Source organism: Papio anubis, chromosome 2 (assembly GCF_008728515.1).
Source record: "Papio anubis isolate 15944 chromosome 2, Panubis1.0, whole genome shotgun sequence".
Lineage (NCBI taxonomy): Eukaryota > Metazoa > Chordata > Mammalia > Primates > Cercopithecidae > Papio > Papio anubis.
In genome coordinates this window covers 11,312,944-11,373,891 of record NC_044977.1, presented here as the reverse complement: position 1 = coordinate 11,373,891, position 60,948 = coordinate 11,312,944, and the positions used below count along the sequence as shown (strand labels likewise).

Below are 60,948 nucleotides of genomic sequence, written 5' to 3'. Positions count from 1 at the left end.
TATTTCAATTAGGCCCACAGAGATCAGGTGAGAAGTATGGCAACTAGGATGGTAGGAAATGCATTTTGGCCAAAAAGAGAGTACCAGGTTTTTTCTAAAGACATTCAAATGCAAATAGTAAAATATACATCCCTGTGCAAGTCAAACAACGTAAAGCCCATAGGCTGACAGCTTCCTCTCTCTGTTCCATAGGGTCACAATCTTGAGCCCCTTTCCATTAGCTCTTGCAATAACCAGATACTCCCCTCAGAGCACACAGTACAGTGTGTGCAACATAATCATCTGACAGATGATCATTTTATGTTTTCTAACAGGTGTTATCATTAGTATTGACATTTTCGTATCACATTCTACTTCTCTGGTACTCTGAAATTTCCCCCATAAATAACTTTTCCATTTGGTAACAAAATGTGGCTTTGGGCTGTATCCTTTTCAGTAACAGAGATACTCTTCTATTCTTTCTATGGCAACCTCTTGTTTGATTACAATTGTTAAATTTTTTTGTGTGCCTAAAGAAAAGTTAGAAAAAGCAGGTTAAAAAAAAACAAAAAAAAAAAAACAAAAAAAAACACAGTATTTTTATTAAGCTCAATCTATAAGAACCAAGCCCTTATTTCTTATTCCTTAAGGGCTCAAAAGTAACTGTTTTCTTTTTAGCAAAGGATAGGGTAACATTACAAATTTATAGTGACAGTGATTGTGAAAACTACCACCACAACACTTTATAAACGTAGCCAAATCAGACGAGCTCTCTGTCTTTTATGTGCAAATTCTTTTGTGGTGTCCATGTTTGACTGAAACGAAATAAGTCACTAGGACTTACATGTTCAAAAATAAAACTTAAAAATGTTCAATCCCTGGGAATATTGAGAAAAAATTATTAATGTGAAACCACCAAATCTTAGGCTTATTACATTCACAAACATTAGTCTCGTGTACAATTATTTCTTAAAAAGATAGTTTTTTTGTTTTTTTGTTTTTTAATGTAAGTAGCAGAGTTTATCTAATTGTTCTTCTGGGAAAATAATAAAGATCATTCTTTTGAAAAATTACTAAATAAGAATAAAATTTTTAATTTTAGCAGCAACCAAAAAGAGCAAAAAAGGTAAGAAAAGGACAACAATAATAAATCTTTATTGAGATTTTTTAACAAAATAATTTTTAAAAACAAAAGCTCCCACATGTAAACAAGAAAGTAAATAAGTTAGATGGCATTATTATGTACATCCAAGAATCAAAACATGTTCTGGTAAACATTCCATTATCCAGTAAAATGTTTTGACCCATCACTGTTAAGAGAAACTGTGTATTTAATACTACCAATAATGAAACCTAATCTTTGAACATTATAAAATGGTTTACGGAATATAAACTATACAGTTTAGTTTTTCGTTCCTCCTAGCAATCCGTGTCACATGTATAGTAGTCCTAAGATGTATTTTGTCAGTATTAGCCCAAAATGTCCACCATCCCAAATTAACCAGGTTATACATATCTCCTCCAGTTTTCATGGTAGGATGTGTTAGAACCCATATATTACAACATCGTTTTTCAAAACTAACCTAATCCTAACTTCTATTCTAACTAGTCTGGCACTCCTTCATTTTCTCTCTCTGTCTACACATTCATTAGATACCATGGCAATTTCACCTTAAAAAATACTGCTAATACAAATTTAGACAGTAATTTCTGGTAAAATTGTGGTTTATCAATCAAAAAAAGAAATTATTTTAAAAATGTAGGTCAAGCATTGTCATAGTTGTAGTACTTAATTGAGAATAATGGCTTCAATTTAGAAGATTCAATATACACATTCAACAAAATTAAAGTTTAAATTATAATTCATCTAATTGTAATCCTCACTTTTTAGATGGCCAAAATATATTGTTTACTTACTATAAAGTGTTATTTATTCATTGTCTATTTTTACTAATTATATTCAATGCACAGTAATGGCATCAAAAGGACAAGTCATCATAGGTCTCTTCCGAGACCAGGAAAACCTGGTCTGTTTTAAGAGAGGAGTGTCTAAAATAAGAGTACGTATTTCAATTAGGCCCACAGAGATAGGAAAGAGCCAGGATAATCTTTGTAGTGAGGCCTTGCTTTCGGTTTTAAATGTAATTCTTTTCTGCCAGCTGAAATAATTTAAAGATGTGCACAATAGATCTGTGCTATTTAAGGCAGGTGCCAAGCACATTTTGAAAGGTAATAAACTTACCAACTAGAATGTTCTCCCAACGGAAAAAGAAAAAGAAAAGCTATGACAGTTTTTGTTTAAGACAGATGTTTAAATAGCACTCTTCTTTTTGACCATTTAAAAATAATTTGGCAGCTGTAACTGCCTATGGTCATAACACATAATCACTTACAAAAGACAAGCAACAGATACAGAATTAATGATATACTTTTAATATTTTTACAACCCTCTTTAAGTTGGTGCCTAACGGCATTTAACAAGATTTTTATATTCAGTGAAAAAGATTTAGAACATAAACTGACATGAAGTAAGGAATATAATTTCTCTGTGCCATGCAAAAGAGAAGTCAACTTTTTACACATCATCACTCCTAAATAGTTCTAATTAAAATCCAAACTGTTTCCATTTCTGCATCATTGTCATTCTTTGGCAAAAGATTCAAAATAGCCATGGGTTAGGAAACAACTGTTCACTCACAGTCTCCATTTTTTTTTTCCGCAAAATACATGTGTTTTGTAAAAGAAATCTGCACTGTGCTTGGTTTATACTACATAATTATAAGTAAGCAAAATATTATGACTTTTTTTTTTGACTAATCTACTCCTAAAGCCTTGAGTTGCCGTTCAATCTCTTCATCTGAGATTGTAGCCTTTGAAGTAGAGGCAGATGGTAAGCTTCCAGCAGCTGATGGAGCTTTGGCCATCTATATTAAACAAAGAAAAACAAAAACGTGCATTAGCAAACATTTGGACTAGGACATAACAGGATGTGCTGTACAGGGGTCTCTTTAATTTACTTTTGAAACAGAAATAAAAAACATGTACCTAACAGTAAAAACAAAACAATTAAGTGACAAAGGTGGTAGGTAGAAACTATTTCCAACTAAGAAAAGATGATGTTCATACCTTTCCAGAAATTTCAATTCCAATTTCATCAAGAACTTGATTCACAATATCCTGGCTTTCTTCTTCATCATCCGAACCGTCAAAGATGTCATCAAGTGTGTCATTGACTGGGGGATAAGGGAGAAGGAGCAAAGCATTTACTTTCAAACAAATTTCAGATTAGATTTATATATTTACAGTCTAGCTCAACTATTTTGTATATTACAGAAAGCAAATTCAGTGAACTAAAAAAATCCTTCAAAATGTCAGTGAAGTACATTGATAAATACACATTTGAGCCATTAAATCTGGAATAATGTTCATTTCAACACAAATTATCCTATAGTAAACAAGTCTACTCTGTTTTTTAAAAAATTACATCTAATAGACAAAAACCATGTGATATTCACAGCCACATGTTTAAGACTTTTAAATATTATTTCACAAATTGTATTCATTAAGCTGGTAGAGGAAGAATATGCAAGAATAAAATATCCTGTTAATATCTGGAAACCAAATTTACTCTTTTTACATCTATAATCATATTTTTATACCTCTTAAATTTACATTCAAGATACATGTAGAACATTCTAAAGAAATCTAAGGTTCAGTATTTTAATAAATTTGCCTAAAGAATGATGTCCGATTTAACAGGATTATTACTGCTACAACCTTTCCTACCTCTCTTCCCTCCCCAAAATATTTATTGAAAGCACTCTGTATAGAATGCATCATGTTGAGTTGTGAGGAAACAATTTTTGATGGATTGAGATTGTGTCTTTTTTATCTTTGAAACTGGGCACCTCGTGCCTGAAATGCAATACAAATACAATGGGTGTACAGACGGAGAAAAATAAAGACTTCGGGTAGTTGACACTTGAGTATAAAAGAAAAAATATTCAACAGATTGTGGTAAGAGAAAAGATAAATGATTACAAAGTTTCAGAGAAGGAGATTACATCCAACTGGGAGGAAGTAACATGTGAAGTAATCTGGCAAGGATACATAGGGTTTAACCACACAGAGATACAAAAATGGAATGGCCTGGGCAAAGTCATGGTGAGGCAACAGGGACACAAGCAAGAAAGAATAAGTTCTTCTGTTTGGTTGTTATTTAAGGTACACAAATGGAAAATGTCTGGGAGAAAAAAAAAATTACAGCAGTTAGCCTAAAATTGTTCCTCTCCTGGTATCTGGCGAATGTCCCCAGAAGAAGAAAGACAGGTAACCTAGTCTGATTTCCTTGTAATCATGTTGGTAACTGTGGCTCCTGAAAAACAGGCTTAATGTTTACTACAAGAGTCTTTGTCTATGGAATGCTGGTACCAGGGTGTCCTGGTTTAGGACTGCTATAGTAACAAACCCATAATCTATGGGTTTATGCACCATGACTCCCTGGAAAATGTCACGTAAGGTAGGCAGTCATCTAGGGTATAAACTGAAGATGTTTCATAACCTAAATACTTCCTTCGTGTTTTTTATTTAAAATTTGGGGATTTTATCTTGTAGTAAGCAGAAAACCCCTGAAGGAATTTAATCAATATGCTCAGAGGTAAGATCCTGGAAAAAAATAATTTAGCCGTACGTTACTCAGATGTAACTTAGCAAAGTAATACGGGAGATGTGAAGTCCAGGTCATGAGGAGTTTATAAGTCCAGGTCATGCGGAGTTTATAACTAAAGAAGTGGTTGCAGAAAAAAAAAAATGAATGAAGTAGATAGAAGAAAAAGATGAGAGAGGTGTAATCAGACTAACAAAGAATGCTTTCAGAAAAAATGTAATAATGCTCATCACAGGTATACTGTAAGATTCCCAAAGATCTTGTGTCTTAACTTAAATGTGAACAAGCTTTGGAGCAACATGGCAGAAAATAAATTCCAACTGGAAAAAGATATGTTGATTTACACCTTGAATTTATTTTGGGATGAAAATATTGTTAGTGTATTTTACTAGGTTGTTAAAAAAAATGAGTAACCATCAATAACTACTATTATACTACAGACTAATTTGCAATGTATTAAAATACAAATGAGAACAACTGCAGTAGGTATTATAGATATCTGATTAAGTAAGGGTTATTGATTCTTTTCATTATAGCTTAATGGAAAAGTTCATTTCTCTGGTAAAGACTGCCATCACTGGCATTGGAAACCACATGTTCAATACTATGATCATTATATAAATAACAGTTTATATAATAAACAGTTCTCTCAGTCATTAAAATATGATTGATGATGTTTCAACAACCTGAAAAGACTCAGAGTTTTCAAACTAAAGGCCTGAAGTAAAAACTACAGAACTTTGGAGCTGTCAAAGATAAACCGGCAATATCATTACAACCGCGAATAAAAACAGCTGTCCTGAAATAGAATACTAGAATAATAATGAGTTTATTCACCCTAGCAACTTAATTCGATACTGTTTTATACACTAAATGTTATTAAATGCTGTTAAACTAAAATACTAGCAGATAAGCAAAGCTAAACTGGTATATCCCTACACAGTTGTAAAACATTTATTTTTTCTATTTTTCATGTTTTATAGTTGTAAAACATTTAGAAAACATACTTTCAAAATAATGATGCCAGTTTTTAACATAATATAAATAATGATCTAATGTTGATCAGGGTGCTATGAAGGGTCAGTCATTCATTATTGGTGAAATAAAAATCGGTGTAGTCTTTCTGGAAAGAATTGGTAGCACAAACCAAGAGCCTTATAAAAGCTAATAATTCAGTCAAAGATAATGCTTAAACATATTTTAAAAGGATTATCAAACACGTTAAAAATTTTACAATGATCTTACCAACACAAGAATGGTTTGATAAACTAGGGTGTACTGATGTTAAATGATATTAAAGCTATTTTTTAAAAAGACTTCAGAGAAGATTTAATGTCAAGGTCACAAGTATATGCTTATGTTATACTACTATGTTTTTAAAAAGCAAGATATTCATAATTGTACATGTAAGGTGACTTCACTTTTGTAGATGAAGATTATGAGGAAAAAAACAGAAAATACATGTACAACATTAACAGTAACTACATCTGAGTGCTGTGATGATTTTTATATGCTCCGTCTCTGTATTTTCTGTATTTCCACCATAACATGCAATTAGTTTATATTCAAAAAGACAAAAACTAAATATTAGAAGACTCTTGTGAGAGGGAAAAAAATGAGAATAAAAACCAAAAAAAAAAAAAGAGCTCCATTACCTCTACCCCTAATACAGGCAAATCTTCTATAGTACCGAGGAGTCGACATAACTCTGAAACTGCCTGACTTATATCAGGAAGAATTATTTACCTCACAAGTTGGTTTTGGTATACTAATCAATAAACTAAAACTGCTAAAGCCAATGTGTAATAGAGATATGGCATAACATATTTTATACCTTTCCCTCAGTTAAATACAAATAGAATTTTGAGCCTGTCATTTTTGGTTTCATCATTTCTGCCTTCGTGAATGAGAATATGAGACTGAACGTAAATAAATGTCTAATTTAAAGATAAGAAAACTATACATTTCATTATAACTTATTAAACTTACTCATTTCTTCAGTCATCTCCATTTTCATGTTTTCCTTCTGGAAATTCTGCATTGTTTGTAATGTCTTTTGTGGATCCATCTTCTTGTTAACTGCCTGCATTGTCTTTAAATGTATTTACAAGATTCACGTTACTTTCATAATTCTGAAAATTTTACTATGAAGTAAGTCAAAAGGGAACACATCAAATATAGCCAGCTTTTAAAAGATAGCCATCCTACCGTAATCAAACATAGAGTGTTAAATATTCTAGAAAAAAATGAAATAGTCATTTGGAAACCATCTGCTTAACATCTATATAATAAAGACCAGTGTGGAAAATCTCATCTGAACAGCAGGCAAGAAATTATGTAATAAAAAACATTATCAGCATAAAATCCTTTGCTATTCAAATAGGAAAATTAAATTTACCTGTTTATGTGGCAAGTAGGTAATGTCAATAAATTTTTAAATTTAATTCTTATAAAAACTTTCATTAACATTTTTAATGTCTAAATTTAAAAAGATCAGAAGATATACTAGCATACATACTTAATCTATTAACACATTTAAAACCATGGTTTAAAAAAACATAAAAATGTGAGTTTTGAAAAACTATGTGAAAACAATTCTCTTACATTATACATTCACAACTCATTTCATTAAGAGATTAATGTTCTCTAGTATCACCAAAATTTATTTACGATCATGTGTCATGTGCTTACATTTTGGTTAATGACCCACAGCATATACGACAGTGGCCCCATAAGATTATAATACTCCATTTTTACTATAGCTTTCTTATGCTTAGCCATGTTTAGATACACAGATACTTAAACCATTACATTACAACTGCCTACGAAATTCAGTACAGTGTAGCCTAGGACCAACAGGCTATACCATATAGCCTAGATGCGTAGTAGGCTATATCACCTAGGTTTATGTAAGTATACTCCAAAATGTTTGCACAATGACGAAATTGCCTAAGATGAATTTTTCAGAATGTTAAGGCAGACATGACTGCATTTTTATATATATGATGCATAATATATGCATGATAAAAATATATGTATGCATTATATAGCTAATTCAGTATATTAAAAAGAAGCCATACAACAGAAAACACGTTGATTTCAAAGATATGAAGCAAACAGTCCTTTCTCAACTGCATGCAATACTGCAGTCAAAGTATTCTTTCCAAGTATGACACTGCATTCCCCTCATCCCTCCCCACCTCCAACACACCTAACTCTCCAGTGGCTTTCCAGTGCTCTTAAGTGCTAAAAGTCAAATTCCATAATTTGCCTATGAGCCCTAACAAGGATTACACTTTGCACTACTGCCCTCTAGACACATCTTTCATTCCTTAAACGCGCTATGTTTTCTCTTGCCACTTGAGGCCAGGAGTTTGAGACTAGCCTAGCCAACACGGTAAAAACCCATCTCTACTAAATATACAAAAATTAGCGAGGCATAGTGGCTCACACCCACAATGCCAGCTACTCGGGAGGCTGTGGCAGGAAAATCACTAGAACCTGGGAGGCAGAGGTTGCTGTGAGCCAAGATTGCACCATTGCACTCCAGCCTGGGCAACAGAGCAAGACTGTCTCAAAAATCAGGCAATCAAAAAGAATAAGGTAACTGAGAAACACAATGTATACTGAAATGTTCTCTCTCTCTTCTTTTTTTTTGAGACAGTCTCTCTCTGTCTCCCAGGCTGGAGTGCAGCGGTGTGATCTTGGCTCACTGCAACCTTTGCCTCTCAGGTTTCTGCAATTCTCCTGCCGCAGCCTCCCAAGTAGCTGGGATTACAGATGCCCACCACCATGCCCAGCTAATTTTTGTATTTTTAGTAGAGGTGGGGTTTTGCCATGTTGGCCAGACTGGTCTTGAACTCCTGGCCTCAAGTGATCTGCCTGCCTTGACCTCCCAAAGTGCTGAGATTACAGGCATGAGCCACCATGCCCGGCTTGAGGCTTGAAACTTTCTCATTTTAAAAATTATAATGTGTCACTGTACTTTTTGTACTTCACAAAATGGATGCACTCTACTCTTTATTTGCACAAATGTATTGGGTACATATAAAATTTTGTTACACACATATAATGCATAGTGATCTAGTCAGAGCGTTTAGGATGTCCACCACCCAAGTACAATATATTTTGTTAACTATAATCTCCCTACTCTGCTATCAAAGATTGAATTTATTCCTTCTAAGTTTGTACAGCATTCGACTTTCATGTGCTCTGCTGTCTCAAACGCAATTACAGTTAACACTCCTTACTTGTGGATTCCACATTTGAGAATTTACCTACTCATTAAAATGTATTTGTAACCTCAGATGAATACCTGCAGTGTTTTAATGCTTCTCTGTGGACATTTACAAAGCAGCAAAACATCTGAGTCACCCAACATGCACATTTCCAGCTGAGGTCAAACAAGTTGATGTTCTGCCTTCTTACTGCAAATTAAGTTCCTTTCCACAGTTTATTTAGTGTCACATTTTTCTCACTTTTTTACTTTTTGTTGGTGATTTCACTGATAAAAAATGATCCCCAAACATTGTATTAACATGCTGCCCAGTGTTCCTAAGTGAAAGAAGGACATGATGCGCTTTATGGAGAAAATATATGTTAGATAAGCTTTGTTGGGGAATGAGATATAGTCCCATTAGTCATGAGCTCAATATGAGCAAATCAACTATCTATTATATATGGCATCTTTAAACAGAAACACAAGGTTAGTTAGGTACAGATTAAGTGATGAAAAAATGTTGTGGGCAAAGGCTCACAGAAATATAACTCAGTATTTCCCCTGGGAGCAATGGTTCAATATGCACTATTTCAGTGTTCCCGACTTCATGGGACATAACTACTATGAATAACAAAAAATTGCCCGTGTATACCATTTCCCTATCACAAAGCTTGTACTTTCCTCTGAAGCTTTTTTTTTCTTTTGCACTTCATATTCATAATCCCTCTTCTGTACATCTAACCTCTAATGATATTCTTAAAACCTCTGTCTTATGCAATGTCTTTTAGATCACCCTACTCAAAGGTCTGTGCAATTCATAAAGCTTAGCATGATTGATATATAGTGGGTAGGTTCCTAGAGACATATCTTAAGCTCCCCCAATTGAACTATAAAATTTGTGAAAGCAGAGCTTCTGTCTTAGCCTCTTGTGATTACTAACAGTATCAAGGAGTGCTTTATTTATTAAATGACTGAAAGATTCAGAGTCCTTTAAACTCTACAGTAAAAACACTATAGAAAAATGTGTTTGTGTGTGTATGCAGTAAGTGAAACATCAGTTCCAGACAAACATTCTGATAAATCTTTCTTACTATTCATGTGACCTTCTGACACATTCATAAAAATGAATCAAGAGGAAATTATCACTCAAAGGTAGTCACAACATACAATGAGATAAGAAGGTCAAAAATCATCTGACAATTTGAGGGGAAAAAAGCAAATACTTTTAAAAGTCAATTTTATAAAATTAGAAGCTACATGTGATCTTTAGAAAATGGAATTGTTGGCCAGGTGCAGTGGCTCACGTCTGTAATCCCAGCACTTTGGGAGGCTGAGGCAGGCGAATCATCTGAGGTCAGGAGTTCGAGACCAGCCTGGCCAACATGTGAAACCTCATCTCTACTAAAAATACAAAAATTAGCCAGGTGTGGTGGTGGTGCATGCCTGTAATCCCAGCTACTCAGGAGGCTGAGGCAGGAGAATCTCTTGAACCCAGGAGGCGGAGGCTTCAGGGAGCCGAAATCTTGCCACTGCACTCTAGCCTGTGTGACAGAGCAAGACTCCGTCTCAAAAAAAGAAAGAAAGAAAATGGATTGTCCTCAAACAATAAATTTTGTATTAAAACATACCAATAAAGAATCTAGAAGTAATTACCTGGATTATCTAGTATTATAACTCATTTTACTAAAAATTACATACATTTTATACCACATATATACCAGAAGGTGCTTTTAAATCTGCTTTCAATATTGATATTTAAATATCATTTATAAAATTATAAATCTATGAATATAAAAGCTCCCACTTACTTTTGCTGTGGTAGACATTGCTCCAGCCATCTTCATTTGGGAATTCATCACTTTTGTTTGTGTAGACATAGAAGTAACTTTTGAACTTACAGCAAAAGTTCTCGTCTTCTGTTTCCGTAGATGCACGAGTTGTTTGGCTAAAACTCTGCAAGCTTCCTTATTACCAATCTTGGCCATTTTCTTAATTTCTAATTCCTAAGAGAAGAAACAAACAAAATAAAATAAAATCATTAAGGGGTAGTCCTCAATAATTTATTTCAGAAGAACGGATCTAATATACATAACAGACCCTTTCTCCCCGATCATGAAGAGGGGAAGAAGCTATTATAAAGTCATAGAGCAAAAGAGTAATCTAAGAAGGAAATTTAGTCTACATGTTTACATGCAAAGGACAGAACTAGTATCTTCATCCATGAATACAAAGCAAATCTACAAAACAGTGCACATGTAGAGCCCAAAAGAAAATTTTAAAAAAAAAGACTATCCAAAAGAAGGCAAGAGAAAAAGAACATACATACAAGTAAAGAGTTGGTGGGACAGAGCAATAAAGGGCAAGGTGATAGATCTAAAACTAATAATACAATTACATTAAATAAAATAGTCCATTTTATACCTCAATTATAAGACAGATTAAATAAGAAAGCAAACCCAACTATATGCTATCTGAAGACACCAACGTATACAAAAACAAAGTCAAGTAAAAGGACAAAAAAATATACGCTATACACATACTTATCAAAACCTGCCAATCCAGAGTGGCTATATTAATAGAGATGAAATAAACTTGAGAACGAGGAATACTACAGAAATAGAAAGGGGTATTTCATAATGATATAAGGGAATCAATACCAGGAAAATCTGAAATGCGTATGTACCTAATCAAAGTGATTCAAAATATATAAAACACAATGGACAGAACTGAAAGGAGAAATAGACAAATGCATAATTAGCATGAGAAATATCAGCAACTCCACTCTTAAGTATAAAGCCTAATTGTTACAAGTAGACAGAAAATCTGCAGTGATACAGAAGGCTTCAAAAACACTATCACCAATCTGACCTCACTGACATTTGTAGGAAACTCCAACATTGACAGCAGAATATACATTCTTTAGAAGTGTCACTAAACAATCACCAAAGTATTCCATATTCGACATCAGAAAACAGGGCTCAATAAATTTCAAAGGACTGGAATCACACAAAGTATGCTAACTACAATGAAACTCAAAATTCATAAGAAAAATATGAAAAGAAAATCACAAATAAGTGGAAATTTAAAAATAATAGTTCTAAATAAGTCATGGGTTAAAGAAAAAAAGCACAGAGGAAATAATATTTTGAACTTAAGTGAAAATGCAACATAAAAATTTGTAAGCTGCAATTAAAATTGCTCTTAGAAGAGTTTACAGCATTGAAGTTTGCATTTGAAAAACAATGAATACTTCATAAGCTTCAACATAACATAGAAAAAAGAAGTACAAATGAAACACAAAGTAAGGAAATAAGATAAACAAGAAAATAAATATACAAACTAGGAAGGAAAAATCTGGCCAGGCACGGTGGCTCACGCCTGTAATCTCAGCACTTTGAGAGGCCGAGGCGGGTGGATAATGAGGTCAAGAGATCAAGACCATCCTGGCCAACATGGTGAAACCTTGTCTCAACTAAAAATACAAAAAAATTAGCTGGGCGTGGTGGCACACGCCTGTAGTCCCAGGTACTTGGGAGGCTGAGGCAGAAGAATCACTTGAACCCGGAAGGCAGAGGTTGCAGGGAGCTGAGATGGCGCCACTGCACTCCAGACTGGTGACAAAATGAGACTCCATCACAAAAAAAAAAAAAAAAAAAAAAAATCCATACAGAAAATCAGTGAAACCAAAAAGCAAAAGCTGTTGTGTGTGTGTGTGTGTGTGTGTGTGTGTGTGTGTGTGTTTTAATAGATCAATCAAATTGATTAACTACTAACCAGGCTGATGACAAAAAAAACTGAGAAAGAGACAGACAGAGAGAGGGAGAGAACACAGTTACAAATACTGAGAAAGCAAAGAAGGGCATCACTTCTTATCCTAAAGATGTTAAAGGATAGTAACGGAATATTATAAACAACATATCAGTATATTTTAAAATTTAATAGAAATGGACAAGTTACTTGACAGACTAAAGCCACCAAGATCATTCAATAAGATAGATGACCTAAGCCACTGTATATCTATTTTTAAAAAGAATTTGTAGTTTAATAATCTACCTACAAAGACAATCTTCATTCACATATGACTTTACTGATGAATCCTGTCATACATTTAAGGAAGAACTATACAAACTTTTCCAGTAAAGAAAAGAGTATGGGACCCTTGCCAACTCATGCTATGAGGCCAGCATTACTAGGCCAGCCATTATTACCCTGATATCAAAATGAAATAAAAACACTGCACTGCTGCCTACACTACACACACAAAAAACTACAAATCAGTATATTTTATGAACACAGATGCAGATATTCTTAAAATTTCAGCAAACTGAAAATACATTTAAAAAATATATCATTAACAAGTAAGGTGTGTGCCTGGAACGAAAGGTTGATTCAACTTTTGATAATCAAAGTAATTCACTGTATTGACAGACTAAAAAAGAAAACCACACAACCATTTCAACAAGTACAAAACACTGCTGAGGAAAATTGAAGATCTAAATAAATAGGGATCTACATAATGGAGAGATATAATACCTTCATAGGTCAGAAGACATAATGTTAATATGTCTTCTGTTAACATTAATTAACATTATGTTAATATGTCTTATGACACAACGTTAATATGTACATATTCAACGTAATCCCAATCAAAATCTGATCTTTTTTGTAGAAACTGATTTGTATTCTAAAGTTCCTATAGATATGCAAAGCACCTAAAACAGCCAAAACAATTAGGAAAAAAGAAGTGTGAAGTGGAAGGATTAATGCTAACTTTTAGACTTACTTTAAACCTTTATTAACAAAAATAATGTGGTATTAGCTTAAAAACAGTCATATAAATCAATGGAATAGAGCCCAGAAAGATGCCTACATTTGGACAACTGATTTTCCACAAAGATGACAAGGGAAAGTGTCAGCAATAATTATGTTGAAACAACTGACCTTCCATATGCAAAAAGTGAACCTCCACCCTTACCTGACACCATACTGAAACTTAATTCAATATGGTTCACAGTTTTAAATGGAAGAACTAAAACTGAATTATTTCTAGAAGAAAACACAGTAGAAAATATTACTGACTTTGGATTAGGCACTCATAGCTAGTACACTAAAAGTAAGCAGTACACTAAAAGTACTAGTTATAGAAAAAAGGATGAGAAATATTAACAACTCCACTCTTAGGCATACACTCTAATTGTGACAAGTAGACAGAAGATCTGCAATGATACAGAAGACTTAGAAAACACTATCACCAATTGGACCTAATTGACATTTGTAAGAAACTCCAACATTGAAAAAAAAGAATAAAAGAATAAAAAATTGTACTTGATCAAAATAAGCCAAAAAAACCCTTTCATTCCTCAAAAGACACTTAGGAAAATGAAGGACAAGGTTAAGAACTTGGAAAGAATATTTGTACAACATATACTTGATAAAGCATTTGTTTCCACAATATATAAAAATCTATTGTAACTAAGAAAGAAAACAATTTGATGAAAAAATAGGTAAAATATTTGAATAGACACTCTGGCAAAAAAGGTAAGTAAACGGTAAACAGGTATATAAAAAGATGTTCAACAGCATTAGTGATTAAGAAAATGAAATTTAAAATGACAATCTACTATACACCCACAAAATTAAAGACTGTCAACTCCAAGTATGGGAAACAACTGTAACTTTCATACATTACTAATGGGAAGAGTAAACATTACAGGCATTCTGCAAATTTTTCAGCACTTTAATTTTAATTTTTTAGCAGTTAAACATACATTTACCCTATGACCCAGCAATCTCACTCAGGAATACACCCAAGAAAAATGAAAACCACGTTCACAAAAACTTTGATTGAATGTTTAAAGCAACTTTATTCAAACAACCAATACCTGGAAACAACCCAAATGTCCACTGGCTAGTAAATAGATAAACAAATTGTGAAATATCCAAACAATTGAATAATACTCATCAATAAAAAGTAATTAACATTAATGCATGAAACAGCACTGATTAACCTCAAAATAATCAGCTGAGTGAAAGAGGCCATAAAAAGGAGTTGACCTTCTATGATTCCATTTACATAAAATTCTAGAAATGAAAACTCATCTACAGTGACAGATCAGTATTTGCTTCATCAGGAAAAAGGGAGACAGGCAGGGATGGGTAGGAGGGATTTCCAGGGGCATAAGGAAACTTTGGGGAAGATGGGTATGTTCATTACGTTGGCTGTAATAATGGTTTCATGAGTTTATAGATATGTCAAAACCATCAAATTGTACACCTGAAATATGTACAATTCATCGCATGTCAATTATCCCTCAATAAAGCTATTTTTTAAAGATTTGAGGTAATATACACATAAAAACATAGCATAAAGAATATTTAAAAATGAAGCAGATCAGTCTATTATAAAAGTACATTCATTGTCAAAGACACAATGATCTTTAAAACATCAAGCAAGACTCCTCTGAGTTAATGTAATTTTTAAAATAACCTTTCTTTGTTTTCCATGACTATTTTACCTTTGTTGTTAACTAAGACGGTGGTTCTGCCTTGAGCAATATTTCTTCCTAGATACTCATGACTCTCACAAACTGAAGAATAATTTGATTCTATAATCAACAGAATACACAGAATCCCAATAAAAGTCAGCAGAATGACACAATAAACAAAGGTAAGCAGAAGATACAAAAATTATTAACTGCCATTTCTTAGTTAAGTAAATCACTTGCCACCTGCCATGTGCCTTTTTCCTAGTTAGCTAATTATTCCTACAGTAATTTCCAAATTTGTTTGAAAAGTTAAACTGAAATTTAATGTTCTACTTACCAGCTGTTTTTCTTGTTTCTCTAAAGCTGCTCGATCTCTGATTATAGCCCTCTGTGTACCTCGTAACTCTCGATTCTGTTCCTTTATTACATCTAGGAGAATCACAAAAGAAACCTAAATTTATGGGTTGTAAAATTTTCAATAACATTTAAAATACCAGATTCACAGATCATGATTTTTAAAAATCTTATACTAGCTGGGCACGGTGGCTCACGCATGTAATCCTAGCACTTTGGGAGGTGGAGGTGGGTGGATCACCTAAGGTCAGGAGTTCGAGACCAGCCTGACCAACATGGAGAAAAGCCGTCTCTACTAAAAATACAAAATTAACTGGGTGTGGTGGCACATGCCTGTAATCCCAGCTACTTGGGAGGCTGTGGTAGAATAGCTTGAATCTGGGAGGTGGCTGCGTTGAGCCGAGATCATGCCATTGTACTCCAGCACTCCAGCCTGGGCAACAGGAGGGAAATTCCGTCTCCAAAAAAAAAAAAAAAAAAAATCCTTAGATTTACTAGATGTCAATTTTTTTTTTTTTTACTTTAATATGCTAAAAAATTAGTTAAGTATTAAAACCTGAATTATAAATATTAATAAAATATAAAGAATTGATAGCAGGTGAATGGAAATATGCTACAGTCTGAGATTTGGCCAAAAGTATTAAATCACAATAAAATATTCCCCTAGAGAACTGATTAGTATACAATGTTGTATATAGCACAAATATATGTCTCTCACACACACACATCCTTTTCATGTCTCCTTACTTTAATACTATATGAAATTCAGAAAGGAAGACAGGTTACATGTTTATTAAATATGTTTGGTTTTCTGCAGTAAGTATTAACAGAGTGAAACACCAGACTTTCCAATGAGGCAGATCTGGATTTGAATCTCACCTCAGCCACCTGATCATCATGATTACACCTTGGAAGAGCTAGTTGATACTCGAAACCTCAGCTTTCTTTTTCATAAGAAAGGACAGTAAGGAGTAAATAACATACAAACGCTGTGACATACTGCAAGTATCCTCTCAATTATAGTATCTTTCTAATTTATCTGAATTCATTGGGATTCTTTAGACCTACCTTTTGAAGAATTAAAATTTTACTCTAGGCCTGATGCACTGTAATCTGGGTTAGTTGTTACTAAACAATGATTTCTTCAAAAAATCAGATATCAGTGTTAATTCTTGGCAACGCTGATCTCTTATTGTCAGAAATTGTGTTAAGTTACAGACATTACACAATTTAATGTTCATAATAATGCTGTGGAGTTTCTATTATTTTATATATAAGAAAACTGAATGTTACGAAGGTTAAGTGGCTTGCCCAAAGCCACATAAGTAGCAAGTAGTAACACCAGATTTGGTTGGATCCAACCATTCTGTTTCTTGAACCAGTGATCTTAACTACTTCACTAGACTAACTTTTTAATAAAGAGATTTAAAAACAACAACAGCAACAGAGAAAGAACAATCTCTTCATCAAATAGTACTGGGAACTCTGGACATCCACATGAAAAAGAATAAAGTTGGACCTTTACATCACACTGTATACAAAAATTAACTCAAAAAAGATCAATAACCCAAATGTAAGAGTTGAACCTTAGAACACACACAAGTAAATCTTTATGACCTGGGATTTGGCATTACATTCTTAAATATAACACTAAAAGCATAAAGAGCAAAAGAAAAAAAAAAGATAAATTGGACTTAGTGAAAATTAAAATTTTTTATGCATTAAAGGACATTATCAGGTGAAAAGACAACCTATAGAATAAGAGAAAATATATGCAAATAATATATCTGATAAGAGTCTGGTGTGCAGAATATATAAAAAATTCTTATAACTCAAGAAACAAGATACAAACAATCCAACTTTTAAATGGGCTAAAGGCTTGAACAGACATTTCTCCAAAGAAGATATACAAATGGCCAATGAACACATAAAAAGGGTGCTCCACATCATTAGTCCTAAAGAAAATAATACTACTTCACATGGATTAGAATGAATAATTTTTTATAAAAGGAAAATAAGTGCTAATGAATACGTGAAAATTGGAACCCTTGCATATTGCTCATAGGAATGTATAATGGTTTGGTTACTATGCTTAACAGTTTGATGATTCCTCAGAAAGTGAAACATCAAATTACTGTATGACCGAGTAATTCTACTCTTAGATATCTACCGGAAAGAAGTGAAATACGTATTCAAACAAATACTTCTACATGAATGTTCACAGCATTAGTAACATTAGCCAAAAAGTGGAAGTAACCCAAATGACCACAAAGAGGTGCACAGATAAACAAATTGTGGTATATAAATACAATGGAGCATTATGTAGCTATCAAAAGAATGAAGTACTGATACATACTACAACATGCGCGAACCTCAAAAACATTATAGTAAGTGAAGATGCCAGATAGAAAACGTCACAATTTATAATTACATTTGTATTATAATTATATATACAATCCATACAGACAAAGCAAACTGGTATATGGCAGGGGTTGGGGAGAAGGGAGAATGGTAAGTTACTGCTTAAAGGGTATAGGATTTTATTTTGAGGTAATGAAAATGTTTTAGAACTGGATATAGGTGGTGGTAATACATCATTGTGAACTGTTTAATAGGTACAAGATTTTATTTGGAGGTGATGAAAATGTTTTAGAACTAGATACAGGTAGTGGTAACACACCATTGTGAATGAATGTACTAAATGTCACTGAACTGTTCACTTTAAAATGGTTAATGTTATATGAATTCAACTTCAATTAAAACAACAAAGTCAAAAATCATTATCTTTTTTAAGATAGTTATTCTATAGTTATAATAGTTACAGTTAGTAGTTACTATAGTCATATTATTGATAAAACTAATCAACCACAATGACTTTCTGAATAAAAGTTAAAATAAGATGTCAAAACTCCTATATCCTACCTACAAGACATCTATCATATCTCTTTTGCTTATTCTGTTTCTCAATTTTATACTGGTGGGCATCTAATACTTAGGATTTACTAGTATTAGAGGTATTCTACATGTTGTTTAAATACAGGAATATGAAACCATGGCATATCTCTAACAGAGATAAAGAAAGAGGGGGCTTTCTCTCCTGCCACCTACTTTCTTCTTCTAAAATGAGTGAGACTAATAGAAAACATACATTTCATTTAAAAGAGAGGGTGTGGAAGATCCACAGATAAATGTATTTGGGAAATGTTAAAACTGAAAAAAAAAATTAAACACATTTCTTTGCTTCAAGGCTTCTGGGAATGTTTAATACATGCATATGCATTGTTAATCTTTAAATGGAGAATATATCATAGATTATTGACCAAATGTATTAAGAATTGTTTTTAAGAAATATCTATTAATATTTCCTAGACACCAGTATCCCCTAGAGTATGGATTGGAACATGCTGTATTAGTTTGCCAGGGCTGCCACAACGAAATATCACAAAGTGGATGGCTTAATGTATTTTCTCACAGTGCTGATGGCTGAAAGGAGTCTAGGTGCCAGCAGGTTTAATTTTTCCTGAGGCCTCTCTCCTTGGCTTGCAGATGGCCACCTTCTTGCTGTGTTCTCAGATGGCCTTTTCCCTGTGGATCTTTCTCTTCTTCTAAGGATAGCAGTCATTGAATCAGGGCCTCATCTGACTTTATTTAACCTCGATTACATCCTTAAGGGCACTGTCCCCAAATACAGTCACATGAGTGGTCAGAGCTTTGTCATATGAATTGTGGGGGGCAGAGGGGACAATTCAGTCCATAATACACACCTTTCCTCAGACATCTATAGACTGACCCCAAATAACAAACACACTCTCATTTCCCTATCTTTCAATGGAATCATGAACCTCTTCATCCGCAACACTCAAACACACCCGATCTTCTTTTGGACTTAGTTCCCTATTTTGTCAAAGCCAATGGACTGATATAAAAAACATTTACCACTTACCCCGCTGTTTCCATAGAAAATGTGCTCTAAATTTTAAACTCAAAAAATAAATGAATTTCTGGAGTACAACTCCTTTGTGTACTAAGGACTCCCTAAACTCAACTAGTATAAGATGAATTGGCAGTATCAGATGTTTTGTTTTGTTTTGAGATGGAGTTTCACTCATGTCACCCAGACTGGAGTACAATGGCGCGATCTTGGTTCACCTCTCAGGTTCAAGTGATTCTCCTGCCTCAGCTTCCCAAGTATCTGGGATTACAGGGATGTGCCACCATGCCTGGCTAATTTTTGTATTTTTAGTAGAGATGGGGTTTCACCATGTTGGCCAGGCTGGTCTCAAACTCCTGACTCAGGTGATCCACCCGCCTCAGCCTTCCGAAGTGCTGGGATTACAGGCATGAGCCACTGCGCCCGGTCATGATGATGGTCTTATACAAGCTACAACAGTACTGCTCAGAAAGACAAACCACTATACTGAGAAGTTAAATTGTGGCCAGATAATTGACACAAGCACACAGCAACTGCTGAAAGTTAAGATCTAAAATTCTATCTATATACATTTTTTCATTACGAGGGTGATATAATTAAACATATAAATTTGGTCTTTGTCCTGGGTTCCTGGCACAGAGGGCCTAAAACCCTTGAAATTTCTTGAATGATAGGAATGTCTTTTGTTATTCACAACAAGCTCCTGTGCACCATATCTGAGTATATGGGGTAGGTGTGGGAGGGCAGCTGATAGCCTCAGAAAGGTTGGTCACCAGAAAGACCAAACACTTGACTAAAGGGTGAGACATTTTAACCCCACCCCCACATGTCAGCAGAGGTGGGTGCTTGAGATAGGGTTATAAAAAAACCTTAACTAAGAGATTCAGAGGATCTCTCAGTTGGTGAACACACTGATATGCCAGGAAGATGGCATACCCAGAGAGGGCATGGAAGCTCTGTCCTCCACCCTCGACCCTTGACCTATGGATCACTTCCATTTGACTATTCCTAGTTGTATACTTTAAAATAAACCAGTAACAGTAAATGAAGCACTCTGATGAGTTCTAAGAGTTGTCCTAGTGAATTATCAAACCTGAAGATGAAGTTGTAGGAAAACCTGGTCAGTCAGAAGTACTGGTGGCAACCTGGGACTTTCAAGTGGCATCTGAAGTAGGGCAGTCTTGCGGGACTGTCTTTCACTTATAGCGTCTGCCCTAACTCTAGATAATTACTGTCAGAACTGAACTGAATTGCTGAACACCCAGTAGGTATCTGAGAATCATCGAGGCTAGGTATAGCCATCTTTATGGGAAAACAAGTACGATTACATGCGAATTCAACAAAACATGCAATTTAATTAAAATAGTTTGATTTCACTTTTCTTAATTTAATGTAACTATATGTACCATAACAGTCACTGTATATCATAAAAGAAAAATAAAATTAACTACCGCATATTCCACAGCCTCATAGTTGTTAATAGGCTTATTAATATTTAAACAGTTCTAAGCTATAAACTCAGAGCGGCTAATGTTACATACTAAAACATAATCACAACACTTTAAAACATATTATGGAAAGACAGTAAAACATATTTTCATATGAGACAATAGAAACATACTATAAAACTAACAAATTACTCTTCTTTTTTTAAAATAATCGCTATATTAAATCCACGTTTAATAATCTGGTCTTCTAGATAATTCAGAAGGAATAATATGAAAATGGTCTGAGACAATTTTCATGTTTTTACAGCCACGTTTATTATCCACTAGATTTATTTCTTAGTAGGTATGATTTCATCCCAAGATTACAATCTCTTTAAGAGAAGGGAATACATATATTTATTTACTTGCTTGTTTGTAGTCCCACCTTTCTTCATGCAAATACCATCCCAATACATCATACTTAGTAGCGATCTATGGGAGTACAAACACATACATTGAAATGTGAAAGGATTCCTCTTACAGGCATATTTATTTAACACGTCTTTAAAATGTAAAACAAAATCAGTTGTCAAAAAAGATAATTTAACAATAGTAAAATCTGAAATATGATAGCTAGCTTTCTACAATGGAAATGTGGAGCATTGAAATAATAGGCTATTTCCCTTCTAACTTTCTACTTTCCCCATTTTTCAATGTGAGGCAAGATCATGACAGAAACATGTACAGGGAACTGTTGCCACCTAAGAGAGATAGAGTGCTTGACTCCTGTCTATCCTCTGCTTCTTTCTTCAGGCAGATAAGGGTGTACACTGAATTTTTCATTCTGTAGGACTTCTTCTACCTTGTGGTTTGCTGCAAAGACATCACAATAGGTGGTAATAGAAAACTTCACACTGTGCAAATGCCAAAGGTACATGGATATGATATAGCATATTCTCTCTCTTACCATTCAGTGAGATAAAAAGGGTCTGGAGGCTTGATTCATCCAACACCCTCTCTTTGCCCATGCCCAGCACAACACTTAGAAAAGGCCACCCAGGCCAGCTCCACCCTGGGCATTAAAAGCCTATCTCAAGTCTTTCAGGTTTTTCTTTCTGAAGGAAATAGACAGGTCTACAGCAGAGTGATAAGATCATAGACTTAAGTCTTGGACTTAGGAGACACAAGCTATTTCTGCCTTGTTCGGTTCTGAGTCAATATGGTTTATCTGCTTACAAAAAATAAAAAGTCAAAAAATAAAAAATAAAAACAAAACAAAAAAAGGTCTCCCATATGGTCCAGTCTAGCTCACCAGAATTCTCTGCTTGGGGTTTGAGGGCCCCAACTTGAATCATGCCTGTCCTCCCTATCATTAGTTTAGATATAATTTGTACATTTGAGGATAAAAGCAAAAAGTATTTATCAAGTATAAATATGGACATTCATTAATTTGTGAGTAACACTATTTAAAGTGCCTTTCTTTTGGGGGAAGGTGGGGGGCTATCTCAAGTTTGTAAGGCAGTTCGGGATGAATGCCTCAGGAATGCGGGAACAGTACGCAAATCTCCACCAGTCAGCAGGACTCAAGCTGATCTACCAGACAAGTAGCCACTATACTGTATGTTGTGTTTTTCACTTTAAAAAGTCGTAACAGACTTTTTAATTTAATAAGCCAAATTTCCTACTATTAAATATATTTAATTTGAGAAAATACATTTTTATCTATGCGATTTTATTGCCTATCAGTTCCTCTAAACCTAATCATCATATGAATTGAGATAGAAACAAAATGTTCCCACATCCTACTTTATAATCTCCATTGACTAGTTTCAAGGTATCAAGATCTCCAGGGAAGAGGTAGCTTCTACTTTAGACTTCACCTACAAGCTCTGTAACAGCTAGTATCAGTGGGAACAGGGAGCACTGTGACACTGGAAACAGCACTGGACAAACCCTAATTGTGCTATGGATATAAGAAAAGTCCAGAGTGAGTGTGAATTCAGCTAACTAGGCATGATGGAGCTTGCCAATGAACAGTAAAGTGAAAAGAAGTCCTGGCTATGTGAGAATGTTTCATCTTGGGTTGATGAAGAAAAAAAAAACACTGCAAAACTATTACAAACTCAAAAGCTAAGGCATTAAAAAGAAACATTAAAGGTCACTATTTAGAAAGTTCTGGTTCTAGGAACAAGATTTACTCAAACGCAGAAGGAAAATGAGAGTGAGACTGGGTACAAAGTAATTAGAATTTGATATGCAAACCAAATTTGCTTCTCAGGTTTTGGGAATGGTATATCTGACACTCAGGGACAAATATTATCAGCTTAACTAATCAGTTCTAATACATGGTAAAAAAGAAAACAAAAGGCAACTATAGAAAATAAAAAGAAAAAAGGGGGATCATGCCAACAGCTTTATTCCACCTATACATGGTCAGGGAGCCAACCAACTTAAGAACCAGGTTTAAGCTGAGAAACAGCAGGACTTGGAAGAGGCAAAACACTGAAGAGAAAATGGGAGAGTCAAGCCAAGACCTATGGTAGCATATGCCGTAGCAAAAATAATTTTTTTCTCCTACTAGTAACTCTCAAAAGTCACTCAAGCCCTGAGGAATTAATCTGAACCAATTTATAACCATAAAAATGCCAGTGTTTTAAAGAACTAAAACAAGGTTTTGAGATGGGCACATGTCAGCAGACTTTTGAGCCTCGTTTGGTCCTCAATGACAAAAGCTTTAGTAACATCATCAATAAAACTTCAGTTCAGAAAACTGTCAAAGCGCATTTTTCAGCTTAGATAAATGAGAGAATGAGAGGGAATGTGTCCTGGAAGAAAAGCCTCACAGGCCAATGGACCTGAAGATATGAAATGGTAGCCGGAAAGGAGATGTCTGTCTTTGGTGTCACGCTGGGGATGTGGAAATACAGAAGGAACACATTTTGCCTACAGAAATAACTGTTCTAAAAGGAGGGAGAATGTTTTTCTAAGAAAATGCTCAGAGGAGTATACTGTGTTCCTCAATCCCATGTTCAATTATTTTTCTATGGTATGTCAAGAATGGAGGGGTTAAGTAGAAAGTAAAATTTGAGTTTTTTAAATATCCAGAATAAGGAGTACTAAAAGGACACATAACATCCTGGGAAAGACCTGAATTCTGCAGGTTCCACCAGGAGAATGGTGTATTTTATTCTGGAATAGAGAAAAAAAAAATGTTTCTGAAAGATATTCCATTTTACTTCCTTTTAACATCAGAAATGTGGCATCACAACTGATACAATGACAGGGGATTTATCCCAACTTAGTCAAAACCTCATAGTTTCTGAACTCTGGACAACTAGCATATGCAAATATCATCCCAATGAGGCAAAAGCCAAGAAGCTTTGTTCCTCTTCTCTCTGTAGTGTTCTTCAAATTACCTCTAACTTGCACTAAAGTTCACAGTGGGTGGCAAAGTGTGGATCCAGGTTCTTCTAAGCCCTGGATGTTGGAAATACTACTTTGGTTAGTAAATGATATTATTTTAGAGATTTAATCTCCAAATTAGAAACTCTTGCAGATATATTTTCATTTCTGCTGAAGACTCTGAAGCCCCTTACAAACATGGAATGTAGAAGAGACTCAGAATAAGCATTATTCAACTTTGAAAGTACAGGAGGCTCTATTACGGTTCTAGTGAATCCAAGTCAGAAAAAAAAATGCCACAAAAGGGGAACACAAGTAGTGAGGTACTTAATAGAGACTTTGAGAAGAAATAAACCTAGGATAGTTCAGGTTCGCTAGAAGAAGAGAAAAAGGGAATTCTAGGCATAAGGCCATCAAAAGCAAAAATATGTCAGGGCGAGAAAGAGTACGGTAGATACCAATGAACAGAAGAACAGTGCTGCTGGACGCCAAAATGTCCAGAGATGGCTAGAAAGGGAAGGGTCAGTTCAAGGAGAGCCACACATGCATTATTAAAACTCTCACAGTGAATCCTGTTGGTGCCAGAGATTTCATAAAGGGGTTTACACTGAGGGGTAACAGTCAGATTTGGGTTCAAGTTTCAATTACACACGCAACTTTGTGGATGAAGGATTTAAGGGCTACGAAGCTATAGGAAAGCAAAGCAAAAAGTTGATATAGTCAAGTACAAGGTAAGTAGGATCCGAATTAGAGCAAAGAGTTGCAGGAACACAGAGGAAGATCCTATGTGTCCAATATTTAACAAGCAAAAGAAGCAGGACTTGGTAATTAGTTGATGGTAGAGGGCAACATCTAGCACTGTCAACACTGGATGAAGATACGATGAGTTCTGTATGGGATCTTGAGTTTGAGGTATTGTGAGACACCTAGGTACAGATATTCAGCGAATTGTTGGACATCTGGCCTGAAACTCAAAAATACATCTAGAGACACAGATTTGGGATATATCAGTACTTAAGTTATACTTAAAATAGGAGTAAATAAAATCATGCAGGGAGAGAATGCAGTTAGAACAGTGGTAGCCTAGGATGGAACCAAGAAGAACACTAACATATAAGGGGTAGGTTTAAGAAAAATAAAAATAAAAGAAAATACGGAAAGGAGAAAGAAAGGAGCAGTCAGAGGAATTTGGGGAAAATTAAGAGAGTGTTATGTCTTGGAAGTTAAGAGAGGGAATTTCAGAGAATAAATTAATTATCAGGATCAAATGCAAAACATAGGCCCAAGAGACGATCACTAATAACGGCCATTAGATTTTACAATCTAGAAGTTACTGATGATCTAAGCAACATCTACTGCTATAAGGTGGGGGAGGCAGTCTGCTAAGTAAAGAAGTGGAGATAAGACATCACTACTTCTTCAAAAGGTTTAGATAACAGCAAAAAGAAACTGGTCATACTTCCGAAGAAATGCTGTGTTCAGGGAGAGTCAGGAGTGGGTTATTTCCAGTGCCACCACCATTACAAAGTAAAGTTCTACCACTAATTCCAAAAGAAAAGTCTGGTTCCAGAAAGAATGCAAATGTTGCATGGTATCTACCAAACGTTGAGAATTCCATGTGCTTGATAAGAGGAGCAAAATTAAACTGTTTCATTATCAATCTCTAGTAAGAAAAAAGTAATAATAATACTCAAAGGGATGAGGTCCTAGCTCTGACACTTAATAGCTGTATGATCTTGAACACATGACTTAGTCCTTTGCTTTTCTCATTTTATAAGGATGTTATATGAGTACTTGCAGGTTTTACGAGAAATAAGATACTGCATGCACAATGGTTAGCACAGTGTTGGTTTAGTCAAATTTGTCTCTACTGAGGTTAACAGACAAAACTTATACAGTGTTTAAAGAACTTCACTTTTAAGGCATGTTTAGTTGTGCATTTATGACAAGTCCTAGTGGGATCCTGATTTACAGGTTCATAATTAGCTTCCCTAAATAGGTCACTATTAGTCTACAAAGGGGGAAAATAAACACTGTAGGTAAACATAATACTATATATATATACACACACACATATGTATATCCTTACACAGGTAAAAGGAAAACCAAGTAGTACACAATTGTAATTTCAAATTCCAAAGGATCCTTCCCTTCTCTTGAGGTATACCTCTCATTAATTTCTTTAGCAAAGTGTACACTGCAGAGACTTGTTCATCTTTCTGTCAAAAATGAATTAAACATAACTCTGAATAGTAATAAGTGCTGTAATGTTGTCTTCCTTTTTAATTTACATGTGCAGTAGTCTTTAATGATACAGTATATAACTCTTTCAGCCAATCCAAACAGAAAAAAAGATTCAATTATTCCCCAGATCTATAGGCAGGTACATATTTCCCTTATATATCAGAATTTCATTACTGCTGGAACAGATTTAAAAGTCAGCATACAATAAAAGAGCTCATGATCAATCCAAGGATCTGAGAGAAAGAAATAAAAATATATTAAATTTCATATTCATAATATACAGCCTCATTACCAAGAAGAATGCTGTCACCTTTTAGACAAAACAAAAAACCTTCCTTTCAATAAAACAGGGAGTAAAAGAAGTAAAGCTCTACGTCAAAATAATGAAAATACAGATCTATTTATTAAGATGTCAGTAAATGATTGGAATGGAAATGATAATGTAAGAAAACATCAAGTATGCATCTTGGTAGTTTATAGTAAATGTACCTGCTGGCCAAATTTACATTTGGAAATTGCACATATGGTTAATTTAGTGGCATAGTTCCTAGCAAGAGTCCTTAAGACTTTTTTTTACAAATAAATCTATTCAGCAAAAACGTTATTTCTTGGAAGAAATAACTGCAAATGAGTATACAGTTAAACACTCATTGCACATCCCCATTGTCTTTCTTTTCTCCCCTCTACACTTCAAGTACAATAGTCACTAGATTTCCAAAGGCACCAGGAAGCACAGAACTGAGATTTATGTCTTTGAAAATACTTGACGGTATTAAGCAATTAAAACTAGAATGTTTGGTTTTTATTGTTAAAAAAAATTAACTCTAATTGTAACATCACAGTACGGGAGATTAAACCATTTTTCCTCCATTTAGTAAATTCTCACTATATAAAGCTAAACAACAAAAAAACCTGTAACTATATAAAACTCAAGCAAAAAGAAAATAAATCGTTCCCCCATCCCCACTCCCTAGAGTACTGTAAAATACGTGAAGCTCACAACAGTGGTAGCTAAAACATTGAAAAAATAAAGTGCCATATTAAAGATTAAGCAGCATTCTCATGAAAAGCACACATAAAATCCATTTCACATCATTGATCACATTATCTACCAAGTTGGTAGTTACTCCAGGTATTGCAAATGATACTTAATAAAAACTCAATAAATCAAAAAAATGTTCAGTCACCCAGATTAAGGAAAAATGTATTATGTCATCTGATAAATTAGAGGGAAAGTAGCATTATGTGTTGAAATGAAGAGTAGAGTAGCAGGGCAGAGATGACTTCTTTGTTATCCTCCCCAAAATAATTTTGCTGGCATTGGAATAGTCAACACAAAGGAATGAAGGAGTTACTTCCAGGTCTGGACGGAGCACCCTATTTGTACCAATCACCGTCTAGCTACCACTGCTCCTTTTGTGGCAGAATTAGACCCTTACAAAGAAGTGATTCTTTGGCTGAACAGCAACAACCTAGACTAAACATATAATGGGGAACACAATTTTTAAATAACTTGAATGAATTTAATTGCTGGTAGCAGTCAATGAAAATATCAAGTATTATATAAACACATTACAGGCATCGCATATGAGCACCATAAAACTTATACGTTCTTTTACATTCACTTTTTCCCCCTCAAGATGATATTAAGCTAAATGTGGGAAACAACCCAAGTATCTTTACATGTTAAACTTCTATGAAGACAATACATACCCCATCTCTTATTTTAGTTGGCAAATGATAATCATAAGGGAGAAAAATCCATTATGAAAACTAAATCTGGGCACTTCTCTGGGGTTTATTTTTCTACTGGGGTCAATCAAAAAAAGCATTTGTTTCATATCTCTTTATTGATGGGGTGTTCTTAAAGAAGCAACCGACCCAGACCCAACTTCATTTCTTAACTGGAGCCTGTTATCCCCTCCCCTCCCCATTCCGAGACTGCAAGTTTCCTGTCTGGATGCCTACAAGTAGTACATCTCCCAGCCGAAGAGCAACAATCGAAGCAGAGGAAACCAACAAGAAATCCATCAGCTCTCCAATCTATTGACACTCAAGGGCCAGCAGCACCCCGCTAGCCTTCTAGAAACGCTCAGCATCCTGCTGAGGAAAACCCGAGGGTGGGGGAAGTGTGAGGCTAGGGAAGCAACCAGACTGCCTAGGTGAGCCTAAGGTGAGGTGAGTCAGAAGCAAGAGGGAGGCAGAGAAGTGCAGCGAGGGCGGTCACCTGTGGGACCACTTGATCCAGCCCCGCCTCCAGGGACAGACAGTAGGCAGAATCCCGGCCGGCAGGCCCCGAAAGACGCTGGGAAAACGCAGAGCTGGGCCCCTTCAGCCCAGCCTGGAACTCACCATCCACGGTTTTCTTCTTGAAGAGGCACGCCATGGTTAAAGACCGCGCCCGGGCGGCCCGGCTCGGCCCGGTCCGGCCCAACGCTGAGAAAGGACAGGAGGGAAAGGACAGGACCTTGGCGGGTTTGGGGTGGCGGAGCGGAGAGACAGCAGGAGGAGGTCGGGGTCGCCAGGCAGGACCCGCGGAAGGCGTGTATCCGCAGCTACCGCAGCCGCGTCACCCGGAGCTCAGGTGACCAGGAACTAACACACTTTTTGGAGAAGTCACTTCTAGGCGGCGCCTGCGCGTTGTGTGTCGCGCCTGCGCACTACGGAGTTTGAAGCCGCGGCAGCTTTCCTCACGTCCCCGGCTGCCAGTTCCTCCTGCGCGCGGAGTGGCAGTGAGCTAGTCTGCGGCTGGCGGGGATAGGAGAGCGTGGGGCCACGGGTTCTGTGCGCGGGTTCGGTGATGACTGAGGACAGTGATCAGCCTTGCTTAGCGCTTCGCCGCTTGCCCCGGGGAAAGCTGGATGAGGGATCTTCGGGATCCTAGACTAAGTGTGGGTTGTCCCGGAACCGTCTGCACCCACTCCAAGTTGATTTATTAGAGTCCCATTGCTGTTAGTATTTTTGTTGTTGTTGCTGTTTGTTTGTTTGTTTGTTTTTCCTCGAGTAAGTCCAGGAACTGGCGGAAACGTTGAGTTCCGCACCCGGTGATCGTTGGCCCCTGGAGTTCACGGTCCTTTCGGCACTGACTGGCTCGGCGACCTCCCGGCGCCCACCCGCGCACACCCCTGCGGGACCCGAGCCGCTCACCTGCCGCCCCGCGCCCCAGACTCCGATGACCCAGCTTAGGTCTCCGGGGATCTAGTGTCTAGAGTTGGGGGGTCTCGGGGACGAAGGGAAGTTTTTTAATGCTACACTTTTTGTTTAAGGTTCTTGGCTGGAAACATTAAAACACACACACAGAGATTTGTAGGCTAGTCTAAATGTCTCCAACTCTATTTCTTGTTTCTTGTAAATCATGAATCGGAAAGTGTCATGGCTATACGGTGATCCTATTAGAAGTCCTCACAGCCCTTTACTTGGGCTTTATGTGAAAAACTACATATGTTAAAGAAAAAGTGTAATGAATTATTTAAAGAATCCTTGCATGTATAAAATGGAAAATACAATCTATGCGTGTGTACCTGTATACACTCTCTACTGTTTAAAGCAACACTGCCTTCCACAGGATAAAAATAATAGTAGCATTTTTTTTTCATAAATATGATCTCTGATATGGAAGAATATTGACACTATTATTAGCCACTTCTGGATTTATCAATCATGTCTCAAGGCTTATTGAATACTTATGATAATCAAGCCGGCCTTTCCCATTTTTCCCCTCCTGAGATAGCCAAGCCCTCACAGCCACTGATAATGCTTCTGCTGCTGCTAAAAGTTAGCTGAGAGTCTGTTCAAGAAAACTTTCTTAAGAATGACGTAGTAATATGCAAGACATAATTGTTTTGCTTCTCCTCAAGTTATTCTTGATATGGGAAGATGAAGTAAGGAAACATTAGATAGACATGTAAGTGAGAAGATTTAGTCTCTGCACTCAAGACCTGGCCTTTTCCGGAGTGAGCTCTATGGCAGTTTGCCCTGGCTGTCTGTTGTAATGAATGGCATAGAGCTGTGCTTGAACGCATGAGAGGCAATAAGCTGTTATGTGTGTAGTAATCGTACCCCTCCCTGCTGTAGTCACCCTGTTTTATTACTCCTATACAATCCCCCCCACTGACCCAATTGTAACAGTTGGGAAAATGCCAAAATACTTAGCAGCAACCATATGGAAGACCCTCCAAAAGTGCACAGCAGGAGCTAAAGATAGGGCTTGTTCATTACAATAAAGACAAAATAGAAATATTTACTATTTAAACTCGGTGCTCTAATGGCTTGTTCTCCCATAGTTTGAAGAAGACTGATATTCAGCTAATTGCACCTGTCTAGCTAGAGTCCATTCTGATTAGTTGGTGGCCACATTTCACCTGTACACATTTTGTATTATTATATCGCTCCTTATTTAAAGGGCATGATACACTTAAATATATGTTGTTTTCTGGAGTATTTCATAACATAGTTTCCTCCTCTGAAACTGAAATATTTGCCGTTTTTTCGTGTCTGGGTACCTCGGGTTATAATTGGAATGGGTGCATTCTTCTCCTTGTTCAGCTTTTGAAGAAAGACAGCATCACATTGGAGAGTGCTGATTCTGAACACAGACTGCCCAGGTCTGTAACCAATTCTGTGACTTTCCAGTTTTAAGACCTGGGGCAATTCACTGAAGCTCTCTGTGTTTCTTTCATCACATACGTGATAGAGATAACATTAGTCCACCTTTCATATATTAGGTTGGTGCAAAAGTAATTGGCAAAAACCACAGTTACTTTTGTACCAACCTAATAGCTATTGCAAGGATTAAATGAGTTAATGTATTAAACACTTAAAGTAGTGCTTGACACATAATGTCTTAGCCCGTCTGTGCAACTACAACAAAATACCACAGACCGGGTAATTTATAAGCAGTAGAAACGTATTTTTCACAGTTGTGGAGGCTGGGGAGTCCAAGATCAAGGAACCCAGAGGTTTTGTTTCTGGTGAGAGCTGCTTTCTGCTTCCGTGATGGTGCCTTGCTGTTGCATCCTCAAGAAGAAAGAGATACTGTATCCTCACGTGGCAGAAAGGACAGAAGGGTCAAAGGGCAGTAGACAGCTGCCTCACACCTGTTTTATAAGGGAGCTAATCCCATTCGTGAGGGCTCCACCCTCATGATTTAATCACATCCTAAATATCCCACCTCTAAAAACTATCACATTGGTGATTAAGTTTCAACATATGAATTTTGGGAGGGTACATTCACACCATAGCACATAATAATCATTCAGAAGGTATTAGCTGTCTGTACTATTGTTCCCAGCTCTCTTACCTTTTTATGCTTTCTCAAGTAATCTCTTCACTTTGAAATTCTCTCCTCTGTAGTAGAGAAAACACGAATTGAAGATTTAGGCTTTCTGTTGTGGATCTTGGTTACCTTCACCCTATCAGCCACCACCTCCCCAGATTAGCCCGTTTCTTTCTCCTTAATAAAAAAATGGTTTTATTCTCAGCAAACTAACACAGAAACAGAAAACCAAACACCGCATATTCTCACTCATAAGTGGGAGTTGAGCAGTGAGAACACATGGACACAGGGAGGGGAACATCACATGCCAGGGCCTGTCAGGGGGTGGGCGGCAAGGGGAGGGAGAGCATTAGGATAAATACCTAATGCATGTGGGGCTTAAAACCTAGATGACGGGTTGATAGGTGCAGCAAACCACCATGGCACGTGAAGACTTATATAACAAACCTGCACGTCTGAACATGTATCCCAGAACTTAAAGTAAAATAAACAAATAAATAATAAGATAATGGTTTTCTTGTTCTTAAATCTATTATTTTTATAGGCATTGACTTGTTATAGAAATATGGTAACTAGCCGGGCGTGGTGGCGGCGCCTGTGGTCCCAGCTACTCGGGAGGCTGAGGCAGGAGAATGGCGGGAACCGGGGAGGCGGAGCTTGCAGTGAGCTGAGATCCGGCCACTGCACTCCAGCCTGGGCGACAGAGCGAGACTCCGTCTCAAAAAAAAAATAAAAAAAGAAATATAGTTATAGAAATATGGTTGTTGTTATAGAAATATGGTCTAAAATTGGTATTGGAAGAGTTCAGTGCAGATTTGTTTCTGTTTGTCTTTTCTCCTCAGCTTCAGTCTTAAACTCCTTGGGTTCAGAGAGAATATCTTGTCAGGGCCTTTAATAACCTTCCTACTAGAATATAAATATATTTAATAGAAACTTAATATGCAATAGGATTTCCATATTATCTATATTTCAATGTTTTAACACCAAATGACATATATATACACACACACACATTTGGTACATTTTGTTGATTTGACACATTTAACTTCAAGTATATATATGAAAAGCAGCTAACATGATCTACCTCCATGAACACTAGAGATCTAGAGAACCCAAATCAAAGTCAATAAATAATTCTGTACATACGTAAGGATTTAGTGGAAACATCAACTCACTTGTTTCATGTTTCACATAGATTCAAATTTGAGCATACTTTAAGCTGTTTTGCTATTTCACTAACTACATTATACATTATACTCTGCTTTATATTTAATAATGCTACAGTGACTATCATAATGCTATATGACTATCATAAGCAAAATTAAGAATAAAACTAACTTATATAACATTGAAAAAATTTTTAGAGATATATAGAAGCTTAGGACAAAGAGAATCATCATTTTTTAAGTCTAAGAATATCTCATTTCTTATAAGTGACTTCATCTATTCAGGCTGTTATAACAAAGTACCTTAGACTGGGTAATTTATAAACCAATTTATTGTTCATAGTTCTGGAGGTTGGGAAGTCCAAAATAAAGGTTCCAGCAGGTCCCACGTCTGGTGAGGGACCATTTTTCATAGATATCACCTTCTGTGTGTCCTGACATGGATAGAGAAATGAATAAGTGTATTAGTTCATTTTCATGCTGCTAATAAAGACATAACTGAGACTGGGTAATTTATAAAGGAAGAGGACTCACAGTTCCACATGGCTGGGGAGGCCTCACTATCATGACCAAAAGCAAGGAGGAGCAAAGTCACGTCTTACATGGTGGCATGCAAGAGGGTGTGGGCAGGGGAATTCCCTTTATTAAACCATCAGATCTTGTGTGACTTATTGACTATCATGAGAACAGCAGGGGAAAGACTCACCCCTATTATTCAATTACGTCCCACCAGCTCCCTCCCACAACGTGGGAATTATGGAAACTACAATTCAAGATGAGATTTGGTTGGGGACACAGCCAAACCATATCAATAAGCTTCCTCATACCTCTTTTGTAAGGGCAGTATTTCTATTAATAAGAGTAGAGCCCTCATTTTCTAAACACCTCCAAAAGCTCCACCTCTTAATACTAGCACAATATGAATTATGTTTCAACATTTAAATTTTGGGGGGACACATTCAGCCCATAATAAGAGGTAAGCAATCAATACAGAAAAAAAATGGCTTCCCCAAGTTACCTAGTTAGTAAGGTGTTGAGCCAGAATATGTGAGGACAGACTCCTTGAGTGTTCAGACCCTGTAACCAGCAACGTAAGCTGTTTGTCAGTTTTCTTGAGATGGTAGCTAGGTAGGTTGTATGTGCTCAGGGGGAAGGACAGTGAAGAGTGTTGACCTGTCTAAGGTTGTTACTTTCCACACTTACTCACAGAGCAATACAAAGTCAGGTTTCAGGAGAGGGTTAACTAGAAGGAAATTCTATTATATCTTCCCTTCCTGTCTTCATTCCCTTCTCTCAACTTATCCAAATTCAGAGCAAATAGGCAGCACTTATTCTAGCTGACTAAGATAACAATTAAATAAAGTTACCCTAAACACATGTATAATTTTTGTATATTTCATACCAAATAATGCATGGAACATTATTTTCATGTTTCAATATGTAAACCTTAAAATTTGGAATTTTTTTCATAATTTTTGCATTTATACTTTAATAGCTCCAGGAATTCAGCACATTTCCCTCTTTGTCAAATCTTGCTTTTAAAACTACATGCCATAAAGAATGAGTGAGACTATTGAGAGACTTAGTCAATGGAAAGCTAAATGAGTACCCTAAATGTGTATGGCTGCACATCATTGGTTTTATAGTCTAGAAAGACTTCATGTGTTATTTGGAATATGTAACAACATGATCCTTCTTGAAAAATAAACTAAACTTTGCCCTGAATTCCTCAGTGTTAATAGGAGTTGCACATGACTAAATCAAAACAGAATTTGTGCCCCCTGGCACAACAGAGCATATGTATATATTTGCTCTTCAATTCAATAAGGACTCTAAAGTGCAGAGCTACTCCCATAGAAAATAGAAATGAACTTAAGTATGGGAATAATGGATTTGGTTCTTCAATAAAATGAAATAAAACTGTAATAGCTATCCCACTTTATATTTTAAATGAATAGGAATTAAGAGAGGCGCTGGCTGGATGTTTATTACTAAGTATGAATAATTTACTAAAACAATGGCATTGCGTTTTCTATACAAATAAGGTGGCCTTTTTATAATCACCATGTCAAGCTACATTTATGTGGTCTTCTACGCATTTTTTAAAATTTAGTCATCTAACAAATCCTTATAGAGCACCTGCTATATGAAATGCATAGTGCTAGTTAGTCACTCTGAGGAATCTACGAATGAACTATATATGGATCTGTTCCAAAGCAGTTAAAAGTCCAATAAAGTTATGGGAGCTACATCAAGATACCATAGATAGCTATACAACTTGGGGTCACTAACAAAATTACATAAGTGATTGAATTTCTGAGTGCAAATTTTGTTTAGAAATATTGTCAATAATTGGGCTGTAGTTCATGTATTATATTCAAAAATATATCCCCATTAAAAAGATGCCTTCACTTAAATTTGTTTCTCCTACATACAAGAAGTGGTTCAGAAGCTCAAACATGCCTAAGATCAGATGAAAAACTGAAATGATTTTAAAAATAATTTTAGATATTTTTATATCTGGAAATATAATAATATCTAAAATGTATAATCATGAATTTACTGATAGACACAATAATGATAAGTAATATGAGAATGTATATACTGTTCAGACTCTGGAAGAATATTGTATCATATTTTCAATAGTTTAATACAAAAATTGCTTATCATTACTTGCAGTTTCTAATTTATTTGTGAGAATTACAATTTTGGCTACTAACCACCATTTTAAAAGAAGGCAATAAAAAGTTAGAATTTGAATATTACTTTTATATTATAAAATGTTTAGCTAATTATTCATAAACAAAGACCTACACATTCAGTTTGTTGGAATTTTGTCAATAATATGTATTTATACTTGTGGTGGGATGGCTCTTTACCTGAGACTAACTTTTAAGAGTTCCTTGGGATAATGCAGTCAATAATCACATTTAGTGATGACCTATTCTATACATTGCATAAAGAGTTATAAGTAAGTATTAAGACAGGGTCTTTACCAAAATAAGGAGAATCTATTTTGGATGGTGACTGATATGCTTTGGCTGTGTCCTCACCCAAATCTCATCTTGAATTGCAGCTCCCATAATTCCCATGTGTTGTGGGAGGGAGCTGGTGGGAGGTAATTGAATCATGGCGGTTAGTCTTTCCCATGCTCTTCTGATAGTGAATAAGTCTCACATGATCTGATGGTTTTAAAAAGGGGGGTTTCCCTGCATAAGCTCTCTCTCTTTGCCTGCAGCCATCCATGTAAGATGTGACTTGCTCCTCCTTGCCTTCCACCATGATTGTGAGGCCTCCCAGCCGTGTGGAACTGTGAGTCCATTAAACCTCTTTTTCTTCCCAGTCCCAGGTATGTCTTCATCAGCAGCATGAAAATTGACTAATACAGTGACAATTAATCACACAGGCAAAGTACCTTGTATTAAGAGGATGAACTTTGTACTTCAGAATAACAAGTTGAATTATCATGCCGAAACAGACTTTATGGATTACAACAGTTATTATGTCAACATCTGCTTCATTTGGAGGTATGGAGTGTCTTAAGAACAATTTTGACTTCAGGTGGAACAGGATATTGATTTATAAGAGAGATTGTTCAGACATGTTTCTGCCAACTCTCTTGGATGTTGTCCCTCAGTTGGGGACAGAAGGATGCTGTATTAGTTTCCTATTGCTGCTCTACTAGATTTTTACAAATTTAGTGCTTAAAAATCCCAAATGTATCATTTTATAGTTACGAAGGCCAGAAGTATGAAATGGGTCTCATTGACCTAAAATCAATGTTTCATCAGGGCCGCACTCCTTCTGAAAGTTCTGGCAAGAATCTGTTTCCTGCCTTTTCTGTCAACCAGAAATTGACAGCATTCTTTACCTACTTGCCCCTTTCTTATCTTCAACGGCAGCAGCCTGTCATCTTCAGATCTCTCTCTGACTCTGACCCTCTTGCCCTTCCATCTTCCACATTTAAGGACTCTTGGATTACATTGGACCCACTCAAATATTATCTGATATTTTCCTTATTTTAAGTCAACTGATTAGCGACCTTGACTCCATCAGTAATCTTATTCCCGCTTGCCATGTACCATGATATATTTACAAGTTCCAGGGATTAGAATGTGAACATATTCGAGGGACAACATTCTGCCTACCATAGATGAGACTAAGTTTTTAAATAAAGTATATATTCATTGGCCCTACGTGATATTCTTTGGGCTACTTGAGTTGTAGATTGCTTTCCCAATGGTACCTGACATCTTCCATATGTTTATTAAGGGCACTGTTGACATTCCTGACACAAATATGCTGTCCTTTGCTACCATTGTGCATTATGGTGAGACATGTTCAAAATATTGACCTAATTGGCCTTCACATGGCAGAAGTACTCCTGATGTTTTCTCACATCAACCCTAGAATATTTCTAGGAAAGATGAATTGTACAAATCCTGACATGACATTGTTCATTGGAACAGACTTGGTTTAATGCTTTATTCCAAGGCCTGCTTTATGGATGCATAAACCACTTTAGTGTTTAACAAAAGTTTTATTTGTTTATTAGTATTATCATTTTGGGGTTTTTTAGAGATGGTGTCTCCTCCTGTGTGCAGCAATCATAATTCACTGCAACCTCCAACTCCCAGGCTCAAGCAGTCCTCCCTCCTCAGTCTCCCAAGTAGCTGGTACTACAGGTGTGCACAACTAAGCTCAGCTAAATTTGTTTTTTTTTCTTATTTTTGTTTGTTTGTTTGTTTTTTAAGAGACAGGGTCTCACTATGTTGCCCAGGCTGTTCTCAAACTCCTGGTCTCAAGCAGTCCCCTCACTGCAGCCTCCCAAAGTGTTGAGATTACAGGTATGAGCCACTGTATCCAGCCTAGAAATTTTGCTTAATTGACATTTAATCTAGGGCTAAAGCTGCATTCATGGCATTAACCATCAGCACATTTTAAATGGTTTCAATAACGGACTGCCTTTTTATTTTATCCTCCACATGTCTGGCACCTAAGAATCCAATACATAATTTTTGTTGTTGTTGTTGTTTGAGACAGAGTCTTACTCTGTTGCCCAGGCTGGAGTGCAGTGGTGTGATCTTGGCTAACCACAACCTCTTCCTCCTGGGTTTAAGTGATTCTCCTGCCTCAGTCTCCATAGTAGCTGGGGCTACAGGTGTGCACCACCATGCCCGGCTAATTTTTTTTTTTTTTTAATAGAGATGGGGTTTCACCACGTTGGCCAGAATGTACTCAATCTCCTGACCTCAGGTGATCCGCCCACCTCGGCCTCCCAAAGTGCTGGGATTACAGGGGTGAGCCACTGCACCCAGTCACATATTTTTTATATTAAGTAAAAAAAAAAAAAAAAATCCAATCTACGTTAAATTTATGATTAAAATACATTTGGGCTGGGCACAGTGGCTCACACCTATAATCCCAGCACTTTGGGAGGTCAAGGCAGGCAGATCACGTAAGGTCAGGAGTTGGAGATTAGCCTGGCCAACATGGTGAAACCCCATCTCTACTAAAAACACAAAAATTATCCCCTCATGGTGGAGCATGCCTGTAGTCCCCCAGTTACTCGGGAGTCTGAGACAAGAGAATTGCCCGAACCCAGGAGGTGGAGGTTTCATTGAGCCGAGACCATGTCATTGCACTCCAGACTGTGTGATAGACTCTGTCTCAAAAAAAAAAAAAAAAAATATATGTACTTAAGACACTCAATAATTTAGTTGAAATACCCATACAAATAACTTTAAAAATACATTTTAAAAATGTATATTTGAGAAATACCATTCAACTTTTATTGTAAAAAGACAAACTAGGCAGAACTAGATCAACATTTTCAATAATTGTATATTGTCATTCATTTATTCATGTGTTCATTTACGTATGCTAAAATTTTAGAGGTTAAAGGGACCTTAGAGGTCATCTATTATAAGGACTTCATTTTACAAATAGGTGTATCAGAACACATAACAAAGAATTGCCACACCTCACAGAACTGCATACCTGTTTTTCAGCAGAAGGTCTACAACTAGGAATTCACGTGATCCAGCTTTCAACCCAATGCTTGTCCTGTACTGTAGATCTGTCTTAATAAAGCAGCAGAAAATAAAGAAGAGGAGAGAAGATCTAGAAAGAAAACTCTCAGCAATCTGTACAAATTGTTGATACAATCAGACATTTTGGCATATGAAGAAATGACAGGATGTTTCTACCACCTTCAGTGCCCAGAGTATAATTTATGTGGTTTACTCAGGCTGAATGTGCAAACATCAGAGGCCAGCCTCTTGGGAAAACTTCTCATTCTGTCCGACACATTTGGACTAAGAACTTTCTTTTTCCCCCTCGTAAATGTTTTCTGTCACTCAATGTGGAGATTTAGAAACATACTCATTAATATTCATATAAAGATACTATGATTTTAACATAAACAGAAAATTATTTTAGGACTGAAGCAAAATTGGGCTAAGATGAGATCAGTCTCTGATAAAACATAAGCAGAAATGGGATTGGGATCATGAAGATTACATTTAAAGTGAGGAAGGCAATTCCCACGGACAAGTCATGATGTGCACATGTCATCGTACAATTTCTAAGCCAGGAAAATTAGCTTTTAGTTCTCACAGTTCTCTCAAACCCAGTCTGAAGTTATCCTGGTTAGGGTGAAGGGGTAGGGATTGGGAGAAAGTACTAGTATTTCTGTGGGGTACATTCTTCATTGCAGAAGCAGAAAAGCATAAAAATAAAAAGACAGACGGTTGAGCTCAGTTAAAATTGTAGAGACATTCACAGTCTTTGAGGATATAATTTTAAATTGAAAAACAAATCAGAACAGGTTTTATGTAAAAGAATGCCTGGTGACTAGGAAGACTTTTTCCAAAATAGAATCAGAAATATTGGTCAGATAAGAAGTTATATGAATGCAAACACATATGGAAAATCTTAGTCATATTAATAATATCTGACATTACAAGGGAGGGCAGGTTCTTTTTCTATATTTTGCACATAACCCATTATGTAGAAGAGTAGATCTAAGCCCAAGGTTGTGTTATCAAGGGAGGCTGGGGACTCTCTCCTTGGGGGTCATAAATACAGTTTTCCATCTGCCTGAAACTGTTTAGGTGAAACATGCCTGAAGTCAGGGGCTGGATCAGATGATCTCTGGGGGTCTCTTCCAGCCTTTTGAGTCTTTGAGAGAAATTCCTAATCAGCATGTTAATGAGTACTTTAAATTTGTATTCTGATTTTCTTGAAGATAATTACCAGAAACGCTAAACAGAAGACAGCATTTCTACATGCCTGTTTAAAAGAAGAAAAAGAAGAAAGACAAAGAAATGGTTTCTGCTTACAAAGAAAAAAGTTGTGACCCACTTGATATTACAAAAGGCAATTACCTGGAAGGTAGTATGGTTCAGTGGTCTTGGAAACATCCAAGAAAGTCCCAGCCTACTGGATCTGTTCCCTGGTCTTATGATGTCTTGCTGTGTGACCCAGGGCAAGTCACTTGACCTTAGTTTCCTCATCTGAAAACACAAGAGTCTGGGAGTTGTGCTTGATTACCTGACTAATATCAAGGTACAGGAATTGAATGAAGGATGGAATTTCATTTTGGGTTTCGTCTCTGCTGCAGAGATGACAGATGGGAATCACATGAATTAGGTTAGCCCCTGTGCTTCATTAACTGACAGAAAGAAAGTCAGAACAACACGGATGGCAAACTAAACTTTGAAAATCCCTTAAGAAATCTTAATTTTAAGTGATAAATGTTGCAAAGATTTATTTTGCTCTGCATTATAGTAAATGAATTGTGATATTATCCTATGTGTTCAGTTAACTGAGTTATACAAACTTGGCCCTGGAAGAAAAGAAATTGGTAAAATACATACTCAGGCCAATACCTGTTCTTCCTGTACTTACGTTTTTGGAAAAATAACTTTTTATTAATATTGATATATAGCTGTTTTATAAATAAGAACAAAAGCATATCAGTCCAAATTATTTTTCTGTCCTTTCTTTATCAGAAGTCAAATATGTTTAATTTGAATTTTCATGTTTCTTGGCATAAGATGTGATTTACTCTGAATGATCAAGCTGACAGGTTTCCAAACCTGGCGTGTAGGGTTGAGCATTTAACCTGAAAACAGACACATTTTCTAACAATATTTAATTACCAAAATTTTCATGTAATTTAACTTTATGCACATTTGAAAACCTAAGAGGAACAACAAAGGAGAAAACCACATACTGCCCCTTGAGAGTGTTTCAGTATCTGTTAAGTGAGGGGGCAGCTAATACTGGATTCTCACTGTAAGTTTATGCAGTATTTATTGTTGAATTATACCTTAATTAAAAGATTGAGCACTGTACTTTATAGCACATGCTGTTTTCAACATGTTACTTCCACCAGAAATCACTGCTTGCTTTCAATAAACCTGCCCCAAACAAGAAATCAAACAAGAAAGGAATTAAACCTAAGCATAATACAGAAGATAGTACTTTCTAAAATCAACCAAGAATTATGTTTGTGACATACTCTTTGATGGAGGCAAATAACAAATTTTAAAATAAACTAAGATGATAAAAAAGGAATTGGCATTACATTTGTGACAAAGCTTGAAAAACCAAAATACCTTTACAAGGTATAATCTTTGGTAAACTGATCAGATAAGATAATTCATAACATTATCTTTATTTTAATACACTATAGTGTACTGAAGTGAAAGACCAAACCCATTCTGAAAATGTAGTTGGCATTTTGATTCGAAATTGAAATTATATGCAGCCTTTTGTTCATGAACATTAAAGAGAGGGCAGGGATATCACAGAAAATACTGCTCTATGTGAGGTTTGGGGAATCATAAATTCTGGTTTCAACTCTGCTATTAAGCTTTTAGATGGCATTATACCTTAGTTCCACCATCTGTACAGTATGAATAATCATATTTTGTTAACTCACAGGTGTGTTGTAAAGGATAGAGAATAAAAAGTAACTCTGAACATGCAAGCATTCTCTGAGCCAAGACAGTAAGGAAAGCAAATGGTTAAGAGATACAAAAAAACGATTGAACTTTGTGATGAAACTCTATGAAGTATTTAACCTGAAAAGAGAAACATTTTCTAACAATATTTATTACCAAAGTTTTCATATGATTTAACTTTATCCAATTCCAAAACCTATGAGGAACCACAAAGGAGAAAAACACATCCTGCCCCTATGGAGTGTTTCGGTATCTGATACATGAGGGACCAGGTGATGCTACATTATCTCTGTAAGTTTATGCAGTATTTATTATTGAATTACACCTTTAATTAAAAGATTGAGCACTGCACTGTGTATCTGAAGAGGAGAGACTAGGGCGACTGTAAGCACTTTGAGGAACTCCTCTTTTTCTCTAGATACTGACATGTATTAGCAGGACCCAGATAAAATGCCCAGCAAATCTTTGTGTCACCTCCTTGTAAATGTCCGATTCCAAGGTTAGCAAATCTGTATTCTTAATTTGGGTCAAATGTCTACCCCTGTGATTCAGGCACACTCAGAATACAGAGCACGGAGTACAGATGTAGCCACTAAGTAATGGGCTAGATCCAGTTGTGAAAGAAATCATTGGGAATCAAGAAATCACCTCTGTTCGTGGTTTCTAAAAGTATGTTACTAAATGTCTTTTTGCATACAGGAGAAAGATAACATGCTCACTTTCTTGTCTTTATGCTTGAGAGAATATTTCTTACTCTGTATTACCTGATAAATGCCTTTTTGTCTTAACCCCTTTACCATGACTTAAAGAAAATCAGTTAGGAAATAGAGTTGGAGAACTATATGTTTCCAAATTTATTTCTTTGTATGACTTTCTGGTAGGAATTTTCTTTCAATATACCACCTTCTTTTAACAACCTCTCTGAGTTTCTTCCTTTTGTAAACTTTGAGCTTATTACAAGAAAAATAAACAACACCAATAAGTAAGTTAAACCACCCTGATTTAGTGTTAGGAAAGTCAGAAGGAAACAATTTCAGGGATGAGTAGTCAAAACTGTTAAATGTTATGCAGAGTGTATAAAAAATATGAAATGGAGAAAAAGACATTTTATTTTGTGATTATAACTGACGACCTTCAGAAATGCAGCTTCATTAATATAAGGGCAGAAAGTCAAAATGCATTGAGCTAAAGACCAACTGATGGTGGGAAAGGAAGTGGAGGTATCAAGGATAGAATACACTTCAAAAGTTTCAGAGTAAAATGAAAGGAAATAGGTAATTTCCAAGACACTTGAAATGAAATATAACCTCACCATTGTGCCTTATGATATCTGGCTGTGTGTATGGCTCCAGCAACTCTCTTTTAATTAGTAGATTGAAACACACATAGCTTATGGAGAAAGGTAAGAAACTGTATTAGGTTTTATTCACGGCTCCCTTTAGTTCATACTCTACCAGCCTTTGATGGGTACCCAGAGGTACCTTTATCTTTGATCATTCACAGATTTTTCTCTCTTTCATCTTTCTTCTCATTCTTCTCACCCTCAAAGGATCAAAATCAATAGAGTATTTTGCAGTCAAGGCCACTAATTCTCTTGTTTTAAAGTTTCATCATGTCCTCAGTTTAGAATAGTTTAGAACATCTGTATTCTTTTGAGTGTAACATCAAAAAGACAAACAATCCTCTACCAATATTGATTACCTTAAAGGAAGGGAACAGAAGGAACAGAAAACTTATGTTGCCGCCTGTATATACTTATAACAAGATGAAAGCTCTCAGTGGAAAGATAGTAGCACCATTATTTATTAAACTGATCTGGAAACTACCTACATCAGTCACCTGGGCTGTTATCTATGTCCACAGATTTCCCAGTCCAAGATCAAAAGAAAGAGTTTATCCCTGGAAAGGAAAAAGAATAACTTCGCCGTTGAGATGTAAGCAAAGGAACAAAGACTGGATGAGATGTGAGGACATAAGCAGCTTACTTGTAACACCTCTGTTCTCTATGTAACGTAGAAAGGGAATTCATCGAGTGAGAAAAAAGTAAATGGGTGAAATTGTCAGTTGAGGAAAAAGAAAAGAATTTTTAGAATAGTCATTGTTCTGAATATTCTAGGAATCAACAGTATTTTGTTGTTTATAAGGCACATTTTTTTTCCTAACGTTTTAATAGCTGAAGGCAACTTACAATCACTGCTGGCTAAATCTTGATGGAATTGTTATTTCCAGGCCATGTGGGACCTCCATTATAGCTATTCATATTGTCACTTAAGTTGAGTTATGTGGATTGCTAAAAATGTCATCAAAAAGATTACTCTGTGATTTGGCATTAAAACAATATGTTCTTGTGTACTTGGAAGGGCATGAAAACAGAGCAGTGGGGCATACATTTGACATTAATGAAGCAAATATTCATTAGAGGAGGAATGAACACAAATCCATAATTTCTTATAAAGAATAACCAAAGCTTTAATGGGATCCACACATATGAGATAGTCACCTATTTATTACTGAGATGTTTGTAAAAAGATTGGCTATCATATAAAAGGCAGTGCAACCCAAGGTAAGGGAAATTGCTGTGTATCTCAGAGTAGATTGATGAAATATCAAAACAAATGAGAAGTTTGTGTGACTAATTCAATTATAGCACAGGACTATCTTTGAGGTGTTTGATAGCAGCTTGTCAGAAATTTTCAGCTAATTGAGTAGTAGCATTTTTACTTTGAGCAACATATGATTCAACTGAGCAAAACCATAAACATAAGTGTAGTCAAGTAGGATAAGCCAGTGAATCTTGGAGCTCTTTAATATGTCTCACAATGATCCTGTCAATGTTAAAGACATTAAAAAGTTGAATATTATGAACATAGATGAAGAAAGGCAATGATATCATTGTGAAGCTGTGCACAACTGCCAATCACCAAACATTTCTTCTATGTTGAATTTTTGACTTTAAAATACTTCTGAAGAATATCTCCCCCAAAATGTTATTCTGTATTCGCATGCACACACAAGTGCACATGGACACGTACACACACAAATGGAGGATAATGACTGAGCTAATGGACTGCCTATTATTATATGAAACAGGCACAATCCCTTTTTAACATTTGTCATTATTTCACTTTTTGGTTGTAGTTAGATAGTGGATATACATCAGCTGTGTTTGAAAATAAACGTACCCAAAACTATATGGTGGTTATTGCTGTTAGTAGGAGTGGACCACAGCAATCTCCAAGTTTTCAATCAACCAACCATTAAAGGACCATTGAGAAACAGTGTAAGTCCTTGTTGTCAAAAGAAAAATACCTATTGATATCTTCTGGTAAGATTAATAAAGTGACAGGTATCAAAACCTGCAGAACAGGGGTCAGGGTTCAGATGAAAATCTTGAAAAAAATAATGAGGTCATAAGAAATAACTGTGCATCAAAAACACATGGAAGTACGGAGAATGGTAATTGGGAAAACGTAGTCAGTGATGAGTGAATCAAAAAGAGATTCAAAAGAGTGGGACTCTGACTCTGAATAGATTGTAGGAATTTCATAACCAATTGAAATTGAAACTTAGAAAAGTCATGTAATCTGCCCAGGATGATACAGTCTGCTTGCATTTTTCTTTATGTGTATTCACAAAATAATTAATAATTCAAAGCTTTGAAATAAATAATTTTAAATAATATTGAAGCGGCTAAAAGACCTCTTTCGCTGGGCATGGTGGCTCCTGCCTGTAATTTCAGCACTTTTTTTTTTGGCGGGGGGACAGAGTCTCACTCTGTGCCCAGGCTGGAGTGCAGTGGCGTGATCTCGGCTCACTGCAAGCTCCGTCTTCCCAGTTTAAGAAATTCTCTCCAGAATAGCTGGGATTATAGGTGCGTGCCACCACCCAGCTAATTTTTTTTTTATATTTTTAGTAGAGATGAGGTTTCAGCATCTTTGCCAGGCTGGTCTTGAACTCCTGACCTCATGATCCACCCGCCTCCACCTCCCAAAGTGCTGGGATTACAGGCGTGAGCCACCGCGCCTGGCCAGTTCCAGGACTTTGGGAGGCCAAGGCAGGAGGATTGCTGGAGCCCAGGAGTTCAAGACCAGCCTGGGCAAAAGTGAAACCCTGTCTTTACAAAAATTACAACTATTTGGTAGCACAACAGGGTGACTGCAGTCAGTAATAACTTCCTTGTATATTTAAAAATAACTAAGAGTGTAATTGGATACACTCTTGTGAACACACAGGATAAATGCTTGAGGGATGGCTACCCCTTTCTCCACGATGTTACTATGAATACCTAGAATTTGATAGCATAACAGGATGATGACAGTCAAAATAATTTGATTATAGATTTAAAAATTGCTGAAAGAGTATGAATGAATTACGTTCAACACAAAGGATAAATGCTTGAGGAGATGGGTACCCTGTTTGCCATGATGTGATTATTACACCTCGCATGCCTACGTCAAAAAATCTCATGTACCTCACAAATATATAAACTGGCTATGTACCCACAAAAATTAAAATTAATTTTTTAAAAGTTCCAAAAATATTATCTAGGTATAGTGGTGCATGCCTGTGCTCCCAGCTACTCAGGAGGCTGAGGTGGGAGGATTACTTGAGCCTGGGAGATCGAGGTTGCAGTGAGCTATGATTGCACCACTGCACTTCATCCAGCTTGGATGACACAGGGAGACTCTGTCTCAAAAAAAAAAAAAAAGAAAAAAGAAAAGAAAAAAGGCTGGGTGTGGCTCACACCTGTAATCCCAGCACTTTGGGAGGCTGAGGCAGGTGGATCACCTGAGGTCAGGAGCTCGAGAACAGCATGGCCAACATGGTGAAATGCTGTCTCTACTAAAAATACAAAATACAAAAACTGGCCAGACGCGGTGGCACATGCCTGTAATCCCAGCTACTCAGGAGGCTGAGGCAGGAGAATTGCTTGAACCTGGGAGGCGGAGGTTGCAGTGAGCTGAGATTGTGCCATGGCACTCCAACCTGGGCAACAAGAGAGAAATTTCATCTCAAAAAAAAAAAACAAAAAACCACACACACACACAGAGAGAGAAACAAAAGAAAATATGGAGCTCTTTCAGCAAATATAAATAAAATTCTTAAATCTGTAAGCTTTAGAAAAGCATATGTCGTGACTTAATTGAACTGGAACCCCATCTGAAATATCTTCTTTGCAACGATGAAGAGCTTGTAGTAGTGGGAACCACTAAAGACCACTAAATGTTCTCAGCATTTGAACCACTTTGATTTTTTTATTGTGGTAAAATACATACAACATAATATTTATCATGTGTAAGTGTACAATTCACTAGTATTAAGTACATTCATGTCGTGGTACCAACGTTTGATATACACATACATTTTTTTCTGAGGCAGAGTCTCACTCTGTCACTCAAGCTGGAGTGCAGTGGCACGATCTTGGCTCATTGCCAATATGTGATTTTTGAGAAGACAATCGTATGGAAGATAAACTGGGTGTGCAAATCCACTAGATAAAAACAAATGAATATTTCAGTTGAGTTATGATAGGTCCAAAATTAGAACTGCAGACTAGTAGATAGAGAAAATTAGGATAAAGATTGCAGGAGGCACATTATTTGAGAGGAATACAAATGAGTTCCGCTCTAGACATGCTATGTTTCATATGTATATGAGACATCTGTGTGAAGCCCTCCAGCACAGAACTGAAAATAGTTCGGAGCTCAGTGAAGATGTGAAGCTGGAGTCATCAGCTTTATTCAAGTAAACTCTCCTAAGGAACATTCAAGGAAGTGAAGAAAATGGAATCAAGAATGGAACTTTGATGAGATCCAGTATTTAGCCGCTCATTAAGAGCAAGGATTCAACAATGAACACAAATAAGGAATAAGTAGAGGGAAGAAATAAGAGGGAGGGAGACGTCGTAAACATCAAATAAAGGAAGTATTCCAAGTGGCAAGAGCACCTAACAACATCAAATATTAGTATTAAAGCAGAACAAAAATCTTTTAATGTAGTTCATTGGATTTGATAAGGTTGTTGGTGACTCTCACAAGGGTGATTCCATAGAATTGTGCAGGATGGGTTTATGGGCAGAAGTGGTAACAGAGGGGTGAAGAGCAATAGTTTAAGGAATGATGATAGATAATATTTATGGAGCATTTATACGATATCAAGTATTGTGGTAAGTGTTTTGTAATATTATGCTATTCAATTCCTCTACCAGTTTTGCACAGTGGATATCAACACTCTATAGAATAGGAAATTGGGACTTAGAAAACTTATATAATCTGTCCAAGGACCTATAGCCTTCTATATATGCTCAAGTCGGATTTTCACTTCTCTACCCCTTTACAAGAAATAAATAAAAATTCAGGATATAAGTAAAAGGAAGTCTAAAGTATCCTTTCAAGAAGTTTGCCCAAACAGAAAAAGGGCGTGGAGGGAGATAAGTCAGTAACTGCAGGAGGTAGTAACATGGAGATATGGTTTTTGTTGTTCTCTGGGAAAAGGAGTCAGAGTTGTTTTGGGATTGAGTAGAATTTACCTATTTTAATTAGGTAAATAGAAGAGAATCAGTATAATGCAAAAAATAAAGAAGATAATTAGCGGAGTGAGATCACAGAAAAGGAAAGAGAATATAATTTCTAGTTCATAGGTCAAAGGTTTACTGTCTGAGACTTGGAGAAGTTTGATCTCAGAGACAGAGAAAGTGAAAAGGAGAAGTGGGTGCGCAGCACTGGATGTGGATAACTGAGCCTGGTAGAGAAGTTATGGAATTTTTGACTGATGTGTCTCTTTACTAACAGTGTGGGATAGGGATATGCTTGGGAATTTGAAGAGCATAGTAAATATCAAATAATAGAAAACAAGTGCAATTGTCATAGGAAGCACCTTATTGATGTAGTTTAAAGTAGAAAACACATCTTTGTGTGAATGCTAAGGGACTCTGTAATGTGATTCATCTTTACCAGTGGGTGAGACATCCATCATAAAAGAGGGTTAAAGGTGGGGCTTGTATTGATCCATGGGTAGCAAATAGTTTTGAGAGTATAGCAGAAAGATGACAAAAAGAAAGAATCCAGGACAGTGTGGCAAATGCCATTATGTTAAATTCGGCATTGAGCTGCAAAATAGAGTAGGATGAATTATTGAACTCCCAAGTTGAGGTTAAAGAAAATAGGCAGTGTGGAGAAAGAGACTGAAAATTCTGAAATTTTAGGTGGTTGTGAGGAGTGAACCACAATTTAAGAGTTGAAGCTTACAGGAGCACTCTTGAAAGTTGACTAATTTGAGTGTTCCATCTTGAGAGAGTTTTGCTAAAGAAAAAAGAATGAGAATTTCCCAAACTAAAATTATAGTAAAGTAAATAGAGGTTTTAAATAACGTGAAATTTTACTTCTGGTTGAGTAATTTTTTCCAGCATATCATTCAACAGTGGCTTTGACAGAGAAGAACGGTACTCAAGAATACAATTCCACTAAAACAGAAATTCCTAAGCCAAACATTTTATTTCATTAAAATTAATGCATTTTCTCACTACTCTCTGAAACAGACCCTCTTACCAGCATACAAGGTGAAGAGTAATTCCTCTTTGAACTCTAGTTCTGGTTAACATGGATGCTGCTGTGACTCTGTATCTCAGAGCCTGCATCTCCTTCCAGTTAAATCTTGGATCTATGAGAACATGGCCATTGCTCTTTTCCTCAAGGGTTAGTTTTTTGTATTCATAATCAGCCACTGATGATTGGCAACCATTTTTGAAGTATTTTTTCATGTTTTCGTATGTCTTCATTACTAAGACCACATCTAAGTATTTGCATAGTATCCATTTGCATAATGTACTCCATCAGCATTTATGTGACATTTTACTGTTTCATCTCTTCTATTGTCTCCTTGCCTTCTGCCTTTCATTATCACATGGTAAAAAAAAAAAAAAAAAAAAAAGCTTATTTCAGTGACAAAGACATCCATAGTTGGAGCATAAGCACATGTACAGGCTTACTATCACTATTTTAGATCAAGCTCTGGGTAATAAGGCAAAGATTTTTTTACTTGGTTGTACCTGGTTCACATTTTTTTGGGTGTTAATCAATAAATATTGAGCTACCAGAAAGTGATTGACAATCAGGTAACCTATATTTATAATTTTTCTTCAAAACTAACTTACTTTTTTGTAACTAACTTGTAGCAATATGGTCCCTTACAAGGCTTCCTGACCCAGTTCAAATGCTACTTATCATAAAATCTTTTCTGATTTCCCCAGGCACAGTTAATTATTTCCTCGTCTGTGTTAGTAAAGAACTCTGCTCATATATGTCATTTATCATTTACCACATTGTGTTGTGCAATCTGTTTGCAGGTCTGAATCTTTCTTTAGACTTTGACTTGCTTGAGGGTTGAGACTGTCTTCTTCATCTTTCCTGCAAAAGCAGTAAATGTGTGATTCATATATGCATGATTCATAACGTTTCTTACATATTTTATTATGTTGCAAAATATATAAAGAAAAATATACAAATTCTAAGTGTACAACTTGATGAGTCACAACGTGTATCCAACTTTGCCATGAAATAGCCGCTCAGAATTACTCTGACACTCTGAGGATCCTCTTAGACCCACCCTCTCAACCCCTCAGAGTCACTCTTCCTTCCCTGTGTGTCAGAGTAACCACATTCATACTTTGAGTACCGAGACTAGTGTTTTAGTAAATAGTAAAAGTACTATTTTACATAGTTTTTGGATCCTATATATTTTGGGGTAATTTTTTGCTTTCTTTTTCTTTTGTTATATACAACTATAAATAAAACACAAACTCATGATAAATTGAAGACCCAGCATAATTTAAAATTAATAAGAATGTCCAGTAGTGTTAATAATGCTTATCTAATTTGAACACACAATGAAGATACGTGATGCACTTAAAAGCAATTGACAATTATTTATCTTATTCTTCCAGGAATATAGGAACAGATATTTTACTTCTTGTCTCAACCAATATGCAATTTCTGAGCTAGAAATTTAATGGTTGTTATGAACTGAATGTTTGTCACCCAAAATTCATATATTGGAGCCCTAACCCCCAGTGTGGTATTGTTTGCAGCTGGGGCTCTTGGGAGGTAACTAGGGTTAAATGAGTTATCAGTGTGGACCTCGTAATGGGATTGCCTTTATAAGAACAGACGCTAAAGAGGTTGTTTGTGCCCCCCACCCCCACCCCATTCACCAAGAAGAGATCATGTAAGTACACAAAGAGGAGGAAACTCTCTGCAAGCTACAGAAAGAGCCCTTACCAGACCCCAACCATGTAGCTTTTTGGCACTCTAATCTTGGACCTCCAGCCTTCAGAACTGTGAGAAAATAAATTTCTGTTGTTCAAGTCACTCACTTGATGGTATTTTGTTATGGCAGCTCAAACAGACTAGGACAATGGTATTTCAAAAGTCATATTTGAGTCATAAGTTTTTGATGTATTTGTTATATTTCAATTTCCTAGAATGTGTATAGGAAATATGTCTGAAGCCCAGCTCTATCTTGCTACCCATAATGTGTGTGTTACAACTGACAGTTTGGTGATAGTCTCTTTTCCCAGTATTAATGATATAATTATAATATTGTCAAATTTACACTAGGTTTTTCACTTAGAGCCGTGGTTCTCAATGAGGGTGCTTTTGTCCCCCAGGGATGTTTTTGGTTATCACAATTCATGTTGTGTTTCTGGGGTGAATTGGGAGCGCTTATAAAATCTAACAGGTAGAAGTCAGGTATACTGCTAAACATCTACAATGCACAGGACAGCCTCTAATAACAAAGAACGAGACAACCCTAAATGTCAGTAGTGTAAAGACTGAAAACAAATTGACTTAAAGAAATTTCCATAGATAAATAAATTTTATCTTATAATTTTATACCCTAACATTATTTGTTGGATTTTATGATGCCAGACCTTTTAAAATTGTTCAATGACCATGCGTATGCTTTTTTTTGTTTTGTTTTGCTTTGCATTTTTAATGTCATGAGGATTAATATCAACTTAAGAGAAATTAAACTCAAAACACCTGGAGAAATTCAGTAACTAAAAATACTCAAACATCATTTGTGGTGCATTCCATCTTGCATGTTTCGAGGAAGAAGATGTTTTTGCTTAAATGTGCTTTGGACTATACTCAGTACCAGGTGTATATTATTATTTACAACAATAGTTATAGGTATTCTTAATCACGAAAAAACAAGAGATGAAGATTCTTCAGTTATTAATACTGCTGATTTTTATTTCATAAATGATGATACCATAGTCTAAATAATATTTGCATTCTCTGGCTGTGAAAATTAACAATATGTGAAAACACCTTTTCTATTGGAAAAGATACCAGATATAATTTACTTTCTAAAGCATGAGTCATAGAATATTCTTATATTTGAATGTTGTGTTTGGCTTTTAAAAATGGTTACATAAAAACGGTGATTCTTTATATGACTTTGCCAAAGGTAAAACTCCAATTGAATGATGTCACTTTAGTAGAAAAATACTGCTGTTCACTTCTTATCATGATTTACAATAAGGCATGTATATTAGTAAAGAAGGAGAGGAGGACAGGCAAAGAAAGAGCAGCAGAGGAGACAGATTATACCCACGCTGTATATATTATCACCCTGAAGTCAGTAGGGAAGGCTGCTAAATGCTCTTACAACTGTAATAGCCTATCTCATGTTAATTCTAGCCCGAAGCTTCCTGGCACTTCTTGTTCAAAGATAATGGGGACAAACCTACTCTTTTTTTTTTTCTTGGTTGAACAGCAGATTTCTTTTTTCCCAAGGATGTCTAATAAATTAAGCAGTCCTTGCAAACAGCAACACAAAAGCCCTTTGCTTTGTAGAAATTCCCAGTAATAACATGCAAGAGTTATTACCCTTGATACTTAGTGGATTTTTTAATGGCTAGCAATAATCGTTTTGATTGAATATTGGCTTATAATAGGCTTGTAAAGGAATTTAAGCACCCTTAACTGCTTCAACCTTAGCTTCATGTGCCTAGGGAAAATCCCTGAAACAATAGATCTTGAAGTCATTAACATGGAAATATTTTATAAAAATGAAAGTCATTATCTATTGACCTCGAAAGTAAAGCAATTAAAATGGACTATTTGTATTATTTTTTAATAATTCAATATGTCATTGATCCTCTTCTTTGAAAGAGGAAATTGTTTTATAACAAGTTATAATTGAGTTTCTTTGGACAGTCAACTTTCTTTTATGCAGACCTTTCATAATGTTCATAATTCTTGGAATACAAATCAACTGGGATTTTATGTACTGAATCCTTAATCTAAATATTCCAGAATTCTTCAACCAGTTGGGGAAAAAATGTTGGGATGCTTATTAAAAGAAACCAACATTGTTTGAAATATTGGAAAGCAGGGCTACTTTAAAATTATTTTCTTTGATATTTATGTCTCCTTAGTGAGGATGCTTATAGGCTATACTCTGTTTTACTAGACTTTGTGAGTAAAAAAGAAATACTCCAGAGGCTAATCTACTGAAAAATATGTGAAGTGATTCCACTCTGAGGCAATAGAATCCACTAAAACTCAGCTTCCATAGCATGAATGTACTGCAAGAGAAGCGGGTTTAAGGCTAGATTGGACTCTGAAGAATTATGAAAAATGATTTCTTACTTGTTGTTTTATCACTTCCTATCTCTCAGGGCAGGATAGTATCAGTAATTGAAAAATTCACTAGTTGAGACCCTGGAGTCTTACTGCCCAAAGGAGACCAGAGCATAAAGCTATGGGAAAGATGGTTATAAATCGAAGGTCTGCATCTGCTACTCTTTTCCTGCTTTGATGCAATTGCAGGAAAAAAATGACAAACTCCCTTAGATTGCCAAGGAATTTCCATTATTATCATTTTTTTAAGCCATTGAAAGAAGTAATTCTGGACAGCTCTTGCTGTTTTACCATGTATATTTTAATGCTTCTTTATTTTCAGTGGTTGATTTTGATTTCATTGTATATGTGAAGTGCTTACTATGTCTTTATAATATAGAAAGAGTTTATTGCCTTATTGCATATACACAATTTCATGAGGACATAAGCTTTATTAGGGCAGGAAACAATATAGTAGGCCTTTCTTTAATAGTTACTGAATTAATAAGGAGAAACTCACATTTTCTTGTGCATTTAAACAGACCATATGATTGAAACAATGCTGAAAAAAAGTATTAAGCACCCATTGATTATAATTTTCAAATATACTTCTTGATTTTTATGTACAAAATGAACAGAAATGACCCTCAATCTATAGAATGTGTATGTTGAATGACAGGAACGTTCAATGCATTGTACTGAATATGTTGGTTGTTTCAATCTACCCAACCCGATGTGGGTTATGCCACTTTCTTTACTTATCACAAGGGCACATTTGTAAGATTGACTTCTGAGACCCACGGCAAGGTCTGTCACCTTAAAATATAACCAGTGGGGTAGGGAAACTGCTTATGATATAAATCAAGCTTATGGCTTTAAGCTAATTAGTATCATATTCCAAATAGGCATTTAAACATAACAGTAAATTCCAGATTATTCACAACATTCATATTAATGAGTGATCATCTGTCTTAACGTTTTCTTCCTCACCAGGATTGCTTCCCCCATCCCTCCTCAGTGGCTGTTCCCTGCCACTCTATAACTATCTTGGGATTACAAGCCTCTCTTCTCCTCACTACACACCCCCTACAAAGATGTCTCAGGCCAGACTCTTTGCTGACACCTGCACTAATAGCAGGGTAGATTATGTACTGTTCTTAATTATCTCTCCCACAGCTTGCCTCCATTAGCTTGGATAATTGACTGTATGTATAACATTCATAAGCAGAACAATGTGCTATAGAAAAAAATAAAGGAGAGAAAAAAATGAATCTTTAGTTTATATAAGATTAGCTGTGTGTGGTGTCAGACATCGTACAGCATCTGGAGTTTTGGGGGGAGCATCTGTTTTCTTTTGTTGGGGAAGTCATTAAGAATTTGAAATGAGATTTTTCAATGGATAGGAGGAAGTGTTGTGTACATTTTTTCATTGGAAAGGTATTCAAGAAAGAGAATGTCTGTAATCCTAGCACTTTGGGAGGTCAAGGTGGGTGGATCACCTGAGATCAGGAGTTCAAGACCAGCCTGGCCAACATGGTGAAACCCCATCTCTACTAAAAATACAAAAATTAGCCGGGCATTGTGTAATCCCAGCTACTCAGGAGGCTGTAATCCCAGCTACTCGGGAGACTGAGGCAGGAGAATCGCTTGAATCTGGGAGGCGAAGGTTGCAGTGAGCCGAGACCGCCCTACTGTACTCCAGCATGGGCAACAGAGCAAAACTCCATCTCAAAAAAAAAAAACGTGAATGATGAGGGAAAGTTATCCTCTCAGGAGTGAGAGGACTCAGAAAGCAAATAATGATGAAAACTGATGAAAAACAAAAATATCGACCACAAGTTCCAGAGCTGTTTGGAGATCTAGAGAAGGTGAGGGCATGAATTCAGAGGAAATGGATTATCAACAGAAAAATTATAAAAGAAGAACAAATATCTTTTCTGTATTCTTTGACTCAGTCCTATAGGTTGCTCCTGTAATTACGGTCTCTACAAGATAAGAATAACAGATTTCTCTACTATATAGCTAACAAAACTAAGTGTTGAATAGATTTAACAATTTCCCTTAGTTGGCAAATGATGAGACTGAATTTTAAACCGAGGGAGCATCACAGTTGAGGATGAACTGTGATCCAGAACTATATTTGTACCATTTGGACTATTTCAAAAATCACAGATCAAAGTTGTATTGCTTTAAAAGTAAGAAAAAAAACAATAACAAATACATATATGTGAAATTATTACTACAAGTCTTAAATATGTAAATAGTGAATACTATATAATATATAAGGAGAATTAGAATGAAAATAAATTTCTGATTCAGTTGTCAGAGCACTTCTTTAAAAGCCAAGCAGCCTCAGGAATAATTAGGTATAAACAGGATTAGGGAATTATTCAGCTATAAAGTTAGGATACATTTTCCCTTTCTTTTCATAAAATAATGATGCAAACTTTTTAAATTTTGCATATTTTCAAATTAATTTTCACAATCAAATAAAGGCTATTTCTACACTTATCTATCTGAGCACTAAGACTGCTTGGAATATTATTATTGAGGTTCTAGAAATAAAAGGCAGAATTTTACTCTCTCATACCTGTCATTCCTCTCATGGGTTGACCTCATAAAAACGAATGTGCAAAAAGGAAAGTGTACTTTGGAGTGATTTATTAATTGAACTTGTGCGAGACATAGTTGTTAAAGCTATTTTAAAAAATTCAGATTTCATCTTGCTTTGTTCAATTTTCATGCTGGTAGAAATGCTTAAAGCTGAAAGGTTTTCATTTGTGTTTCTGCTGACTTGCACATTTCACACAATAGGCCTTGTTATCAAGGGTCTGATCATGGTCAATGCAATTTGCAGTGTTGGCTAATTTTCTAAACTAGTAGTGAATTTAAAATTAATTACAGACTGTTTTTGGTTCATTAGTGTCCATGTTTTATGCCTGTTTGTTTGTTTTTAATTGAGTAGAGGGGAAAAGAGCAGTACTGCTCTCTCTCATATGCAGAAATAAAGTGGTACAATCTTCAACTGAAACAATGGAAATAGTAGCGGCAAAGACAATAGAGTCATATGATTTGGCAATGAGAGAACATATGCATCTATTCCATTTGCTACTTGTACATCTTAAAGCATGGAGTACAGTGGGGGATATTAAAATAATCAAGTGAAAAAAATAAAGTAAGTTTTGCAATTTCATGTATATTTACTAAAAGGGGTCAAAGTTCTAAGCATTCCATATAATCAAATAATTTATTAGGTTTGTGAGGTTAACTGCTTACAGCTAAGCAACTTGTAGCTTAATTGCTTCTCATACTACAGGAGAGTTAGAAATATCTTTCTAGCCCTATCCCCAAAGCGGGAAACCCAGCCCGAGGCACTGAAAGTGCTATACAGGAAACAGTAGGTAGCATAATTCAGCCATGTCAAATTAATGTTGCTATCCTGGGAAAATAGATAGCATAATGAAGGAAGAATAAGGACATTTAGGAGAGAGAGTCCTTCAGTAGGACATCCCCATTGGTTTCTAGTTATGTGCAGAAAATAAGGACTTGTCTCCCATTAAACATAATATTCTGGAAATTAATTTTGAGAGACTAGATATACATTTTAGATTTACCCATTCCTACTTTGTCTTCATTATCTAGTTACTTTTCTTTATTGTAGCTAAGTTTCCAAAAAGGGCACAGGGAAGGAACATTATATATAACTTGAGCAAGGAAATGTTGAATTGAATATATTTCTGTGTGGAGTTCAACTTATAAATCTCCTTGTAAGCCAAATCTGTGACTGCTCTTTGCTCCTGTGGTTTGAAGCCATCCTCACTCCTGTAAGATGATAGATTATCAGCAGAGAAAAACAGCAGGTTTGTGTTCACAGTGATAGATAATGGGTGGAATTAAAGTGTGTTCCTGAACTTGGTTGAACAACCAGCCTCATCACTTGAGACATTTAAAAATACCCTGGATAAAGAAAAAGAAAATGCCCTTCAGGGTAAATCATTTCCTGTATGCATAGATCATCTGTCTTTTCAAGATTGTTCTTTGTATGAATAGTGGAACTAATGGTGTTTCAACAGGAGTGTAAGAAATCTGTTTAAACTCACAAAAGAATAGCTAACAACTACGAAGTGAGTGACAGTGGAGAAATGACAGTCTGTCCTCTAACATGGGGCATGCAGTGACAGACCTAGGAAAGGCTCAGTTTTACCCATTGCTTGTCACTTAACTGAGCATCTAGTAGCATGCTCTACACCATCTTTTAGCACCATTTTTACAGTTCATAGAAAAATAATAGAAACTAGAGGTCATGCCAATAATTACAAAATGATCCATTAATCAAACGGCAAATAGAGAGAATTTTACTTTTCTATAACTGATCATATTTTTCCATAGTGTGACGATGTGTCAGAATTACCTCCTTGATGTATTCAGCAAAATACAGTCTTGATAAGTGAGAGTTCCTAAGTCACCACTGCAAAAATACTTAAAGTAACAGTTTTCATACTATTTCATATGATGAGTACAATTTATCTTTATATTTATAAAAGTATTAAAGTATTAGTTATAATGCTTTATAAAAATTATAACAAATTATATTTATTCAAGTATTAAAGTATTAGTTCTATTTCAAAAGCAGTCTTAGACACAAGTGCAGTGACAAAATTGGCAGAAAGCCATCTTATCCTATTATTTGTTTTAATCAGCAATAGCAAATGAGATATGACCTGTTCCAGATATTTGGATTTCTTAATGCGTTATAGGAAATAAATTGGTGTTCATATTATAATAGATTGGATTCACTGAGCAGGGAGGGGGAGACTGCATCACAATTAACATGTTGCCAGAGGGGTTATCACAGAATATTTCCCCAGGTTCTTAAATTCCTTGAGCCAGAGAGTTTATTGTGTTTTAAAAGATTTATTTATTATTAGTGAGAAAACTTCCCAGGGGGTTTGATGTTTTATTTTCCTTTCTGAGAAAAGCCCTAGGGCATTTTATATTACCTGTTCAAATGCATGGAGTACCTATGGCTAAGAGGAGCTTAGTTCCATAGTCCAAGGAACCACCAAATGCTGCAAATGTATGTCATCAAATTTGTATACATTTTAGAATATTGTATATAAACACATTCTCAAAAAACTTTGTAGTCGGTTTCTGAGAAAGAAAATTTGCATTCGAAAAACTTGTTGTAGCATCTTTTCCTGATTCCAAAACCTGCTTTTACTTCCCATTCTCACTTTCCACAGTTCTAATCCCAGTTACTTTGCCAGGGATCAGGAGAAGTTATCCAGGGCAAGCATCACCTTGCTGTTCCACACCCCTTCCTACCATTCATCTCTGGGATGGCCCTGACTCCCTTCCAGGTTAATGACTGAAAGAGGAGAGATGTAAGAAACAGGAAGGAGCTTCCTGACAGGCACAGGTGTAATCTAGTGGATGGTGCTCTCTAAATGTGGTTGTTTGTTAATACCAACACTCCCTGCTAGATGCCTTCCTGGGTTCCCTCAGGTACATGCATAGCTGGGAACTTCTGATTGAGACATCTTTGAGGTGGGCAATACTGTTCTCACTTAGTCCATTTCACTCCGCATATGACCCCTCCTTCAGGCCCCCGCCCTGAGCATCCAAAGGCCCACCACTCTTCTGGGGTCATATAAACCTACCAGGCAGTCACCTGTGGTAGCATTTAAAAGGGCTTCAGGCTGCACATGGTGCGTATGTTACTCACCAGCCAGAGAGCACCATATACCTTTCTTCTGCCTTTAATGGGATTTGTTCCCATTGTAGCCTCTTACCTTTGCCATTCAGTCTATTCCCTGTGGACTTTTTAAGGTAACAACTAGCATCAGCTTCTGTACCTAACAAACTTCAAAGGCCAAGTGCTATCACTTGACTTAGATCAAAAGGGAAGAACCGCCTCTTTTTCTTTCCCAGTGCATGGGGGTGTGTTTGTGTGGGGGTGTGTTTGTGTGTGGGTGTGTCTGTGTACATCCAGCAAGGGAGGGAGGGTGGATGGTAAAGCACTCCAGAAAATGTATCTACAACCTTAGCCTGGAAGTGGGTGATAGGTTGCGAGTTGCAAATCCAGTCTTGCCACTGTTTTAGTAAGTCTACATACATAGTGCCTCACCTCATTTTGGAATGTGGCCACATATAGCATGATGAGAGGTACCTCTTCACAGGGCAGCAGGAGAGAGAATGAGTGCCAGCAGGTGAAATGCCAGATGCTTATAAAACTATCAGATCTTGTGAGAACTCACTCACTATCACTAGAACAGCATGGGAGAAACCACCCCCATGATTCAATTACCTCCACCTGGTCCCACCCTTGACACCTGGGAATTATTACAACTCAAGGTGAGATGTGGGTGGGGACACAGAGCCAAACCCTGTAATTCCATCCTGGCCCCTCCCACATCTCATGTCCTCACATTTCAAAACACAATCACGCCCTTCCAACAGTCCCACAAAATCTTAGCTCATTCCAGCATTAACCCAAAAGTCCAAGTCCAAAGCTTCGTCTGAGGCAAGATATGTCCTTTCCACCTATAAACCTGTGAAATCCAAACCAAGTTAGTTACTTCCTAGATACAATGGAGGTACAGGAATTGGGTAAATACAGCTGCTGCAAATGGGAGAAACTGGCCAAAGCAAAGGGGCAGTCATCAAACCTTAAAGTTCCAAAAGGATCTCCTTTGACTCCATGTCTTACATCCAGGACGTGTTGATGCAAGAGTTGGGCTCTCATAGCCTTGCATAGTTACACCCCTGTGCCTTTGCAGAGTGAACTGCCCCCCCACCCCCAGCTGCCTTCCCAGGCTGGCATTGAGTGTCTGTGGCTTTCCCAGATGCATGGTGCAAGCTGTCAGTGAATTTACCATTCTGGAATCTGGAGGATAGTGGCCCTCTTGCACAGCTCCACCAGACCCTGCCCCAGTGGGGACTCTGCATGTGGGTTCCAACCCCACATTTCCCTTATGCACTGCCCTAGGAGAGGTTCCCATGAGGCTCTGTCCCTTCAGCAAACTCTGTCTGGATATCCAGGTGTTTCCATAGTTCCTCTGATATCTAGATGGAGGTTCCCAAACCTCAATTATTGACTTCTCTGTACCTGCAGGCCAAATACTATGCACAAGCCACCAAGGCTTTGGGCTTGCACCCTCTGAAGCAATGGCCTGAGCCATTGGCCCTTTTTAGCCAATGC

At 36.3% G+C, this 60,948-nt stretch overlaps 1 protein-coding gene across 1 annotated transcript; it reads right to left on the bottom strand.

Moving 5' to 3' along the window:
• Positions 1 to 1,106: 1,106 nt before the first annotated feature.
• Positions 1,107 to 29,875, bottom strand: CHMP2B (charged multivesicular body protein 2B). The gene is made up of 6 exons (XM_003893805.4): positions 29,060 to 29,875; positions 15,687 to 15,778; positions 10,673 to 10,867; positions 6,635 to 6,737; positions 3,106 to 3,212; positions 1,107 to 2,903 (listed from the first exon to the last, which is right to left on the bottom strand). The coding sequence occupies exons 1-6, from the start codon at positions 29,091 to 29,093 to the stop codon at positions 2,793 to 2,795; spliced, it is 642 nt and encodes a 213-aa protein (XP_003893854.1). The 5' UTR covers positions 29,094 to 29,875; the 3' UTR covers positions 1,107 to 2,792.
• Positions 29,876 to 60,948: the final 31,073 nt, after the last annotated feature.

Excerpts from the sequence above, each read along its gene's own strand:
- CHMP2B (XM_003893805.4), bottom strand. The coding sequence starts at position 29,093 with ATGGCGTGCCTCTTCAAGAAGAAAACCGTGGATG. Across the intron at positions 6,738-10,672 it reads CAATGTCTACCACAGCAAAA|ACAATGCAGGCAGTTAACAA; the intron begins GTAAGTGGGAGC and ends ATACATTTAAAG. Across the intron at positions 3,213-6,634 it reads GGAGATGACTGAAGAAATGA|TCAATGACACACTTGATGAC; the intron begins GTAAGTTTAATA and ends CTTATCCCCCAG.